At 40.8% G+C, this 72,089-nt stretch overlaps 1 protein-coding gene and 1 long non-coding RNA gene across 2 annotated transcripts; both read left to right on the forward strand.

Annotated features, from left to right (window-relative positions):
* The first annotated feature begins 4,970 nt into the window (after positions 1-4,970).
* On the forward strand, positions 4,971-6,332 carry LOC106657431. The gene has a single exon (XM_023463550.1). It carries the CDS (start codon positions 4,971-4,973, stop codon positions 6,330-6,332), a length of 1,362 nt encoding a protein of 453 aa, XP_023319318.1.
* A 294-nt stretch (positions 6,333-6,626) lies between these two features.
* LOC111694638 lies at positions 6,627-53,028 on the forward strand. The gene is made up of 3 exons (XR_002763680.1): positions 6,627-6,729; positions 52,440-52,587; positions 52,747-53,028. It is a non-coding gene; the product is annotated as an uncharacterized LOC111694638 (long non-coding RNA).
* The last annotated feature ends 19,061 nt before the right edge of the window (positions 53,029-72,089 follow it).

Consider the following 72,089-nt stretch of genomic DNA (forward strand, 5'->3'; position numbering starts at 1 on the left):
GCTACGGCCAACGTCGTAATAACTCAATTTATCGAGGATATAATTAATGGGTTAGTACAGGAGCTTTTTTGTACTTCTACGAGAATCACTATGCGCTGTCGCTGCACACACACGTATTTGACGTTAGTTAGTTTTAGAGAGGCGTTAACAATCATAATACACTTGCAGCTGAAACTTTAATATATTCTCTAGCTGCTGAATTGCGCCTGTATGTATGTGTGTGTGTGTATGTATATAGTAAGTGTATCCATAGCCCCGGGCGCATTATGCGCGATGTATTACTATACACGTGCATCCCAGAGTCTTGCATCTGACGTAGATACAATTACAGTTGCAGTAGCAGCAGCAGCAGCAGCGGCGGCGGCAGCAGCAGCTCTGCATGTGTATCTAGGTGTACATACAGAGCTGTCGCTTGTATGTGAGTGGGTGTACGTGTGCTTTGTAAGAACTCCTTGTTTGCTTCACACCGTGATTTGCATTAAGCCTGTAATTTGTGCTCGCCCCGAAACTAGTGCTCGTCGTGCTTCGCGATCTCTCGAAGCGATAAACAGATAGTCGTAGTTGTATAAATACGTACTGGTAGCAATACGCACTGGCGGAAAAAAAGTTATACACGCGCATGTATACGCGTGGAAAAATAAATAACGTTCGAGAAATTTAATCATATTTTAGAAAATTTCATGATCTTTTCAACGGGCGTACGCGTCTCTGCGATGATTTTCTTAGCTGTCCTCTCTCTCTCTCTCTCTCTTGCTACATTCGTGCTGAAATACTATAAAACATGTGCGACAACGGGCACGGGAAGCTCGTCGATCATTATATTCCGCGTGGCAGACCAAACGGAATTTTAATATGCTCGAGTGGTAGCGGCGACGGCAGCAGCCGAGTATTTCGTTATTCTTTCTTTATACTCTGCATGCATACATAGAAGAGGACAACTGCGGGCTGCGAGAGCGAGAGAGAGAGACCCGAGCGTAGATCGCCTGTGTGGCCAAGAAAATTTATATACCCTCTCTGATTTCTTGGCTTCACCGCAGCCTGCACCGCGTACCGTCTCCGAGCTCGTGCAGTAGTAGTACAAAGTGGCGACTGTGAGAGCTATAGTGTAGTGAGCTCTGCTCTCCATGCGCACTAGAGAGAGAGAGACATCGATTTGCTGTTTCCGCTGCGGCTATGGAGCTTGCATTATGATGTAGATTTTTATCCACTTAAAAATGTACGTGTCTTACATGCTTTGCGGACGATAAAATCCAACAGCGAATGTAAAACTCGCATGCCGTAATCCAAGTAACTCGAGAAGTATTCAGAGTCTTAGTTTACAACTATATTGTTAATCGCTCGGTACAAAATAATGTACCTTGCGTGCATAAGATTCTGAAAGGACAACAAAAGATCAGAACTACTTGACTCCTCTCATCTTTTTTTTTACCTTCTTTTTCCGACTAAAGTGCGCAGAAACTTTTAAACAGGTCCATTAAGAAGGCATCGGTTCCCCTCCACCGACTAATGGACACAATCATCGTCGCTTGCGATCGCGACGTTTTCTCAAAAAGCTCCGCGTATGCTCGCGCATACATATCTGTATATCTGTATACGGTAGTCGCGCGCCATGCATTATCTGTCGTCGACTGTAAAATCGATCGTTCGCAGGTCCGTCGGAGCCTCCGACTTGCGCTCTCGCGTCCATTGACTTTTGGGTTATTTATGCTCTGAAATTAAATCGCCAACCGGAGACAAATCTCGAGCCCTCGGGGCAGCAGTCGGCCGTAGTCTAGAGTAGCTGCCGCTATGCTACTACTACTGCCTCGTTTCTTTTCTCTTCCCGTGCAGACCAATGGACGAATGCCAGATGCATGCCCCACCTTCGACACGCACACACACACATACACGCGCGCCTATATCTACCGTCGTGTTTTCATTTTCCTGCCAATTTCGATTTAATAGATCGCGCGAGTTCGCCGGCCGACTTTTTCTCTCTCCGCATCTTTTATTGCCAGCTCTTTTAATGCGAATAGATAACTCAGCCCGAGTTTTTTGTAGTTGTTGTGTGAACGCGTGTGTGTGTCTCCCGAGAGAGTTTCGGTGACTTTCGTTTTACCAACTTTTTCTCAGCCACCACCAATATAGGCTCGATTCGTAATATTATTCTTCTTGCATAGCAGGACAATTTTTACCGACGGTCGCGCCTCGATATAATAACTGCGTCACGAACAACACAGGTATATTTTCGGTCGTTGCCGCGCATACGCATTATTGCATTCGAACTTTGTCGACGCGTAATTCGCAGGATAATTCGCGGTGTACAATACGCAACTGTATCTCGAACGATTACGTTTTTACCGCCACGCTGCTGTGCTCCTTCGACGTATTTTGCGAACTCGCGAAGAATTTGAATGCGGCCACGGAAAATTTGCGCATAAATCTCGCGATCCGACCAGCCGTCCCGCGCACACGTTTCTCTCTGCAGCTACTGTTGCTGCTGCTGCGATATACAAATGTATTCATTTGTTCCGCGCGTATGTTTTGACACGGCCGAGTGCATTTCGATGTACGTTATAGTGGATGCGTGTACGGACGCTCAATTGCCAGAGCTTCTGCATGCGTGTGTGTGTGTGTGTCGTCGTCGTCGTCGTCGAAAATAGTATATTTCAATGCGCGCGCGCTATATTCGACGCGAAATTTGCCGTGGACTGACCCAATTTTCAATTTTTCTTCCCTTTTTTCCTTTTTTTTCGTTGCCTTTTGCCAAGCTATTATTCGCACCTGCCATGTGCGACTGCCGAGGAACAACGAGACCTACGTGCGCGTTTTGTGTATGGTCCGTTTCGTCGATTTTCGACTACTATTCCTATACTATAGCGCACCGCTGTTGCTCCGACTTATTGCCAGCGCGCGACTCTCACGGTTCTCCCTACGCTATGTACAGGTGTAAACGAGATAATATTTCTTTCCTTTTTTTTTCTTTTATTTTTGTTTTTATGGTTTCCGTCACTGCTATGAGTAATTTTCCCCGCTTGTTTCTCTGAATTATGATTTACGGCTAGACTCGCGAGACTATGCTCTCTCGGTGTATACACGTTGGGCGAAAATTAACCGATTGTAAATCTGTATAATTTAGTCGTAACGTCCGATTGTAAAAACGCGCGGCGGGGCTCGCCCGCGAAGCTTACGTAAGCATGTCGAGAGTAAGCTTGGGACAGCAGCGCTGAGACTGCCTAGAGATAAGATCCAGATTTTCGGAATGCATATTAACTTATGAAATACATATTTATGAGAGTATAAATCCGCTGGGGGCACACGCCTCGTCGCCGAATTAAGCCAAGAAGTACGAAAAAGTTTTTTACCCCTTTTGTCGTCGAAGCTGCAGCGAGCCCCGGTGGTGTTTACTCCCTTAGTAGACAGTTTTAACCGACCGCTCAAGGCTCGAGCGAACAATCTCTCTCTCTCTCTCTCTCTGGGCTGGAACGAGTAAACACGCGTTTGATCGAGCTCTGCTATTTTGATCGTTGTGAGTCGTAATTTTGTGCCGTTAATTTCGCTCTTTTTTGTGCGAGTGTGAAAATTTGCATTGCACTTTTTACTGAGTTCGCTGTTAGGTGAGCTGCATACAGCTTGTGTTAAAGGTGAAAAAGTTGACTTATCGATTCGCAGTGATTTTTGCCGTTTGCTCGTGTGTTGTTGTGTCTTGCTTGGTTTGTTTACATGCTGATCGAGAGTCTTATACGCTACTAGAGCTCGGCGTATTGACTTTAAAACTTATTATTGTGCTTGTGGACCCGTATTTTGAACTAAGCGTCGCGACTGCTGTCTGCTGCCCTGTTGTGTTATGCTTGCTGTGTATTGACTTGCTGATGTCTGACGTTGAATGCAAGAGGTGCAAGAACGCTGTTACTGCAGCTGAGTCCACTACCTGTAACGCCTGTGGTTCGTCGTTTCATCTTGACTGTCTGAGCGTTTACCTCGCTCTTCGAACATCGACAAAGTGCTGTGCTGGTCTGTCATCTGCCTCTCTTCCGGAAGCTTCGGTTGCTCGACGTGAGGAGACCGCACGGACTGTTGCATCTACACGAGCGGCTTCCCGCACTTCGAGCCTGGACTCGCGCCGAGGTATTCTTGCCAAGGAGACTGCTGCTGTTTCGATGTCGGCCTCAAACATGCTCTTGCCTGCTGGTGCAGTTCAGCCGGTCGGTGATGGGACCCAGTTGTTTGCTGTGCTCGCCCGGATGGAGGCGACTATGGGAGACTTGAAGGCGACCCTGAGCGACGTCAGTGCCACTTGCTCCGAGCTCAGAGCTGCTTCTGCTGCCACCGATCTCAAGCTCGATAGGGCGATTTCAACCCTCGAGAACCATGCGGGGCGTATCGAGGCTTTGGAGGCTCGTCAGCGGCAAACTGAGCGTTACCTGAGCAAGGCCAAGCCCTGTACGGAGCTTAAAATTGTAGGTATCCCATCGGCCCTGGTTTCCACTGTTGATCAGGATGCTCGTGGTGTTTGTACTGCGGTCCTCAAGCTTGTGGGAGCCGATAACTACATTGCCGACGTAAATGAGGTCCGGTGGCTTCCGCTGTCGGCTCGGCTCGCCGATGGCCAGCCCGACACATCCGCTGCTCGCTCCATGGTTGTGCAGTTCAAGCAGATAGTCTCCCGCGACTCGGTTCTCAGGCTCAAGAAGAGATCCGGAGAGTTGCTTGCCTCTGCGCTCGTGCCTGGTGCCGTTGGTAGCTTGAGACTATACGAAATGCACTCAAATTTTGTGCACGATTTACTCCGTAAGGCAAGAACCACAGCGAGTGCGCGCGGCTATCGTCATGTCTGGGCTCGCGACGGAGTGGTCTGCGTGAGGAAGTCGGATGGCGCCGATGTCATCGAGCTGTTAACGGAGTCGGATCTGGAGAGTCTGTTATGACTGAAGAAGGTAATTAAGCATCACCAGGATCGCTTGTCGGAGTTGCTCGACAGAATCACAATCATGCACATAAACATCAATTCACTCCGAGATCATTTCACGCAAGTACGTGATTTATTGACGACGCAAAACATCGATGTACTATCGCTGGTCGAGTCATGGATGACTCCCAATCTACCGTCGACAATGTGCAATATACCGGGCTACAAGCTCATCAGAAACGACCGTGGTTTATTGGCAACTGCAGCTAAGCGCCGACGCAAGCATAACCGAAAGCGAAAATTCAAATACATGCAAGGTGGTGGTATTGCCGTTTATATCCGCAATGGGATCCCTCATCGTATACTGCACGCTCCTCAGATAGTCACACTGAACGAGACTGAGTGCCTCTGGATGGAAATCGGCAGTGGAAAACAGAAGCTGCTCTTTGGAGCTGTCTATAGAAGACCCGGTGGCTTTTATTTGAACGAACTGTTCAGCTTCTATCGCTCGATGTGTCACCGTGCGTACTGCGGGTCGATCCTGGCTGGTGACTTCAACGTGGACTTGCTCTCGGACGAGTACGAGACTGCTCATTATCGGCACTTGGTCTCGGAGGCTTCGCTTGACATCGTGCCCTTTGGGGCCACACATCATGGCCTCACTTTTGACACCGCCATTGATCACATCATTGTAGACTCGCTCGATAAAGTCATTGCCAGCACCAAGTCCCCGACACCGTTCGCTGCTGCTCACGATTCCATCATGGTCGAATATGCGCTCGCTGCACCGTTGCCTCTCTGCAGTGTTGGCAAGTACCGAGATAGGCGTTGCGTTGCTACACCTGAATTTGCACTTGAGCTACAATCTGCTCTCACTTCGGCTCGTGAGATGTCGGACTTGAACGAGATGGTCAGTGCTCTTCAGACTGGAATGGTAGCTACTTTGGACACTTTCGCTCCCTTACGAGCTCGTTCCTCGCGCGCCACAGCGGCCCCGTGGTTCACGCCAGCGCTCCGGGATAGATGCAGGTTTCGGGATGGACTTTATAAGGCTTACAAGAGAGGTCGGTGTCCGGCTTTGTTGCAGCGGTATAGATCACTGCGTCGCGACATTAAGTGTGACATAAAACGTGCACGTGAGTCATATTTGATTGGTGGCCTGAGGCGCTGTGAAACGGACTCCCAGAGATGGTCTTATTTGCGTCGTATTGGCCTGTCTGGCCCTCAGCCGCCCTCACCACTCGGCTTCTTCACGGCTGCCAAGCTGCTGGATCATTACTGCACTGTGACAACTGCTCATCCGTGTTGCTCACCTGAACAGTTTGTTCGCATCACTGATCTAACTGTTGACGATGCCATACCAAGCTTCGAGTTCCGGCCTGTCCAGGAGACGGAGGTCCTGCTTTCACTAACTCAGGTGGNTTTATGCTTGTTTTATTTGTAAATATATATATTATTGTAATTTACTGCTAATTGCCATTCGGTCTTTCGACCTTGGTCAATAAATTGTTCAAATCTCTCTCTCTGCGTCGGGAGCGCGACAAATGTTCAACTCGGCCTGTAATAGCTCTCGAGCAGTTCCATTGAATGATTTTTGTTTTTCCGCGCTTTCGACGCTGCGCATTATACGCTGCACCGTTACGAATAATAATCAGCCTCCTTTTACAAAAGAGCAGTAGCAGCAGCAGCTAGTCCGAAGAAAGTTTCACGCTAAAGTTTACATTTCTGTTTCAGCTACATCATTGCCGAGAGCCGGGTGAAAACTTCCTGCTCTGCGCGCCCGCCGGACTCATTCTGACTTTTTACCCCTTTGTCTCTACGCCTTCCTCGCTGCCACTTAAGTAAGTTAATATTCCGTATCAATTTTTCTCGCTCACATGTTTGTTCCTCCCTCCGCCCTCGATTTTCTCCCTCTCTTATTCTTTCTCATAAGCCTGACTCGCGCCTTGATCCGAAATTCCGCGAGAGCGGCAGTGATCGCTGCGAATGTCACTAGCGGATTCTAGAGAATTTTAAGTAGAAACAAGTCTCGAATAAGACTCTTCGAGCTCGGTGGAATTTTCTACCTCTGCGCGCGAAAGTAGTTTGGTCTGGTGCCTCGAGTGAACTTTAGTTTGACTTTAATGAGCACGAAAAAAAAACTCACGGATTACTCAACGATGTTTTAAATACACGGCGATTGCCTGCCTGCGTACGCGCGTGCGATCGGGGCCCTACTCTGATTGAATTTTTTTTTCTTCGCTCCTTTTTTTATTCCAATTAATTTTGTAATCGCCTATCGGAAAACGTGATGAAAATGTCCAACGATCGGCGAACGCCGTGGCGATATTTCAATTGAAAAAAATCAAATTTTCCCTGTAGCCGACATCGCACGAATATACGTATGTAAAAAGCCAGCGCGTACACACAAAAGATCCTCCTATCTAATACTGCATTATGCACACTGGTTGCAGGTGTGACAAGTCGTTTGGGCCGCATTTCAAATTTTACGCGTTACATTATCATATCACGGGCTATAGAGAGAAAGAAAAAGAGAAAAAGGAGAATGAGAGAGAGATTGCGGGCACGTGAAATGCGTTTCCTTCAATATATATGTGCTTTCTTCAGTTTTGCTCCTTCGCAGGTCTCCCCCTTTTCTTTTTTTGTCACTGCGTTATCACGCTGCATTTGCAATTCGCGATGAGAGCCCGGATAGTTCCGCCAGGGTCACGACAATGCAGTCTGTTCTATCTTTTTCCAATTTCGGCTACTTTTTTTCTTCTAGTTAATTTTTTCCAAGCAATAGTAGAAAATTAAACTTAGCCTCGCAACGCACACCGCTGGATTATTAAAAGATGAAATGTCTATTTTCACTGGGCTTACAAAATCACGTCGTACAAATGGGGGGAAAAGCCATAAATAGAAGTTGATTTGACCTAGCAGCGATGCAGGTGTGTTGCATGCGCCCGCTCACCAGTCATCTCGTTAATGAACATCCACTGCATCGAGCTGAACTTCATCCACATGCATGGCTCTCTCTCTCTCTCTCTCTTTTTCGCTTTTGTAAAATCCTCACGTGAAATGTAAAAGGCCGCGATCGGATGAATCGAACAAAAAAGAAAAAAAAACTATGCATCTTTATCGCGCCGTGAATTGTTTATACCGTTTTGCAAAAGCAGTTGCTGCGGTGGCCAGAATGGCTACGTGGAGATTGGCGGTCGTTTCAAAGTCGGCCGCGCGCGTGTGCGGCGTTGATTATCTTGCACATACCGGTTCATTTGAAAATTGCCTTTCCTAGTTTGAATGTCGATGCTCGCGCGTGCGCGCGAGTATGTGTTGTATTTCTTGTTGCGTCGGACTTTATTAGGATCGATCCGCGACCCATTAATGGTTCTCTCTTTTCACGGATCGATGACTGAACGACGCGCCGTACGTGTACAAAAATGTAATACCTTTTGTACATCTGTATTCCGACGGTGGATATATCAAAAATACTTTTATTTTAGCACTTGTTCGGGAGAAGTGAACGGCACGTATTTTTGTTTTTATGAAACGTCGAAAGTGATAAAAATCCAATTGACCAGTATTACTTCTGCCAAGTCCAGTTCATTGAAGGCTCAAAAATAGTTTGAAAAACAAGCTAAATAGATCGGCCGTGAAGAAAAATGAGTTGTCTACTTGTGCGCCTGTATGTGTGGAGCATCCTCAAGGGCGTCCTGCTCGTGCAACAAAATAGATATATACCCGCACACCCACAGAAGAGAGACGCGGTGAACTTTCGGAGGCGCTAAAAGCCTCTTGTCTGATTCATATATAGGTATATAAAGGAGGGGAAACCGATTTTCGGAGGTTGGGTGGTTCACAAGTACTTTGTACGTCGTGTAAAAATGACAAGGGCTGAGACATAGCTGTCGAGAGACGTTTATACGCTGCGCGCGTAAGTGTGGGACTCTGTGTATACATGCTATAGGTATATAGATCCGAGCCAACCAGTAGTAGTGGTGCTGATTGGCTGGGAAATACTTTTTCTCTTTGAGCTTTCGTAGTTCTCCGAGCGTCCACCGATGTACATGTATATAGTGAGTGTGTGTATACGATGTATAGACGCTCGGCTAAACTCTCTGCGGCAAAAATATCGTCGTCGATTTTCAAATGGTACACAGGGGGGTATATAACTTATGAGGCCTCGGCTGCTGCTGCTTTGCTGCCTGTACCAGTGATTGCCTTTTGTTACGACTGAATAACCACAGAAAGATGCCGCGCTCGGCTCGGCTCTCGAGCGCCGTCAGTCCTTATATTTTTCTCTAGAGGAATGTTATACTGCCTCGATTGCACGCAGACACACACACACACACGCGCGCATGAGCTGTATACGAGTTTGTATTTTTGGTGTGCGTCTCTCTCTTTCTCTTTCACTCGCTCACTCCTTGAGCAATACGATCGCGAATGGCCGAGGCAAGCAAAGGCAAGTAGAGTTGCAGCTTCAGACTATATACACACAACAAACGGCTCAGGCGTGTGGGTGGCTGGCTAATGCTGATAAATTTGCGATCGACGGTAACGTATAGGCATCGCGGGCTCGTGAAAAATTGTCGTGTACAGCATTTATGTGCTGTGCATCGAAATTATGCGCGTTCGGCGGAGGAATTTTCACGCGTTCAAAAGCACAATTGCAATAGTTGAGTCGTTTATACGTTCATTTTACAGCTCTTTTTCCTTTATTAAATTCCGCGCGTCATCGTTGCTACCGTAGTTGCGTTATTGGTATACAGTCCGATGTTCGATTTTTTTTTATCGAACAAAAGCCGCTTTCCACGTACGTCTGTATACACACTTGAACTCGCACTGGCGTATATAGTTCTCGGTTTCTTTCATTGGTTCGTCAGACGCGCTCCTAATGGGGATGAGGACAACTTCTTTTTCCTTCGTACGCCACGGGTAAAACTGGCCTCGTGCAGCTGAGCAGGCAACGGACGATTATGTCGCCCTTTCTCTCTTTCTCTCTCTTATTTTTGCGCTCGATGCTCTCGAGAGACCAGATATATACGCAGCGACGACGCTCTCTCTCTCTCTCTCTCTCTCTCTCGCGTTTACCAAAGAAAAAAAAGGAACGCATGGCCCGCGCGTTTACGTCTTTGCAAAGCTAGCCTTTATACACGAGAGAGATGGAGGCAGAGAAAGAGAGAGAGAGAGAGAGGGAGCGAAAAAGAGAGAGAAAGAGAAAACTCGATAAATGAAAATCGCTGCTTTAATCGACGACTGTGTTTTCTCTTTCGTCCGCGTCCTTCGCTCGATCGTTCGCTCGAGAGATCGACCAACCTCGACCGCGTCCATGTGTGCGCAAGTGTTTTTCCTTCCTTCCTGGCAAACGATGTCCGCAAACGTTTGCGAGAAAAAGTGTTTACACGACGCTTTTTCTTTGCACAGTGCAGTGCGGTGCAACCACCGCCCAACCCGCCGTTTATATAATCGAAATTTAATTTTCTTCTCTATTCTATATGATTCATAGAGTTACATACATAAACTTTGGGTTAGATTTATTACAATAACGCCACGATATGCCCAGTGTATACTACTATATCGCGCAGTATGTATATTATATATGAATATATTCTTCGTTTTATTAACGAGCTCCCTGGCCCGTACAAAGCACGATTAATCATCAGCGAGATAAGCGCACGGACCTCATCTCCCCTCCCTCCGTAACAGTAGCAGCAGCCCAGAGAGCCAACGCCACGGTCTCGCGCGCATAGCATGTAATTGAACTTGATTACCACGCGAGCGCACGCAGGGGAAAAAATCGAAACTAAACAGCGCGAATACATCGCTAATTTCTCTCTCTCTCCCTCTCTATCTTTCTATCTCATCCTTGTTCAGTTTTATACAGCGAGCTCCCTTTTGCTACGGAGCTTTCCACGCGATATACAAACGAGCTCGTTGAAAACTTTTATACAGAAGCGCTGGAGCTTGCGCGAGTGCGAAAGAGCTTTTATTCCACGTAGTAGTAGTCTCGTCGATAACAACTCGTGCGAAATAGGAAAATTCGCTGCATCATCCGGCTCTGTGTATATAAGTGCAACAGTAATTTTGAAGTATAAGTGAAAAGTTTGATTAAACAATTGCAGAAATTCAATAGCTAACGTAATGTATATAGTAGCGCACGGTACACACAGCTTGTTCCATAGCCCAGAGGTGTAGCGCAGCTCTCAAAAGTAATGTTGGCACGTAGTCGAGCAGTAGCAGCAGCAGCAGCAACTGCGCTGGTGTCGACGGCGTTGCCGTGCACACAAAAAAGCGCCTGTATAGATATATATATGACATACGGTTTTCTATATAAGCTGCTCACGTTAGACGCTACTCAAAGATAAACTCGCGGTCGTCACGGAATACGAGAGTTTATGTACATGTATAGTGCTCGCTCTAGAGCTTGCACACAGCGCATATATGTGTCTACGTGGAAAACAAAAACATACCTGCGGATTCCAGGCGACGGCGAAGGAGTGTATAGGAGCGCGCTAGAGAGCACACGCAAATGGAAAAAGTGCGCGGGTACACGCTTATATGAGAGCTTGCGCGCGCGGGAGGAAAGAGATATATGGTAACACGATTGTGTGTGTGTACTTGGTCTATGCGCAAGCTCTCGGGTACGCATATGCATATATTGCGTGTATGTAGGAGAAACAAAAGCACGATGAATGAAAAATTTAGGACGAAAGAACAAGAGAAATGGCCGCGAACGCTGCCCTCGAAGTTTACATGTACGTACGGTGTACGCAGAGAGATCGAGCCCGCAAAGAAAGCTACAGAAACAGCCGCTTGAGAAATGATGTGTGCGGCTTGCCTGCTGTAACCCAAGTGGTCGAAGAGTGAGACGCAGAGTGGAAGAGAGAAGAAAAGAGAAGACGTTTGCAAGAAAAATATTTGTTGTTTATGTGCGCGCCAGGCAGCAAACCCGAGTGAGTGTGCCGGTGAATTTTCCATTTGAATATGTGTGCGTGTGTGCACGCAGCTTTCTCTCTCTGTACTACGGAATTGTTTTCACGTTAAATATGCGCACACTCGCGAGCGAGCTTTTTTTCCTTTCGTATGTACGCGACCCCGAAAGATGCGCGCTTCGCAACCAGCCTTGCGAGAGCTATATTCAATTTTTTCGTGATATTTTAGAATGGATGAAATAACAAATTAAGCTCGGGGAAAGACGCGAGCGCAAAAAAAGAAGCGAGCGGAAGTCTATTAACTACGAACTGTCTATCATGTCACGTCAACGACAATATCCTAGAAAGAGAGAGCAGAAGAGAGAAAAAGAAACGAATGATAAAACGGCAAACACTGCACGTACACATAGCCAAAGTTTACCACTACTACTACTTCATAGCTCTGGCGAGTGTAAAGAACTCGGATGCTTTCGCGACAATGCGCAAGCACAGAGAGTATATAATACGGGCGAGAAACAAACGCGTTTAAACCGCAACGAGCGTATATATGTGCGTGTGTGTATATAATACGGGGCAGCTGCGTCGACGGCGATGTATCCGCGCTCATGTTGTACACAGAGTCAAGACTACTCTATGTGTACGCGTGTGTATTTAAACCACTCGACTATATAAACTGTCCAGCAGATGCAGAGAAAAAGATATAGTGAAAGAGAGAGAGGGAGAGTGAGGGAGTCGAGAGGACAAGAGCGCGAGAATATAATGAGAAATGCTCGTATACAGAGCGTCGCTCGCTCGTGGCTGAGGAGAAAACAACGGGGGAAAAAAGAGGCATGGCAACAACGAGAGTTAGTCAGCGAGAGAGAGAGAGAGAGAGAGAGAGAGAGAGGAAGAGGGCGAGGAAAAAAATGGTAAACTAGAGGAAGATTAGACTGGGTAATGAAATGAAATTGTGGCGTACTTGTATCTTTTGTTGCCCATATTCTATGTGCCTACGGCTTAATTCAGATGAACTGCCTCTACGCTTCCGTATGAGCGTGAGCTGCCCCCTTTTTTTCTTCGTTGCCCTCCCTACCTCTTTTTCTTCTTATTTGTTTCTCCTTCGTACGTTGTTTACGTATGTAAAAATTGCTCAAGTATCCAAATGCTCTCGTACATCATGTATACGCTGCATGCACGCATGTACATATAAATGCGCCTCGTACAAAGCGGACCTCGTTAATTCATTTCAACAAAAGTTTACGCACGATTACTTTCGGAGTGACGCGCGAGGCAATGCTTCGGCTCGGTTATTCGGAGAAAAGCTTAATGCGACTGGATAGGTAGACAAGATCATTGAACTTGACGTCGTCAAGTATAATCGGACGCGACGACTGCGTTTTAAGCAGCAGTTATTGCTTGACTCGAGAACTCTAGACCACCCGATCATTTTCTTGGTCAGCAAAAACAGATGCATGTAAGCTCGACGTTGTGCCTGTTAGATCATGCTCAGCTTTTCATATTATCAAATGAGTTGTTTGCTCGTGCCATAATTTCACTTGTTATAATTGAGGTTTCAATTTCTCGAGCTTTTTCTTTAGTTACAGTGATTATTCAATTGATTAAATCTCGTCTCATTGTGCACATGAACAAGAGCCGCAAATCTAATCGAATGAACGAAAAAATTCGAATCACTTTGAAAATAATAATTTTGAATTTACTATGTTTAAACGCTGAAAATTAGAGAATCCGGCTTACGTATCATTATAAATAAGTGACAAGGCGGCTCCCATGAAGCATTTATGTAAAATTGTATACTCGGTTTGAGTTAAAATTAATTTACATATTCGCTTTGTAATGTGATTATAATTTTTAATGACATTTTTTTAGCAGCTTCATTTCTTAATAAAAGTATTATTAGGTATCGATGAAATTGAAATTTTATCCTCAATATGATATTGTTGAACGGAGAACTAATAAAAATATAGATTTCAATATTTCCCAATTTTTAGATAAAAAAATTAATAAAAAAATGAATATCCAATCGACCAGCAGCAATCCTCACTTACTCTAGCACAATTATTCAACGGTATTTCAGTGGTATTTCAACTGTCGCAAGCTCCGTGTTTTTTATTCCATTTTCGAGGCGCAACGTATGTATAATATGTGTGCGCGCGCGCGCGTGGCCTCTCAGCGGTACGCCTATGTATTATATATAGCCAAAAGTATCAAGCGCTTGGCAACACTTTCTCTCTACAAACACAGATGCGCGCGCGAGCAGTGCAGTGGAGCACACGCATACACACATACGAACTGCACTATATACAGAGAGAGCTTTGAAGATCCATATAGCAGTAAGTCGCGCGCTGCTGCTGCTGCTGCTGCTCGTCGGAGCTTCAACTTTATCGCGTTGCTCTCTCGTCGCGCAATACTTGGCTGCGCGTTCAAACGAGCTTATATACGTGCAGTACATTATATACGTGTTTTCGCGCGTGAATATGCTTATGTGCCTCCTCCGGCAAGCGTTGCGAATATTATTTTCACGCCGTGCGTTTTATTGTTTGTAACGTGTGTGTGTGTGTGTGTGTGTGTGTGTGCGCGCGCGCGTAACCAAGTTTTTCCAAGTATAATTTCTGACTGAATTTTGCACGCGGTTATTGTAAACCCAGTGAATAGTGCCGCATTTATAATTTACATGTACAAATCAAAGTGGGACGTGAATGGTGGATGATTCATTTGAACTTTTTTTCGGAACTCCGAGCGTGCTCAATTGTAATTTACAACGGATGTGAGAGGTCTGCGATCTGATTCACAATTGCGTTGTAGTTACGTTCGATTCTGTTTGGTCACGTACTGCGAAGTCGTGTAGGACAGTGATTGATAAAAATGCACGTTTTGCATCGAGCTACTAAATCAAAATTATCGTCTAGCTGGTAATTTAAAATAAAATCGATTCGAGGCGTCGTAAATATGTCGGAAAAAGCAGCACCATATCCCGAACGATAAAACGACTAATTAACAAGACGACATACACGAGGATAGGACTTCTATTACCTGTGCGCGAGCGCCTTATACGTATTAGGGGCAAAAAGGAGATTAAACCGTGGGAAATTGCCCTTATGGGGGCGTAATTGCAGGCTGCTGCGTGGATATTAGACGGCCACTTGACACAAGTCCATCCAATAAGTCGACGTCGCCGTCCTGTTCGTCTTTCTCCCGCAGATCGCGCGTATACGATTTTCGTCGTGCTGTGTGTTATTCAACATACACTTATTCGGGTGCAGCTTGAAGGGCAGATAGGTAGGGACAGCAATAAAAATTCAATTATAGAGAAATTTGTCAAGCATAATATACTTTATTATAAAAAAAACTAATTTCTGGTATTAATAAATAATTTCTTGATATAAAATCTCGAAAATTTTGTAGTGTTGATATCGTTGCCAATTCGTTTAATGGATAACACGAAATAACATCATTCGCTGCGAGCAATATCATGGCTGCGAAGTCGACGTTCCTTAATTCGCACTCAATTTAAAAGCTTCGCGCGTACAGCAGGCAGAGAAACAAATTCAGTGGGCGAAAGCCCAGGCTGTGTATACGGTATATTTACTACTGTATAACGTGTGTATATGCGAGTGCAGCGTTGCAGATAGAGAAAACGTTTCATGCTTTTTGGCTTTGGCAATCGCGGGAGCTAATGGTAACTGTGCAGTACGCCGAGAGAGAGAGAGAGAGCTTGCGCTCTGCTCGTGGACGAAACTTTAATTACTAAACTTTCTTTAAATCGACTATACATGCCATCAGTTGCAGTTTAAACCGCAGTGTCTTGTCAATTAATTTTTTTCTCTCCCTCTCTCTCTTTCGTGCTTCTCTCGCTCTCTTGTGCACGTTTTTCTTTTTCTTTCCGACCGTGTAAATATGCACGTGTAAACACGCTCGCTCGACGAATTAAAGTTTGAATACAATTTTTTTTACTTCTGATTTGCAAAGTGGCCAAAGGAAAAAAATTTATTCGCGAAAACGAAGCGCTTTGCGTAGCATACGAGACACGAAGGCTTTCCTAGCACAACGATTAGTCGACCCGCAGTACGAGCTTTTCTGCAAAGGCATGCCTACGGCTACACACCAGAATTGGCATTCGAATTCTCTCTTGTCTCTCTCTTTTTCTCTCTCTCTCTCTCTCTCTAATAGCAGATCATGAGCTCTCGATGCTCACACCGCTCGCCAGCCAAGAGAGAGAGTATACATATATGCATGTTAAAGGCGTGTGATTGACGCTGTGCGCTTTGTGAGCGATGCCAAACTATCTGCAGTCGATTAGGCTCGCGAGCGACGAGCTCATGCCTGTCAGCGCATCGTTTGAGCCGTGGCACTGCTCGCCGTTGCGTTATATATGCCATTATGGACTATTTATATATTATCAATTCGATTGATCGCTGGCGATTTTGATCGTCGTGCCCATCCGATATGGTGTATATTATTAACTGCTCATTGTAGTCTGGCTGCATATAATACTTGAGCGCTTTACTTTATGTTTCTCGATTCGGCGATACTTATCAATTATTATCGTCAAATTTGAATTAATTTAGCTTTACTTTCGAAAAGAGTACCTCGATTATCCATACATATCCGTGACTAGTGCGAAAATTGGCGTGGAAAATCTTTCAACGCTGGAGCCGTTTTTTGCAAACTACTCCACCTGATAGTAATCAAAGCAAATTGACAAGCTTCACGACGCGCGCGCGCAAGAGAGAGAGAGAGAGAGAGAGAGAGAAACAGTAAAGGGCAAACTACCACAGCTCGTTTATCGATCAGCTATACACACATACACACACACTCACACGAATGCCCACCACGTGTGCGGTGCTTGTCATTGATTTCACGCCTCGCGTAACTTGGCTTTTCCGCTGTAGCTGCACAGCTTGCGCATATGTGTATGCGCCACCGCACCACCGAATTACGATGTTTGAATGCAAATTGTTGATGTTGGCTCCTGGTTGATTTAACCGAGTGAGCGAGATGGATTTGTAACCGATACTTTGTATTCTCTCGCTCTAGCTCTTCGTTAATGCAAAAGAGCGTGGAAATTAACGATGTAGGCGAAAACTGCAACTTTATTCAGTGTATCGATCGTCTCCCATTGTCAACGAAGCGAAAGTACAGGCTTCTAAATAACAATGTTAAACGTTTATTTTTATTGAAGCAAAAAACAAACGTAAACGCGGAGCGGAAAGGAAAAAACTTTTATTTACGGTGAAAATGACGATTCATTCATTTAAAACCTTAATTTTTATCATTGTACGAAATTGCCAGATCATTGTAGAAACTTATCCAGTTCTTCGCGTGACTTGTAAAATTCGCATCATCACTCTTCCTAGTTACATTTTAAGGTATTTCCATTCTGGAGAAAAATAAATGACAGGTTATAATTACTAGTTTATAAGTCATTACTTAGTTACAACTTTTATGATAATGGAACATGGGGAAATTTGTGACTAGTTTTCGCCTTAAACAATTCTTTTGACTTTGTCACTTGCAGATTTACAGATAAAGTTACTCGCCATCTAGTGGCGGAGGCTAGAAATAATAGTATCGTATTTAAAGTTGTTCAAAACTGGTCTAAATTTTCCAAAAAGTTAAATTGTCATCATAATTTTGATCATTAGGACATAAGTAATGTTGAGCATTCCTACTAAGAAAGCTTTCAACTAATAAGATAGATTATGTGATTCGGTACACGGTATTTTATCGTGCTTTTTTATCGACTTCTATGGTCTGCTAATTTGCTTACGCACTTCTGGTGTATTCGGTCAAATGCCTTTTCTTCTCTTTCTTTGTATGTTCGTCTTAAATTTTAACGTTTTTTTCATTTTGGATGTTATTCGTTATTTGCTAATAACTATTATTATTTTAAAAAAATTTAGCGAATCCAAAAGATGAAGGGCTTTCTTTAGATAAATGATTGCTTGTTTTAAAGAAGATAACAATTATTTAATAATATGTAACGATTATAGCAGTACATAAATGACACTTAAGTATTTTTAATCAATAAAACGGCTATAATAATTAAATAAAAATAATTATTCATCTAATAAAAGACTCCTCTACCTCTCGAGTTGGTTATACCCTATGCATTCGCAGAATCGAGCTTGCAATTACGGAAATTAACGGAATACAAAGTATTTCGTTACCATATCTGTTTGTACTCAGCTTTACTAACTTTGCGGTTTCTTCGTCTGAATTTCTATATATTTGATGCGTGTGTATCTGCCTCCTCCCACGCACACGTCGTCGAGTCTTTAATTCATCTTTAACTCTTCGCGCAAGTATACAGCTGCTTCGTTGTGTAAGCAGACACTCGCGGCAAACAAATACACGTTTATGCGTGCATATATTGTGTGTGCGGGTATGCTCGCAGTCGCTCATTCACGAGCTTTGCGGTGCACACATATATAATATACTACGTATGGAAGCTTTGCGGCAAAGATGCAAATTATGAAATTGTTTGGCATATAAGATATCATGCTAGTTGTGCGATGCTCATTTGTCTTGGCAAAAACTTTGTCGTCTCCATATAATCTTTGGATTTCGAGGGATTTCAAACTGCAGTTTCTCGCGCGCACTCCTTGTATATTTGTATTTTCACACATCTATCAGTGTGCATTAATGTGAATGTGAAATATTATTGCACTTTGATATCTGGAAAAAGTGGAAATCTTCCCACTCAATCACGTTAATTATAACAGAAACGATTAACTCGGTAACGAAATGGTCGATCGGAAGAGTCGCTTAACGTCAACGTTCAACAAAATTGATCAATTTCATTGAAAGTTTGAAATTCGATCGATCGAATCGATCTTAACTTTCTCGAAGCCCTCTCTCGGTCTCTCACACACTTATGCGCGCGTGATTTAACAATTTTTAACCGGGACCGATGTGTACTTGCATTAAATATAATCTTGCGCAAGTTACAGTATGTGCAACGGGTCGCGCCACGTCCCACCCTGCATACAGCCGAGCTTTAAGTAAATAATGCGTCAGAGAACACTCGACGTCGCGTCCGCCCCAGGGCTAGTTTGCGGTTGGTCTGTTGTTGATGTGTATGATCGCGAGAGCTACATGAAGCTCAGCCCATGTATGCATACGTATAACGAGAGCTTCGAGCCCGTCCCACCTCCAGCATGCGAGAGCTGAATTTATATACGAGCGAGCTGCTGCTGCTGCAGCCGAGTATAGTTGCGAACCCAACACTCTTGGAATTTCATTAAAATGTACATAAACGCTGTTTATGATTGGGACAACTTACTCACTCGCCAAGCTCCGATCGAGAGCTGCGCTTGCCAAGCTCGGCAAAAATATATCGCAAACACGATATATTGATGTTTTTAATTTTCGAGTGTACGCTGGCGCGAACGCATTATTTTACAAGTATCGAGCGCGAGAATATCGTCGTCATCGCAGCGTTCGCGAGATCAATCTAACGAAATATGGTGCACATAAAGCAAAGCGAAAACTAATAATCTAAATTGAGCCAACCGTACAGAACTGCGGATAAACTAAGGTTCTGCGCGCACTCAGACACACACACACACACACACGTATACAGAGCAGAGAACGCTGGCCGTCGCGCGCGCGAATCTATACGCCAACTGCATGTATATCTGCACGATGTGTATGCACTATATATACATATACGTTTGGATAAAGACAGATCTGCCTTCGGTTTATCCGGATCCATTAGTAACTACATTTCGACTTTGTAGCTAGCGCGCGGCAGCATACGGACAACTCCGCCCTTTCTATTTCTCTCTGCCTCTCTCTTTCGTTCGTTGTGTCGCACTGCGTGCATATCGGACAAACTTTGCGTTGCCCATGGTACGCCTCGAACATTTGCTTTGCTCTCTCTCACTCTCTCACTCTCAATTATTTCTATATCTTCTCTCTCTCTCTTGCTCTCTATACCGCTATCTCCAATCCCTCTCAATCTCACGTTTTATCCCTTTAATTGGATGCGAATTGAAAACTTTCCGAAATTTGCCCTTAAGTCAGTTTTACACGTGAGCTCGCGCGCTCTTTCGATCGGACCCATTATATTTTTTGAATATTCTTCGATGGATTCGCAGGATTAGAGAATGATCATTGTTTTTAGGCAATTAGAGCAGTCGGAAATTGACGTTAAGATTCGGCTAATATGGAGTCAGAATGAATACAATTGGTTCTCGGTTATATACAATAAATTATGATACTGGTGAACTAGGCATATGCGAGTACCCGAATGCTTTCCAGTACTCGTATTTTTTTTTTCAAATTTCCTGGAGCATTTACATTTAGCCCGAGCGTGGCGAGTATTGCATTAATACTAGAGTAAGAATGACAACCATCTCAGTTCCGTACTATATTTATTTCACACCCCTACATTAAGCGCATCAACATAAAATTATATTAGTCGAAGGATGAATGCAATTGAACGAGGTGGGCTAGCGGATCGAGCTTTTTTCGAAAGCTGCAGACCGAAAAAACTTTCGAGCCGGCGCGAAAACGGTATAAAATGGGCTACCGTCGTGGAACAAGTGCCAGCTACGCAGTGCAAAGAATTCGCAAGGGGGAAAAGGTTACGTATGTACTCGAAAACGATTTCGAGTGGCGCTTTCCACGCTCGTTTTCCATAGATTTTGAACCATTTTTACGTTGTACGCGTCGACACTTACGCACGAACTCGAAATGTCCGTTGCGTTATCGTAAATTGCTTCATAAAATATCCGATATTATAATGTACTATTTGTGCTCTCTGTGTGCATAGATCGGAGGATAATTTGGGCAACGACTGCGGCACAAGATGTAAGCTCATTTGACGATTTATACAATATATTAAGCTTGACAATTGCACTTTTGGCAACATTATGCGTCGTCGTCGTTGTCGTCTTCGCCGTCTTGTCGCGCGAATTACACACGAGTTCATTTGCATGAGACTCGCGCAATTCTGACGTCTCATTCGCTCTAGCGCGCTATGGTCTTTTCTTTTCTTAATTGAATTAAAAGGAAGAGCGACGCGCAGCCGCGCGCCCCGTTGTCCCTATTATGTGCACGGCAAAAGTCTCATTCGAGGACGCAACGACAACTTGCACGCGCGCTTATGTGTACTTGTAGCGTGTATATATGTATAGTATATACGTATATATAATATACACGAAAGCGCATTGCGTATAATGCACCCACTGTACAATATTCATAATTTATGCGCGCGAAGAGAGCTGGAAAATGAGGCGAAAAGTTTGCCGTTGCGGGCTTGGAAGAGGGAGAGAGAGGGAAAGTGAAATAACAAAGAGACGAGTTGCGAGAGTGAAAAAAAGAAAAAGAAGAAGAAGGACTGGAGAAATGAGAAAATTTGCAGGCCGGATAAATTAGTTTGCCAACTTTTGAGTTACTTAAACGTTGTTTAAGTACTTTGTGGGTAAATCTTGAATAAACTATTTTCTAATTGTTACTTCTTCGATGGACTGCGGCGTCCGTAATAAAACGACATTAGGCAATGACATTTTTTTCATTCGCCTTTTGCATAGTAAATAAACACTCTTGTTATTTTCATTGCGTAACAGTAAATACAGAAGTAATGCATAATGTGGAATTCGGATGACCGCAGTTGTAATCGATTTATCTGTGCAGGCTCTCTCAGTAATGCAGCTAAAGTAAAACCTCACTGTCTGCACGAAAAAATTCGGTACATTTTTTAGAGACTGTATAGTTGGAGATAATTGCGCTATTTCGAATTAGCAGCAATCGTCAACGTCTCGTACGCTTAGAACGCAACACGCGTAACAAACAATCGGCGCGTTATGTATAAACTTTTTATTTAGCTCGATTCCGTAAGTTTCTCTGTGCCGCGCGATCTCTCGTTGAGATAATTGTTTCTTTATAACGATAAAAGCGGGTCGGCCGCAGCGCGCAACGCGTATACGACTATCAACGCGACTGCCGCCTTTTTTGACATTACGACGATGATAATGGCAACTGCGGCTCGTGCAAAATTACATGCGCTCCGATGGAAATTCTAAGGAACTGTTATTTTGTGCGCCGTATTATTTAGCCGAGGCAGCGCCGCGCGACACCCTGATATATTGTCCTCTTTCGTGGAAATTTTTTGCCCGCCTCGCTGCAGCGCGCATAACGGAAATGAATATAATACGTGTGTGACATGCGCTAAACGAGTGTCGTGACAAACGTCAGTATGTCACAGCTGATTTGCTCATTAGAGTTATCCAATGCACGTCGCGTCATTACACTTTTTCAAATGTATATCCATCTGCACACACTAACCTGCCGACGCGAAACTCGATATCGTGCTCGGAAAATATCGCGAAATTCTGAAATTTTGGCTTGCGGCTAAAAGCAATTTCATAATTGAAAACGAAACTCGCGTTTTGCGCGTCTGTAATACGAGAAAGTGTTAATACACGCGATCATAGATCGTACAGAAGAATACGCCCCGCACGCGCTCAAAGAACAATATTGTGAAGAAGCCAAGAGCGCCAAGTATATAAGAGGTATGCAACGCGCAGCGCTTTTGGCACGCATCTAATGACTCATCGTTTTAATTCCTATCCCGCCCCGCAATGCCGAGAGAGAGAGAAAAGCAGCAGAGCTCCTATATTGAGATGCCGATGCACTCGTTTGTAATACCGTATACCGTACGCCGCCGCACGAGCCTCCTCGAGAATATTACGCTGAAATTTATTGGATCGAGCATTCTTATATACCTTACGTAATTCCTGCCTGTATCTTAAACTTTGCTTATCATTGCTGAATCACGTCTGAATTTCCACGACTGCAAGTCAATCTGTAGAATCTTCGAGCATTATATAGTTCGTCGCGTAGATCAACAAATCGATATCGAGGGATCGATTTACTGCTCGCTGCGCGTCTTATTATTAGACGAGCGTAAATTAGGCATTCATCTCGCAAACGCATCGTTGATAAATACACATGCTCAAGCAGAGCTATATACATGCAGGCGCATGTAAATGTGTAAACACATGTGTACTCCGTTAAGATGTTTATGCACGTGTACTTGAGCACACGAGGTTCCGAGCTTCGTGGCCGCTCGGCGTTTGCGGACTGCTTACCCTAATACTGGGAGCATTTATCAAAGACAATCCAGTGCAACGGCTGGCACTGGGTTCATTGTACCCTCGCAACGTATGAAATACTGATGTTCAAGGATAAGTTCATGTATTACTCTGTCATAATTATTCGTTGTTGCAAGATTTGCCGTTAATTCTTTCTTAAATTTATGCAAAAAATTTGTTTCTATTTTTAATAATAAGTCAGTTTTGAATTTCAAGTTCTGGTAAAAAAGCTCAAAATTTTATGACTGGTTTTTGGCGTTTCTTGAACATTAAAGGACTGTTCAACATTTTATGGCTATACAATGTTCCATTTTTTAATACAGGGTTTATCTGTTAATTACCATCCAAACTGTGCATTGATTGATTGATTTATACAATTATTTTTACTTTGCCACTTGCACATTGGTAAATAAGGTACTCGCCACCTAGCGGTGATAGCTTAAAGAATTATCATCGTATTTCAAGTTATTAAAAATTGATCTAAATATTTAAAACAGTTCATTTGGCATTCTCGGGTCATTTAATGTTTGTAACATGATTGTAACAGAAAAAATTGGCAAAAAAAAGCCAATTAATGTTTATGCATTTTAAAATATTTTAAATGGTCAATTTTTGTCATTTACTCTCTACCAAGGTATTAATTTAGATTTTAAATTACAAAGCATTAATTGAAAACTTACCCCTTAGGGAACCGAACATGCCACATAATGTAAAGTATTTACCTCTAAATATTTGATATTAGTTTGGACAAAGGCTCAAGACATATTGATTTTTCCTTAGAAAAAAGTTGGTTTTGGATTTTCTCAAATGCCAGTCTACTAAAGACTGAAGAGAATAATTGACATTTTATGCTGATAATATCGATCTTCATCACACTAATTCTCGTAAAACTACTTTTTTCGCAATTTTACTATTTGATACATCATCGTGAAGTTTTTTTAAGTACATGCCTTTCACTTTTAAATCGAAAATATGCTAATTCATGTATCTTACTTGCAAATGCGTTTATGTTTTTGTAACTTTTCGTCGCTTGGAAAAAGTGTCAAGAAGCGCAGCGAACTTTTTTGCTTCAAATTTTCCTTACGCATGTTTCTTGGCAAAAAAAACTCGTGTATATCCGTGTGCGAGCGGAGTTCGATAAAGAGAAAATTACATATACTGTGGAGACGAAGTAAATACAGAAAAAATGCAGAAGGGGTAAGGAGCAAAGCCGATGTTTAATGTAAAAATTCAAATCACGTGTGCATATACGTAGCACATGAATCTTTTGGCTCGTAAATTGACGACACATTTTTTGGTGCTACTACACCAGTCACGACATATGATTGTATGTGCGATGCGTAAGAGCGTAAACAAGTTTGTGTAGTGAAAGGGGACGAAAAATATATGGAAAATGATTTTTGGTTTTGACACAATAAAATAAACTGCAAGTTTCCCCAATGCCAGAAGACACACGTAAGAATTAGCTGTACAGGTTTAACGTAAACTTTGAGCTGTCAAAAATTGTCTATATTTTGAGTAAGATCGTCGTAATAAGATTTGCAAATTAGTATATAACCCAATAATGCTCGCTACTATGAGTATAAAAGCATTATTCTGAACAATCGTTTTCTTTGACTTTACTTCTTTTCAAGACAAATACTCGCGTTCCAGTACTCGATAAAATTCCACCAATTATGGGGAAGCTATGCATAGCGTACACCACCTTCTACCCCCTTTTCTTTCGGTATGCTTAATTAATCGAGTCAGTAGCGCTGCAGCAGTATCTGAAGTTGTACTCGGGTTTCGAGCGTCTTTTCTCCTTTCCCACCTGTGGCTGCACGGCGGCAATGGAAATTCCCGCCTTTGAAATAACCAACTCTTTCGAAATTCACTGATATTTTTTGTCGAGATAAAAGGTGATCAAATTTTTTCAGATGAAAAATGAAACATTCATTAATATCGATGTTTTAAACTTTCGGTGTGAAATGTTAACAAAAGATAAAACCTATCTGTGCTGTGCTTGTCCACATCGTTATTTGTAATATTCAAAAGTTGTTTTGTTTATTATGAAATTATTCATCCTCGTTTCGTCAATTATATCATCCATTGATGTGAATTTATATGAATATACATTCCATTATAATTTATCATGCAGGGTAAATTATTTTAATATACATTATAGAACGAAATAATCATCTCGTGCTCCCATTATTTCACCTTACACACTTTTTTATAATATTTTTCTAAAATAAATAAATAAATAAATGTATAAATAAATAAAAACGCTGGCATCCCAGAAAGTAAAAATAAAAATGTTGAAATTAAATCTGAGCTTCGTGGTATCAATTTAAGTAAGTCTTGTTAATTCATAAATAACTTCAGAATAAGCACATACCACCTTGATAATCGGGGCCTGTTCTCGCGAGCAAAGTTTTTGTTGTTGAACTCATTATCAGATGAAACTCGACGGTGTGTGTAAGTGCGTGGAAGCACGCGCGTCAAGGACAAAAGATAATGATCAACCGTATAAAGGATGCTTCGGCATAAATTCAAACCCGCTTGTGCCGTAGGTATGCATATAACAACCCGCCTAGGTCGGTTCGTTGAATGGATATATGCGGTGCGTTTGGTGGTGTCTGATAATGCATACGCGCGCGGGGCGCGATGATAAATACGCTCTTTGTTGCTTATACGGCCAGCACGCGACTTGTTGATCGGCTGTAGCTCGCGAGCTCTCGTGTGCTGTGTGCGCGGCTGCTGCTACTACGCACTATATATGTATATAGCGCTACAGCCGCGCGCTTTGTTTATATCACGCCCCGCTATCTCTCGCTCAAGAGTTGCGGTAATGCAGAATATCCGACGCTGCGCGATTTCGTCAATATATATAGGGCCCGCCCACGTGCGTGCGTATTTGTGCGTATATATTGGCACACGAAGGCACGCGCATATATGTTAATTGAGTCGTTGCCCATGCACCGTGCGCCACTAATAATAGATCTTTCTCTCTCGCTCTGCCTGCTTGCTTGCGTTAAAGTTGATTGTTACGCGTATATAAAATAGGCGCACGCAAGTGCGGCTCGTTTGTTTGTGCTCGCGAGCTTTCTCACGTTGGAAAGCGGATAAAGCTCAAAATTTTAATCTAAATTCATTATCAAAGAGGGAATGAAAAATCAGTGACACGTTGCGCGAAGTAGGTCACGATGTTTAAAAATGAAGTATCGTCGACATCTCAGAATACTGCAATGCTCCAAAAGAAGGATTTAAAAACAGATGCAGCTTAAAAATTCCGATTTTATATTCACATCTGAAAGTTAATGAAGGTTTCATTGCATCCGCGGCATACGGCGCACAGATGAGTTGATTGGATTGGCGAATTACAAAAATAGAAGATATAAGGTGAAAACTGAAATTCACCCTGATATGGGTATAATTGTTGATAGTATCAAAATACATTATTCTGAAAATATATATAGAAAAACAAACCAAACGATGTACATAAAATTTAATAACTTTGATTTATACAATTATTTTTACTTTACCACTTGCAGATTAATCGATTAAGGTACTTGCCATCTAGTGATCGAGGTTGGCATTGATCGTGATTGATCGTGATAGAAGTACGTCTCTATCATCAATTTTTAACAAATATTTGGCGCGAAAGTACCTTTAATACAATATTTGTTTTTTTCATTTTAATTTTTAATTTTTTATTTTACATTTACATTTAATTTGCATTTGATTCAAGGTTTTTTTTTTAACATTGCGTACTTCAGGCAGCAGTTTATAATAATTTTCACTAATGACAGCTTATGAATGATAGACGAAAAATTAGTTTTCAAACAAATTCGAACTCATTGGCGATTCGCATTACGTATTTCGTGCGAAAAAAAAGGCTAAGGAATTAAATCCCAAAAGTTCATATGATTTAGTGCTCGCGTGCAAAACTTGCGAGAAAAAACGAACAGCTCTGGAGCGCTTGCACGAGCCGCGCTTCGATACATATCGAGCAGTCGGTCGCGCAGTTGTTCCGCGAACAAATCATCCGACGGTCATCGCTTATATATATACCCCCGCTCGAGCTCGCGTGCAGCGCGTCGTACACACCTTATAACGCAGCACACCAGTTAGCAGCAAAGCGTAACGAAAGCTGCTTCGCTCCCTCTCTGCGCTATCCACTCGAACGTAGCCGCAGTGGTGACGCTCGTCTTTCTTTGCACGCTGTAACCCGTTGAACGAGCTGAGACTCCGTATATGCGCGCGGAGCTAAGTACAGTACTCAATGCTTCGTAATCGTGTCGGGCGCGCGGACGCGCTTATAAATAAACGCGGGTGGCTTCTTCTTCTTCCGCCTCCTCTCTTCGTCTTCGTTATATATCCAGTGCGCACTTGCCCGTGAATACGTATCGTTTGGCGTACCGGCTACATATTTCGCTGCTTCGTCATTTTACATTTTAATGTCTGTCGCCTATGCTCATGAATGCTAGCGTTGAAACCCTTAATAAAAAATTGAAGATTTTTACACGATTTTTGAGAAATTTCAAATTAACATGCCATCATTGATAGAAAAAAATATTGTTATTAACAATTATTTATATTTTTCTGTTCCAGGTGAGTACAAAAAAATGCTGAAAAGAATTTTCCACTTATCGTAAGTTTATATTCGATACAAATAGAAATGATCACGTAATTATACAAATGGCAGATTTAAAGTTATTAAGAATAGTGAAATTATCTTGACAAGAATAAAATAAGAAAATGACATCGCAGTTCAATTAAAATTTAAAATATATTTTGTTATTGCGATTCAAAATTTTCTCATTTCAAAGTCCGCTTATTCAAACATTTTTCTTTTGACGCAAACAAAATGCACTTTACGGATCTGAAAAAAGGCGCACACATAAGCCCCGATGAAAAGCAGCACAATAGGAGAAAAAAAAATTGTATAACATACATCTCCTCTGGCTCTGCCCAGTCTCTCGGATCTCTTTGAATTTTTCCGCTTGGAATTAACTGCAACTTGAGATGCTATGCGAGTATAACGCACCGGAGCAGTGCTCGGGCGCAATCATGATTTGATAAAGCACCCCTATGAGAATACCTGCCCGAGATATATTATGTACCTGTGAAAACGAAAACGTGCCTTTTTCTTTTTTTCTTTTTTGCTGAAGCGAGGTCGAAACCGGGTCAAAAACTTGTACGCCAAGACGATGACGTCTCGAGTGAAATAGTTTGACATCCTTTTTGGATTATCATTGTAATAGGTAAAAAACTTGGTACACAAGAAAAATTATCCATGCGACGATTCTCCGCGATCATTGATTTGCCGTAAAGCTGCAAACAACGTGACGCGCTGCTGCGTCACAAAAAAGCCCCGCTCGAGGTCTCTCTCACTCGAGCTATTTGCACGAATTTAAAAGTGTCAGGATAGGTATTATAGTGGGTGAAAAGAGCCACTTGTGACTTGACACGGGCGATGAAATATGTGCGCGCAGGTATAAACGCGCGGCTAGAAAAGAGCAAATATATAATATAAATACATCGCTGCCACACATATGCAAACTTAGGGCTCGTCGCTGGGGCATTATTTTTTGTAAATATTCCATGCATGTGGCGCATATGTGTGAGTGTGTGTGTGCACGCGCGCGCGTTGTATGCAATGCGGGATATACGGCGAGAACATACATATTCGTTCGGGTCGCACGCGGAACAATGTGTCACAGTCGTACACCGCAACAGCGAGAGCTATTTCCGCCGTTGCTCCGGCGCTGCTCGGGCACGCGGGGTATATAACTCGGGTGGCCCAAAGCCATAGCGGCGCTCAACGGCAGCGGCAGCACGAACGGCGAAGCGTCGTCGTCTACGCAAAGCTTTATATTCGCGCGCGCTACTTTCGCACACAGTCGCATTTTACTCGGGGCAGCTTACATACTTTCGTGCATTAGATATCTGTCTGCGACGCGAGCGAAGCGTGAATTTTCTCGTCTTTTATAACTGCCTGTATATGCGCGCGCGCGTCTGTTCAGTCGTCTTATTATCCTGCTTTTCGGCGCGAGAGACGCTCTACGGACAGCGTCGGAACGATTTATAATAAACTATACGTATCGGCCAGCGGAAAATTATTTCACAATAAACGCGGCTGGGGTATAATATTATTAACTCGTATGCCGCATCCACGTAAAGTCGCTCTGACGCGACTTCTAAAATTAAGTTATATTGTGTTGGGCGTGCGTGGCGTATTGTGACGCGACCCGCGCGATCGTTTTTGCGAATAAGCTGCATTTATTTCGCCACGCTACATAATGTATTATATTGGGTAGCTTCTGCTGCTGCTGCTGCTGCTGCTGCTGTTGCGCCTTGTTAGTTAAAGCTTGCAAAATATACACGCAGGGAAAATTGATGCACGGGAGGCTTGATATTTTTGTCAGGCTGGTATAACATGCTCGAGAATAAACGGCACGCGCGCGTCTTGTGTACCTTGAGTCGCATAGGCGTGTACGTGTGTGGTAAAATAGGTGTGTGTGTACTGCAGTCAGCACGATTTCTGCATATTTAACGTTTTTACCCATTGACGAAACTATCGCGCGGTGCACTCTGTGCTATTCCATGGAAAAGTGAGAAAATACGTTTACGTTTGAAGCGCGAACAGTACAATATAATGCAATTTTCTCATGGTTCCGCGAAATTCACGCTGATGACGTTGACAACGGAAACAATGAGTCTTTCGGAACTCTCGGGCGCTTTCTCACTCTCCAACTCTCACTCTCTCTCTCTTCTCTTTCTGTGCCTCTTCAATCTCATTCTTGCTCCAATCGTCTCTTTCCCTCTCTTATAGTATCAATCAGTGTATAACGTCGTCTAATTCAAGCCGTTCTCTTGAATGAGCATCGTTGCACGGAGGGCAGAGATGGGCTTAATTGCGATGGGACTCGGATCGATTTATCTCTATATTCTCGACGGGACTTGCATAGAGCCATTCATTGGCCACAACGAATTATACCATTTCTACACATCTCGCCTTTTGTTTTTGCACTTTGGCCCCTTGCCTCAAACCCGAAGTATCAAAATAATACTCTAACGGAGTTTTGTTCAAGTGCAACGAATGTCCCATAATAACACGCGAATTACATATAGACTTAAGGTATGAAAATAGATGAACTTTGCAGCAAAGAAAAGTAACTCCATATAGTTTCCGTGGAAAAATAAATTCGTCAACCAGGCACTGCACTTCATTTGCAATTCATTCCTGTAATTCAAATGCGATTGGTTAATTACGTACTCGGACGTAAGAAAAGTAAGCGATATTATCACGGCGCTTTAATGATCACTTGACAAACGAGTCCCATGCGCAGCCATGATCATGCGCGAAACTCGCTGCAACTCGGGATAAACTTCTATTTTCATGATCTAATCTGCCGTGAAAATCTGTTTCGAGTGGTATATATTTACCCAAGCTGAATCGCCTTGAATAAACCCATACGATGCAGCGCACGGCTTCACGGCGAAAAGTACCCGTTACAGAGCGCGACTGTACAGTGTATACTCGAAGCTTATACACGCTTGTTTCGCCGGAAAAATACATATAATATAATGTGATACGTATGTGTGCAGAACTTTTGGCACGATGGGCCCTTCATCATTTGCTGATTTAATTAATAATTCATCCGGGGGGAACAAACGAGGTGTTATTCGAACAAATGGAACGGCTCCGTCGAAAGCTCACGAGCAACGACACTATATTATATGCAACGCCATACGTGTGCAGCAAGTACATGCGACAGACGCATGCGTGGGTGGTCAGCCAATGTATGATATTATGATATATTATGCACACGAAGCGAAGGTCTATAGTAAAAATTGCTGTGTTCGCTGAGAAGTTGAATACGAAAATATCAAGTTTAAAATTTACTCACAATGGAATTTGAGCTGATGATGATTGAATTTTACGCTAATTGTTTTTTTATAACACGTTAATCAAATCTGTTTGAAAGATACGAAAGAAAATTCGATGTTTATATATCAATATTATTTACTAGTAACTAAAAAGTGATTTCCAGATTTAGATGACATGTGATTAGCTCTATTGTATCGAGCATTTTGAATTAAAGGGATTTTTTCAAAAGCTGCATCTTGCTCTTTATTTCCCTTCTGATATCGTCGTTTTTCACTTCTCCGTTTTTCACTTTCCCGAGAGACGCTTCGATAACCTTGGATATCTCGATCATCCTATATTTTCCGTGACGTGCCGCCGTGGACGATATATTTGACTTTGAAATGTCAAATATGTTCCATGTAGACGGAGCTCAGCTCAATTTTGACGACATTTCACCTCTCTCTCCTCTTTCTTACTCTCTTCCCAGGATGTTTATGTATACGTGAGCCGCTCAAAGTCCAAAATCTCGTCGTCGTATAACAATATTAGTCAGAGACGTATTGAAATGCGGATATATACAACGAAAGGATTATGTGCGCTTTTCGTGTGGTATATTTATACAACTCAAGATGATTGTGGAGGATAGTTGTAATTCTACATTTCTTTTGCCTGAAATTACGTATATTATTTTCATAATGGGATTAGAAAAACGACTACTATATATAACGATATCATTTAAATTTCTTATTAAATATTTTCCCATTTTATTTTATTAAATAGTACCCACATTTATTCAATAAATGAATTTCCAACCCGAGTTTAAAATATACAATATTTTTGACTTTGCCACTTGCAGGTATACAGATAAACGTACTCGCCATCTAGTGGTAGAGCCTCAAATATACAGCTGTCGTATTAGTGGTCTAAATTTGTTGCAACAGTTAAATTGCCGTTTTCAGGTTATTTAAAGTGCGATCAATCATTGCAATTTGAGCATGAAAATGAACAAATACAAGCCCATTAATTTTAATGTATTTTAAAACGTTTTGTAGGTCTTATTAATATTGAAAATTTTTTCCAGAATATTAATTTTAATACTGATATTCTATGCTTTTCAATAAAACCAAGCAGAGTATCGTCATATATAAACCTGTTATAGTAATTTTGTAATAGATAAAAAGCATCTGACTGGGTGAGGATCAACAACAAATAAATGAGAAGCAAAATTTAATGATTGAATAGTTGAAAACTCGTGGGGGAATTAATAAATTTGAATTTTTTCGAAAGAAAAACGTGAAAACGTTTGTTAGCTGCAGGGGAACAAAGCAAGGCAATAATTTTTATTTGTGAAAAGCTACTTTGATAAATTCAACTTTTATTTTGTCAGCTGATAACAAAAAATTGATAGGGAAATATCGTCTCAGTGCTGTGCAAAATTAATGACCGTGTCCAGGCTCTTGGGTACGTGTGCGCGTATATATATTTCTAGATTTTTCTTCTATCCACTTCGGTCCGTGTGCTTGTACATACACAAAAAAATACATGGACAGAGACTCATACGCAGAGAGTCACTTGCAGATTGGACTGTCAATATTTCTCGTGCAAACTGCGCTTTGACAGCGATATTTTCTTCCTGTGTATCCATCGTTCTCCTTTTCCCTCTCTTCTTGTAATGCTTGCTCTTTTTTGCTCTCGTCTGCTCTCTCCGTATTTTCATCTTTCGTTTTTTATTTTCAGCGCACAGGTGTGAAAGATATAGAGCGTGAAAAAAATCAGGTTATATAAATATTCGCGCTTAATTATGAGCGAGCGAGTGTATAATATTCCGTTTGTGTTTGCATAGTTTTTATATTTTAACGAATATACATTTCTGGTTTTTGAAATATAAAAAAACTCGCGATACTCTTCGTAGCCGTGCCTCGTCGTGCTTGACAAAAGAGTCTCGCTCGCTTTAATCATACACTTTGTTGATTTTTATCGCGCTCGGCTTAATTGCTTTAGCTGCGATAGAGAGGCAGAGATACTTTCACGCCTGTTTATCATACCAATTTCAGTTGCTGCGCGAAGAAAACTTTGGAAAAAATGTTGAAGCTGCAAATTAACGTTCGTTTGTACTTTTTCAAAATTAATGCGCTACGTTTATTCGGCCTGCATTGAAATAATTATAAATTTTGACTTTCTTTACCGTGGGATATAGCTTGCAATTTAAGGAACACAACTGTTGATGCAATTTCCTACTGCGTGCTGCGTTAACAGATAAAATTATATACCTATATACGGACTGTTTCAAAGGGCTAACACGTGGCTTTTCGCAACTCAAGTTTCCCCGGAAGGGATAGAAAACGAGCGTAACGGGCAGCATTCGGAACTTGTCGATTTTCAAAGTTAATAAATCTTTTCTCCTGCTTTTATACGTCAGTTTTTTGCTGATCGCAAAGAGCGACAAACTTTTTTTTCTTTTTTTTTTTCACGCGACCCTCGTGCAAGACCTTTTTAAGGCGCGCTTGGTGGTAACAGAAAAGTTTTCCTCCTCACTTTTCTGTACATATATATACGCATCAAGATCCTCTCGGTGTGGCCGAAAAAAAAGTTCACGCGGCTCGGCGTGTGTCGTGCGACATAGTTGCATGCGGACTATATATCGTTGTCTTGCGGCTGTTTAACAGGACAATGAAACGGAAATTGGCTTAATTTTTTCTCTCTTCTTTATTACTCACCGTTTGTCAAATGGATATCGTTTGTATGTTTTACAAGCATAAATGCAACTTGCGGAACGAAATAGTTGTAAACGCAGTCGATGAATAACTATATGATCTCGATAGATTCGACGTTTCATCAGCGCGTCACGAATCACTCGTAAAATTGTCTCGGCTCTTCGGGGCTCTCACATGCTCGCAGCTGGAGCTGCGGCAAAGCAGAAAACGGTCGCTGGCCCGCTACCTACTGGGTGCACCTAGTTTGCTATATACTACTGCTACGTTCACTCATGACTTTTTAATAGTTCAGAACAAGGAAGATATATATATATACGCAGGCGCGCACGTTTGCACTTTCTTTACGGTTCTCTACGAGTCCATAAAGATACTTTACGAGTGCGTCATTCCATATATATGAGGAGAAAGAGAGGAAAAACCAAGGCATTCAACTACAGCGTTTCCCAATGACAGCGCGTTGAAACTCGGGCGATCTATAACGCGACGTGTAATATTGTATTTCATTGACATTTAGATAGAGAGCTGTGACACGCACATACAAGTATCGAGGATTTATTATTATTTCCCCCCCCCCCCCAAATATTTTCAGAGTCGAATTGTTTTCCAATAAGCGTAATCGACTCTACAAACTCGTCTGTTAGTACAGTGGCGACGACAAGCAAACACGAAGCGACAGCTATATTTTTATTTATTTAGTTTTTTAATTTTTTTTGTACGAATAATTTCGAAAATACCACGGACAAAAAATTACACTCGCTCATTTTATTCGGAGAGATAGAATAATGCGTTACTTTGACACACATTTTAAATAGAATGTAATAAATGACGTGTTTTGTCTGAGACCTCTTTTAATAGGCAGAAACTTTCGTTTGCGCTTGAGTTAGAATGATTTATTTAACGATATAATCCTTGAATTTTCATGCTTTTCTTACAAAAAAGCTATATTTTCGTGGTTAAGCAATCGTTTGAAATTGCATTACAATTTCACGCACTGAATTTCATGAAAGATTTCGCGTACACGCTTTTTTAGTCTTTTGCCAAGACGAGTTGAAAAAAAGAAAAAAAAATAGAAAAAAAAACATTTTTTACATCGCTTAAGTCTTCTTTATTTTACAACTACTTTTTATTCTATGTAGGCTATGGCAACAAACTTGTGATTTTACTTTACAACAAGGACATAAAGAGCGTCGTTGTGTTGTCGTCCTCGGCGCCGCCGCCGTTGCTGCTGCTGCTGCTGCTGCTTCTACCCCGTGGTATGGAGAGCCTTACCCAATATATATGAGAAAAACGGCATCTCGAGCATGTATCGAAGTGTCGTGGCTATAATGTATCGAATCTGCTTACTACTTGACCCTTATCGCTCGACTTTTTTTTATCACGCTCGGCAACCTGGCGCGGCTGGCTTTTTTCCATGGCATATTGCTCGAAGCTCTACGCGCGGGCCAAATCCTTCTTGAAAGTGAGGTACAAGGAAGAATGAGGATATTACGCGCTGATGTTGCTGCGTGAATAAACACTCACGCACGCACACTTCGTGTCCGCAAGTTTTAAAAAATTTGAATTATGGTGGATGAGTTGTAGGGGAAAATTTTGGAAAACTTTGTTGTTGAAATGTCTTACATCGTTGGCCTTTCTCTTTCTTCAGTTTTAATAAAAATAAATCCCTTTTTTGTTATGGACTTTTTAAGGGACGCTTGTTCGCAGGGCTTAGTCCGGAAAAATGAGCGAGCGAGCACGATAATCAAATGAGCAATATTGACTATTCAGAGCCAGAGCTTCTCAGGCATTCTGATCGGCCGGTGCTCGCTCGTTTCTGTTGCTGAGAGTAGAACGTGCGACTATTCAGTTGCAAGCTTATGATTTTGATGTGTCTATGTTGCGTCGTGTAACTCTGTTTTACTTGTGCTCACTTGCCTTGACCGTACAAGGCGTGTCACGCGGGCAGATTGGTTAAACGTCACGTACACATCTAGTATATTTTATAAAGTACATTTTACAAAAAATTATAAGCATTTTTTTGTGAAATTTTGGTGAAGTTTCACTTCTAATAGCTGTTCTTACATGGCTGATCATTGATTTCAAAATAATTTGTTGAAAATGGTAAAGCTTAATGTTTCAGAAATCGTTTTGTATTGTAACAAGATTTTTCGTAATTAAATAAGCTTTTCGATTTCATCAACAGATGGAGTATTGTAAATTCGCAAGTAGGAAAACAAATTTCGCGAGGTATATAACCCTTTTCTTTCTTCTTCTTTCTTAGATTTTTTATTCGTTCATTTCGTTAAAATACATATGTTTTGAGGGTTTTTTTTCTACATCTATGCATGATATTATAATCTCGACTCATGAAAAGAAATGCCATTATATTGATAACCCCAACGTGATTTATTTATAAAGCTTGGAAGCAAATCATCGCATTACGATTCCGCAAAGGCAACGAGTCGTATATATTTCGGGTCTCACGACGTCCGCATTAAATAGCCGAAGCTCTGTGGCGTTCTATAATAGCCACTCGAGAGAGCCAGCTCGACGGCGTTGCGCAAAACGTAAACTTTTTAAACGTATAAAAGCACAGTAACAGTATAGCATCAGCAGCAGCAGCAGCCGCGATCGTGCCCAGTACATATAGTTGCGCGAGTATACTGGGTCGTTTAAAAGGTTGCCATCTCCGAAACCACCTCTAATTGTCGCTCTAAATTACCCAAGAGGTTGATTGGTAGACGAAGCTCGTGCGGCTCGTATAATACATTCTCGGGCGTGCGCGCGCGCGCCTCGGAGCTTCCGTCCGCGACACGAACTGACTTTTACTAATTACGTTGACGTGGTCTTTTATACTTACTGCTAGCTAGGACGGCTATACGTATATATATTATATGCTAGCGCGCGACAGACAAAGAGTGCGAGAGAAAGAGAGAGAGAGAGAGAGAGAGAGAGAAAGAAAGACTATCATAGCAATTCGAGCTGCTATAAATGCGGCGCACCTTGTACTCCGCGGTGATACCTGCCTGCGCTTCCATTCATCTTTTCTCACATTAACGTTTGTACATTTTTACATCTAGGACCTTTGGCACGCTTTGTTTCGGAACTTTGACGAATGAAGCTTTCGTTTCTGAACGTGTACCTGCATATAGACACGCGCGTATATATACCTATGTCGAAGCTCCAAGCGGCCGCATACAGGCATAATTTATCATGATACTCAGCCCCTCGACGAAGATTATCTATATCGCGGATAATTGTCTCCCTCTCTCTCGCCATAAATGAAAGCTCGAGCATAAACGCTTTATTACGAATGAACTGTGCAAAATTCTAGCGCTAGATTGTCTCGACAAAAAAAAAACAGAGCTCGCCGCGTATACCACGGATATGCGGAATTGTGACTTAGCGTCAGAGCTGTTTCAATCATTCTTCTCTCTCTCTTTGCAGCGCGTTTACGTGTACAGCGCAAAATAGCTAGTAGCAGAAAAGCCGCGGGGTACGTAGAGCCTCGTCGTGACATGCGTTTCTCCGACTGTGTGACGGCAGCGCGTGTACAGATACGCCGCTGCAACTCACTCGCTCTATCTCTTTCTGCCTCTATATAGCCAAGCTATGGGGTTGCTTTCAGCCCCTCTTCGCTCGCGCGCATAGTGCACCGCACGAATGCCATAATGAGAGACGACTCGAAACACACAGCCACTGCTCGCTGGGGCGATTAGACTCTTATAATTCTCCATCGTGCCGCTGCGGCTTCCCTTTTGCTATCACGCGAGCTTTTTCCTTTGCTCTCTCTCTCTCTCTCTCTTTCGTTCTCTTTCTCTCTCTCTCTCTCTCTCCGTTCTTTATCGGCTGTGTGGCGCTTTTGTCGCAAAAGCGCGACCCTTTGCTGAATTTCGTCCCTTTTGTTCAATTCCCGACGACGACACTGGCTTATATATCGTGTACAACAGCAGCAGCAGCAGCAGCAGCAGCAGCTCTGTCGTTGCCGCTTTTTAACCAGCCGGAGGAACGTCGCGCGCGACTCCGTGTGGCCGTTCCTTAGGGTTTTGTCTAGAAATATTTATAGCGGCAGAAGCGAAGATTGTTTTGTTTTCTTTACCTTCGGTATATATCTATACATAATCTGCGCAATGCAATACGCGTATTATTTTGCTCTCATGCACGCCTTTCTTATTCGCCTTTCTTTAAAAGCACATACATATAATTAACATTTGATCAATTAATCAATGCTTTGGTCCTGAAAATTTATTATTTAAGGTGCTCTTTTTTTAAAAGAGAAGCACACTTAAAATTAAACGAGAGTATTTCGTTCGTGTTTTATTTCCACGAATTCAATAACTATCAAACTTACGAGAAAATTTCTCTCGTACATCTTTAATTTTCATCTATTCATAAGTAGTTTTGACCCAATAAAGTGCGGGATTAAATATCATTCATCCCGTGAAATGTCCAAAAAGAATGAAAATTTAATTAAGGCACATTGCTGCAGGTTCATACGTACGTTAATTTAATTCAATTGTAATCAACCAATATAATTCTAGTTTTTCTCGACTTATTGTAACAAGTAATTGAGAGATAGTAATGATATATTCGTATGCAGAGGAAAAAATTGGCACATAAAAAAAGTCATTTTTCGTGAGCTCTAAAACAGTGGAAAGGGATAACCAGCGTGTGGAAGAATTGATATGAAAAATAAAAAATTTAATTTTTCAGACAATAATTGTCGTAACACTCCTCTTCATTTCATTTCATAACGATTGAATTTTACTCAGCTCGCACATTCATTATGACGATCTTTCATGCACTTACACATGAAGTAAATATGTTCCAACTAGAAAGAAGTTGGCAAATATCACGGACAGTAGTTATTCCCAGCTACACGCAGTGCAGGTAAGACCCCCAGTTGATCGAGCTCTAAGTCGAAAGAAAAAGGCTCGAGTTAGTCGAATGAGGCTCGCGCAGGTACGCACAGCTGATAGCGGCAATGCACAACGTGTGTTCGCGTCGGTATACATGTATAGTTTGCTCACCCCTATCCGAGTGTTACGGGATACGTTTTCTGTCGCGAAACCATAAAAGTGATTTTATTCGCACTATCTGGTGCACCCTCCACAGCTCTTGCTAGAATTTCTTGGCGCTTTTGTTTTTCAGGTGCATCAGCTACGCGTACATACGCGTATGCATTCGTGCTATTTCGACCTCTCCCTCTCTTTTCAACGGCAGTCGATACTCGACGCGCACATACCGAATAACTATGACTATTGAATTTCCATCAACTTTCAAAGCCGACTGTATAACCGTAATGTAGGCGTACGTATATGGTCACGGCGAGTACGTACGTAAGCGCGCGACATACGATCCACCTCATCGACGAGCTACGCGTGTAGTTTCGATTTACAATTTATTCTCTCGATTTGAAATCGATGCTTGCACGTTTTCAGCTTCTGCTTCAACAGTGCATTACATTTTGAATTTATTAGCGATCTATAAATATTTCGGTTAGACACATTAGACGTATGGTACTCAAGTGATTTTGTATCAAGCTTTTTTCGATACGTATCGCGTTCACAATGCAAGAAACCTAAAAATACTCGGCGCAAAAATGATTTACTATTATTTCCAAAAAAAAATTTTTCGCCTTAATATCTCAAGAGTCGGAAGATGAAAAATGTAAAAACTCGTGGGGCCCCCTTTTGGCCATATACTAATGCATATACACTGGTGGATATGGTAAGGTAAATGAAAAGGAGTCAGTGAGGTGGCCGAGTAATTAAGTTCTTTTGGGCGCAGCGGAAGGCATGCGTTATACTACGAGTGTGTATACATACGTATACATATATGTAAACAAGCATTATGTATATAAGGGGATGCACGCGGGAGGGCAGCAGGGGGGCCTCTCGCTTGAAATATTCCGCCACGTATATAATTCTCGTGGTTGTAAGGTGGAACAAGGTGCAGTGTACCTAACCGTGGTGGTGTACAAGCCACACACAGTTGTAGTAGCAGCGCGAAATTTACAACGCGTAAAGTTCAACTTCCAGTGTGTGTATGTGTACGATACACTCATACACATGCACACTTATACACGCAAGTATATTCAACGTCGGCTTCTGCAGTCCCTGTAAAACTTGCGACTTTACGAGCCGAGCCCACCGAGACCTACATTCCCCTGCGCTCGCTGCTGCTGCTGCTGCTATACGGGGCGCATATAAGGTGTATATACCTGCGATGCAGTCGAGGGCAGCGGCTCTCTCGAGAAAAGACAAAGACAGAGGCTGCTGCTACTGCTATGCAAGTACATCTACGACTATATATACACGTTCTGGCCTCGTTGTTGGTTCTGACCAAAGAGAACTAGACGAAACGTCTCGATGAGTCGAGTCTGCTGATTTATATTCGTTAAAAAAAAAAGAAAAAAAACGAAGCGAAAATAGAACGGATGGCGCCGTGAATGAATCGAAAATATGTATTACCATCGCGTAATCGGGTCGAGTCGTCCTGTTTCCGTTACGAGAGAGTTTATATACAGCTCGTGATTCTATGCATCGACTGCGCAGCGGTAAAAACCAAATGCAGCGAGAATTGATATCGATCGCTTCTTCAGCCGTGAAGCGTATCGATTAGCCCCTGTGTATTCCATCTGCGATTAAATTATGACTTTTGAAAGAGTTCGAAAATATGTATTTTGCACGCGTCGGTTATTCTTGGCCCATGATATTCGGCGCATCGAGAGCAGCCGCACGTATCGCAAATAAGTGTATATAATGAATCGGATAAATAATTAGTCCTTCGTTGCGGTGCTGAAACGTGAACGATATAAATATATATAAATATAGTACGAGCTGATGGACGTGGATGTGTCTTGTGCTTTTTTACGAGACGCGCGCACACAAGCACGAAGCAGACCCCGCGCAGTCCTTTGTTTGTTACAGGGAGGGTTTTTAATCATCAGCGTCCAAATATGTCCTGGCCGCTCGCTGCCACGGTTCAAATCTGTTACTTTTTAGCCCCCTCGCATCCTTTGTTTCGTGCTGTTTTGAATTCTGTTCATAAGAACCGAGGTCAATTGGGTTTTTATTTATTTTTATGTAAAAAAATAATACAAAAGCGAGAAAAAGCGGAAAAAATTCGAAGAAAAATATTTAATCTGTATATTTTGTACTTGTTAAAGTACGAATATGAAACGCGTCATGATGACTTTTCTCCATCGCAGTATAATCGATGATTTTCAATTTTCATCCGTAGCGTCCATCGATTTCCTCATCTACGCTTTTTGCACTCTCCGGCGTGCATTAAGCGCCCTTTTTTTTTATGTACTCTATGCCCTATGCCCTGTGCCCTTTCAATCGAGACATATTACTCTCTTTCTCTCACTCATGCTGGCCTCGTAATTATTTCTCTCGTATATGTACACACGTTGATTATGGAGTGCGCCTTTACGGCTTGAAACTACTCAAGCTTTATTGTACGTCATATATATGTAATGCTCCGCGAACGTTGCGCGCGTGAGTTTTACGATGGGCACATTATTAAAAGGCAGGTACTGCTGTATGGTAATAATAACAGCTGCAAATGCCATGCGTTTATTATATATATAAACCTCGCAAATATTGCGATAAATGTTATAATCCTAATGGGCGAATGACGGTACTGCGTAATTTATTGCCTTGCTGACTCGTGCACATTCATAGACACTTCATTGGGCAAGAGGCTCTTGCGCACCTCGAGACTTGCCAGATACATCCAAGGTTCTTTTGAATTTACTGGGGAAGTATACGTGCGCTGTGAGTATTCGTGTATGCGTGTATGTGTTTGTGTGTGTACGCGAACAACGCGGCGAGGCCCTTTCGCCCATGGAGATGAGAAAGGGAAAAAGTTTAGTTGATGCGGTTACCGCTGAATATCCGATGATGTTCTCAATTTTTCAGCGCAGTAGCAGCAGCAGCAGCAGCAACTCAGTTCTCTTTCTCATCGCTCGGAACACTCGACTCCGAGAGCAGCAGCCCTCCCCCGACCCGCACATCCTTCGGAGGCGAAATTAATATTTTGCCCGAGAGAGTGGAATAAGCTATTAGATCCAACAACGCGCGAGCGAGCGATGAAAAATGGAATAGTTAATATGCTGATGAGATATTATATGCGTGTGCGCCTGTGTTTTCTTCGAGGTAACGCGTGGAAAATTCGTTAGTCAACTCGCTGTATTACACCTGTTAAACTATTTACGATTGCTTGATAGCTCGGCGGCGGACGACGCACCTTCGACCGTATGAAATTTCCGTCGGTCAAATAAAGATGGAAATGCCCTAGGCCCCGAGAGCGCATTTTTATTTTCTTCTCTCTCTTTATCATCCACTCCCTATCTTTCTCTCTTGATAGGCTGTAACGGCGAGTTTTCTCTCTCTCTCCCTCCCTGCCTCCTATAACTCTTGTCCATCCCTTCAAATATCGAACGTGATTCGATTTACTGCATTCCGATTTGAACTTTTCTTCGCGCTGAAACACAGAGAAAGAGCGAGCGAGCAAGAGAGAGAGAGAGAGAGAAAACGAGAGAATCGCTCCCACGTGACATCTTCGCACAAGTAATTTCCGCTTGATTAAGGCAGCGAATGGGAAAAAGAGCGAGCTCGAAAAGGGTTACGCTGGAAAGCCAATATTTGGTGGCGTGCGTCACGTGAATTTTCGCTTCTCTCTCTTTCTCTAGCACGCTGCAGGCTCATTCGATCAAAAACTTTGCTAGTCGAGAACGCTCCTTTTTTTTTTCATTTCATCTCCAGTATTTTTTCCTTTTTTTTCATCATGCACACCGGCTAAACCTCAAGCGATGAGAAAACGCTCGTGAGTCGCAAAAAAAGCCCAAGCGTGTTCGTGACTGTTGGTGGCGCGCGCGCGCTATAGGCTACACGCGAGTTTTCTAATTAGATTTAATCGATAGCTAATTTGAGACGCGGTCGAACTAATTCGCGAGTAAGCTGCGCATTCTCGTGATTTTTTTACGCTCGTTCTCTTTCTCTCGTATCAAACAAGGCCAGAAGCAGACGGCAGCAGCAGCTAAGAACGTCTTTTCCGGGACACGTCGCTTCGATGTAATTACAATCATACGAATCCTTTTTGCCCCCGACGTTCTCTCTCTCTTTCTTTCTTCCTCATCTCGTGCCTCCCCGGTACGTATATCTAGAAAAGCTGGAAAGAGATTTTAGTTAAGAAGTTTTATTCGATAGGGAGCGATTAGCTGTATACTCGGAGTCCCAGGAAACTGTGAGTAAAAAATTTAGCGGGAGCTTAACCCTGAGCAATCCTCTTTATTCGAGGATCAACAAAAATATGAATTTCTTGAAAATTTTCGCTCCGATTAAAAATTAAACCTATACGTGTAATCATAATTTTATAATGAAATCGTTTTTCTTTTCGTGTTTCCATTAAAACAAAAAATCAACTGCCTCTTTTGTCCAGAGGGTATATCTTTGATCCGGCGCGCGTGTCGCTGTATAGCCACTCTTTTTTCTCAAACGTTTTCCGATTCGCGTGCACCTGACAGCCTAGGTAGTCTCGACGAGGAGAACATAATACACGGTGCGCTTAGACTTTACGACCCTTTAAAGCCATTAAAATCATTATACGCGCGTCTATCGCACCTCCTATTTCCTTGTCGGCGTCGTCACCGGATAGCTGATTATGCCGGGCTTTTGCGACTATATAGACGTGTCCATTATTGATAAAATAACGAGTGCGATCGTATTTTTTTCTCATTTTTATCCGAGCGATTGTTGTTACAAAAAAAAAATTCGAAATATTACTCGTGGCTTTTTGATCTTTAATCCATAAGTATAACCTGCAAACTTATATACATAGTATATATTTGAACATTATTAAAAAAACAATAAGTAAATTACTTGTTCAAAATACTTTTATAATCGTGTAGAAACATCACCTATTCTACGCCACGAATAAAGTCTTTTCACCTAAATAACGAAATCCGATTAGACGGAGCTTTCATTTCAATAGCAAATGACTTCGATAATCGAATAATTAGTAAACACGCCTTGGACAAAACGTTTTAACGATCGTCGTCGTTGTCGTCGCGTGTGTATGCATGCAAAAAACAGCTGTCGCACCCATGAGCCGCACCGCTGAGCTGTACCGTATAGATGTAGAGGGCGAGATTGAGTTAACGGCCGTCAGTAAAAGCTTTCACCCGCGCTTGGACGAACTCGAGTATAGGCGTTTTAGCACCTTCATGAGACCGCAATCCAGTCGTATAATTCGAGATGTATTGCCGCCGTGCTCTTTCTCTCTTTCTATGCGTATACACACACACACACACACACGCACGCACGCAAACAGTGGCTCGTTTTACAACCGATGCGTGTAGAGAGACGAGGCGCAGAACATTCGACGACGATGACGAGATTGCGAAACCTTTCGCTACGAGCTTTTTATAACGCGCGCGAACAAGAGAGCTTTACCCTGCGTGATGCCAGGCCGATTTTCCAGAGTAAATTTTTGAGCTTTTTTTCAACATTGTACCCACGTAAGCCTATCGTTGAATATTAGATCGATTGATATTCTATGCGAGTTTCTTCGGCCCAGGGTATTAAGAACCTTTTCTAATTAATATTCATAATCCTTTCAGCGACAAGTAGCTACTTAAATAGATCCGAGCATAATAATTACTCGAGAGTCTAGGCAGGACCCGTCCTTTGGACCAACAAAGAGCAGTCAAGTACTTCCAGAACCACCCCCTCTTACCCTTATACATATCCTATATATATAAGCATACAGTCTCTCTTTCTCTCTCTCTCGCTCCTCTGACCATCAAGGTAAACTCGACGTTGTTATAGAGCTTCTTTTTAATTTCACGTATAGCTTGTTCTTCAAAAGTAAAATATAAAGCAATTATAATTATTTTATACATAGCTGCGCGTAAGAGTGGCAGCTATATTGTGCTGCACTGCTAAGTCGAGAAGCAAAGGTGACGAATAAAAAGCGATGAAGATTTTATGGAACGCTGATTGTAAACTAAATTATATTTGACGAAAGATAATTATCAATTTTTTTTTTCATCGTGTCTTTACTTGGGAAGACAATTTTTAAAAACTTTTTTACTCCCTAAATAAGCACAGCGCGCTTGCAGATGTTTGGCCTACAGTATTTACAATTAAAAAAAAAGTAAATTGAAAGGAACGTTGAAGTTGATTGGTTTGATGTTTTAATAAGCTTACATTTTTTCGCTACCAGCGAACAATTTCAATCGCGTCAGGTATTATATTAAAAATATGAACGAATCGAATCAAAATCTCCACAGGTCTTTTTACACTGTTAAAAATCTTAAAAATGTAAAGATTTGATGAAAAATCTGAAATTAAAATTACAGGTCTTCAAGTTACTCATACATAAAATCCTCGTTGGAAAATTTGTCAGAACTGATTCATTTTTTTACATACATAGCGCAAAAAAATCCTTGAAAATGCAATCTCATATAATAATTTTAATGCAAAAAAGAATAACAAAATTTAATTCTAAACTTAAATATAAACGTTTTGATTAAGAATTAACGTTTAAACACTGCTTTGATCAAATAAGCTGAAATTTTCAAAGGTTGTTTTACATAAGAATGGCTACAAACGCAAGCAGTTTCATATATATTGGACCAAATTAGCACTTTTTTCAGACCATATCCTAGCATAATCTGTCATTTTATCATAGTATATTAATGAATAAAAGTGTATATATGGCTGTCAAATTGTGTATAATTGATTAAAATATCTGAAAGTGCTTCCGTTTGTCATTGTTTTCCATCTACTGAACAAAATGACACCCTTATGACCATGATTGAATCATTGGTTCTAGCTAGATTCTACGGCACAAGTGTACTTCTGTGGGCTTGCTTCATCGAGGAGGGTTCTATGGTGACAAGGACCTCAATTTGCATATTCCAGAGTGAGAAACTTTTGAAAAAATTGAAGAAAAAAAATTTTTCGCTGTCGAGTCCAAAAAAATTTGAACCATGTTCTAATTTTGGAATGATAAATATTAGGAATTATGAATATTTGGAATGTTTGAAAATCGGAATATTGTAAAACGGAACATGAAAAATTTGGAAAAACAAAATTTCGGAAAAATGCTCCCCTCGATCAGTTGGGTTACTTTGGTTACTTGGGTTACTCGGCCAAAAATGCTCTCCTCGATTAGTTGGGTTACTTGGGTTACACGGCCAAAAATCTACACTTCTATCTTAGCCAAAAGGCCGAGTAAACATAAACGTATGCAGACATGTGTTGGTAATTCAATGTAGTTTCCAAATATGTAAACAAAATTTTCCTACGACATCTCGTTCCAAATCTCATTTTCAAGCCTATCACAGAACTTCCTCTATGAGGAGGCAATTGTATTTAAGTCTCCCCTCGATCAGATGGGTTACTTGGATTACTCGGCCAAAAATGCTCCCCTCGATTAGTTGTGTTACTTGGGTTACTTGGGTTACTCGGGGGGTAACTCGGCCAAAAATTCTCCCCTCGATTAGTTGCGTTACTTGGGTTACTCGCAAAAAAGGCTCCCCTTGATCAGTTGGGTTACGTGGGTTAATTGGGTTACTTGGGTTACTTGGGTTACTTGGGTTACTTGGGTTACTGGGCCAAAAATGCTCATCTCGATCAGTTGGGTTACTTGGGTTACTGGCAAAAAAGGCTTCCCTTGATCAGTTGGGTTACTTGGGTTACTTAGGTTACTTGGCCAAAAATGCTCCCCTCGATCAGTTGGTTTACTGGGGTTACTTGGGTTACTGTGGTTACTCGGCCAAAAATGCTCCCCTCCCGTAGTGATTGAAAACTTAACTGGGAATGAAACTTCGTTCATAAATTAATATAATTTAATTATACTGAGCTTATTCTTCTTTAGTCAAATTGTATATTATACAATTTGACTACCTTTTTACTTAGACCTTTACATCAGTTCTATTATATACCGTACTATTATATACCGTTCAATGTGTGTTAAAAAACATTGATATCTTTTTTTTATATCTTGCTTTTTTCAGATCTTTTGGCATACAAACTTTTTTATAACTCTAATCAAAATTCCACAAAACTCAGCCTATAAAGGGTACTTTTCTAAAGATTTTGAGACCTATCAGGATCTCCCAATCCAAAAACTCTGATCTGAACCTTGCGCACAGTGCCAAAAGGCTAAAATATCAAAAATGAGCTACGTTTAGATGCAAAGGCCTATTCTGCAAATTTTCACATTTTTTAGGGCTTAAAGATGTCAATTTTATGTTGAAAATGCAGATTGACGTAAAACTGTGGTTTATGTCAAAAAAATGACAAAGAGGAGTGAATTGGTGTATGACTCCCCTTAATTTAATCAATTATCTACCTGCAACACTGGAATGAACTAGAATGGAAGAAATCGGCATAATATTTTTGGAGATATAAACAATTTTCGAGAAAAAAAAAGTTCGATTTTCGAAAAAACGCCGCCATTTCTTTATTTTTTAACTAATGATTTTCATTCTAGTTCATTCTGAGCAGTAACATGGACAAATTATTGTGTTAAAATGTCAGTGCGATAAAATTAATGGTTTTTTCTAAATCGTTCTGAAATAATTTTAGCAGACGACACTGGGTGCAAAAAATTATAAAAAAATTTTATGCAATAGTATGACGAAAAATGTCTTTTTTCGCACATTTTTTAGTGCGCAAAAAACGTTTTTGGACACTAGTACGTGGTAAAATGCCTCATTTCGACACTGGTGTATGGTAAAATGCCTCATTTTGGACACGGGTGTGCGGTAAAACGCCTCATTTAAATGAAAGTATTTTTCGTCTCCTATCGCATAAAATTTTGTATGCAACACGTGCCCAGCTTTTTGCGCACAGTGTGCGGAAAAAACACCCACTCGTGCCGGCATAGCCAGCACTCGTGTCTTTTTCCGCACACTCGTGCCCAAAACCACCTTTTGGGCACTTGTTACATAAATAACTAGTATGCCATAGTACGACGAAAAACGTCTTCTTTCGCACATTTTATAGTGCGCAAAAAACGTTTTTGGACACTAGTACGTGGTAAAATGCCTCATTTCGACACTGGTGTATGGTAAAATGCCTCATTTTGGACATGGGTGAGCGGTAAAATGACTCATCTAATTGAAAGTATTTTTCGTCTCCTATTGCATAAAATTTTGTATGCAACACGTGCCCAGCTATTTGGGCACTTGTTGCATAAATAACTATTTTTTATGTAGTATAAGGTCAATAAAGTATGTATAAAAAGTTTCATTAAGATACGTCATTTTGTTATATTAAAAAAAAATCGTTGAAACACTTTTTTTCCAATTTGGAGGAGGAAGGTCCCCTTAATGGTGTGGTTCTGAAAATTTCTCAAATTTAATTTTTATCATTAATTTCTATGTTTCTGCATAAAATTGAATTTTTTTCGTGAAAGTCTCCTTCTCCTTTACATTAATTTTAATGTAAATATTTTCCACTGTGTCATGAAAATTTAAAAAGTTTTAAATTAAAAAAAAATTAATGCATAATAACGTGTTTTAATTTATATTTGGAGTTTCTGCGATTTCAATAACTCTGTGCAGACGATAGGTATTAGATGCCTCGAAAGCTCGCAATTATGTCACTTTACATGAAGCGATTTTACCGCAGGCTCATTACGTGTAACGTGGCGTGCAACTTTATATGATTTCTACGTGAGCTCTCGAGTTATTCCTCGAATTTCTGAGCCCTCGCGATAGCTCTCACTCTCTCCTCTGCTTCGATACGCTTTAATGGTTACATACTTTCATCATCTGTATACATGTATTAACGCTCCTCGCACCAAGTTACATTACTGTCAGGCTGAATTTCGTCTCGATATGGCCTGAACTATGGCTTTCAAAATCGAATCATTGACAATGCTTTGAAGTTTACAAACGAGCAATATCATTTTGTGTCTATGGTCGTCGTCGTCGCCACCGCGCGCGCCGATGCGCTCCAATCCTCGAACTGTACGGTGACGTACGCATACACGTATCTGTGTGTACCTGCACTCGGTTTGATTCTATTACGCCTCGAGAGCTCGCCCTGCACATACGTATAATTAATACTAACCTTTGTCAGACCGAGCCCGAGAAACGGCAAAATTTTATCAATGTATGTATGAAGTGTGTATACGTTTCGCAGCTCTCCGCATAGTCTTGAAGCTTCATGAATTTACATATGAAATTGTACTGAAACTAATATAGACGCGACTGCAAATTGTCCCGCTGTATTCGCGCCCCGAAGCAGCGCCCCGGTGTGATGTTATTACTGGACCCATCGCGTTATATGTATGTACTGTGTATTATATATATCGTGACATACGTGCACACGTGAGAGTCGCGAGAGAGGGAGAGAAAGTCTCGTTATCGCGTCGCGCGTGCACATTTTTATCTATATACATGTACAAACACACAGACACGTGCGTGCGACATTGTAGCGCTACTATATTGTAGAGATTTGAACATTTTCCAGGATTTATATTAAAACATCGCACGCGAGACTGCGCCTATATTTTATATTTTCAGTCTATCTCATGAATTTTTAGCATCCCACAGCCCAGTATAACCTCAATAATGTATATGAAATAGCTGCGCGGGCCACAAGATTTTCCATGAAAGTGTCCATGAAATATTTAGTAGACTTTCGTTCATCCCATGAGTGTATGCTTTTTTTCACCTCCTTCCTTCGTTTTTTCTTTTTTACCTTTTTTCCATTGCAGAGTGCCAAAGTAGGCAGCAGCAGCTGCTTGCTGCGGCACCTGAGTCACACAATCAGGCTGCAAATGAAAGCACTATGAGCTTTGATTACGACTTGCATTTTAAGATAGCTCCGCAGCTCCTGGGCTTAATTGAGTACTACACGCCTGTTAAAATGAAAATTCATTGGCGAATGTGTAAATTTCCTCGTTATCGAGATTTTGAAATTTTTACGGAAATATATCGAATTAATTATACACTCGTAAGACCTAGCTAAAATTAATATAATTCAAATTAGTCGACTTTCATATGAATTAGCTGTTATTGACCGGAGGAGATACATACCTTTATTCAAAATTATCATTTAAAGTTAAAAATTACTCAACGGAAATCTAACCTTCTAATAAGGTCATTTTATATCGGTTAAGTATGAAATATACACAGTTACCTTGATTATAACAATAAGATTCAATAGAGCAAGGCAATTCGTGAGAAGCGTACATGTGCGGTGCATATAAGTGAACAATAAGCTCGATCGGTTAATTAGCATTAAAGATACACGACTATAGATCCATCCAATAATAGTTAATCACTTTATTAGGTTTCAATTGAATAATTCGTCGTGATTGGTGCTGGAATCATTTGCAAACCACGAATTAGGTGTACACACACACACGCACACACACACACACGCAGCTCCGGGTCCTCGCAATCGACGTATAAATTAGCAAATCTTCATTATTCGGATAAATATTAATCAAACTCTTACTTATGTTCGAATGATCCAAAATGGTGATGGAAATCACACGATTTTCAATTATTCATAAATAAAGAGTAGAGTTCGATTAGAGCTTATTTCTAAATTTTATATTCACGCGCTGCATATTAGCCATATGCAAATTGAAAAACAGATCGTGCGCGCGCGCGCGCGCGTCGCAGTACGTGATTACTCATAATTACGCGTTACGAATGAATCAATATTCACAAGCTCAACAATCGCGAATGCAAACAAACAAATCAGCATACTGGCGCGCGTTGCACAGACTTGCCAAATTCGACCGAGCTTGGCCAAGCTTGCGATGCCATTATTTCGAGTGCATTCACGGTGCGGCGCACGTCTGGCGTAGCTGTAAAATTTTTTTTTCAAACTCATACAACTTTTGCCGTTTAACGAGATATTCGACAGTGGGACGTAAAAACGCGGTTGTAAGCTCGATTGGCTTGATCAAAGATTGCGCGTATAATGGTAAAAAGCTGCTAAAAAATCTCTGTGTTTCTTCTTTGTCTATTAGCTTAGAAACGGCTGTTATGAGCTTTCAACGATGAAATTTCACAAGTGTCTTCGCAAATTCTGAGCAGCTTGTGTAGCAGTCGTTGACAGCTCGTCAGAAACCCGCAAGTTTGAAGAAATTGCCATGAAATACCGCGCACCCAGTAAAGAAACAATGTTTGCCAAAATGTCTCAGTCGGCTCGCGTTGCACTCATCAACGCATTTAGAATATCATCTTATCTTACGAGCATTAAAGGCGGTTTACTCGTATACGTGCTTGTATTTCCGCTTTGGATAACTCGTATACACATCGTGTAACCTCATTTTCACACTCGAGCTTGCAAGCTCGAGCCGTCGTCGTCATCGCGTAGTCTTTGCTTTTTTTGGAATACATCCAAATATAAACGCCATACACACCATTGCACCGCGCACCGCATCCACCAACTCGATGTATAAAGGCATATTCATCGCGACAGCTGTTTCATAATATAGATATTTCGTGCAAGCTCGATGAGTCGGCATACGCTATTCAGCCGCAGCTGCGCTGTGTTTTTTTTTTTGCCTTTCAACTTTTTTTTGTATCTACGCCCATAGAGGCGCAGGCACACACTTGTTGATGTCTCCTCGTTTCGCCGCACCACATAAATATCGGTGACAAACGTATTTACAAAAATGATCGCAGAAGTGCGCGCGCTAACGCAAGCGACGCGTGGAAAATCCGAGAGAGAGAGAGCGAGAGAAAGCTTTCGCACATAAAGCAGCTGCTGCATATGATACGAGCAATGTAGCTCTCTTGCTCTCAGCAAAATAATAATAGGTGTCGCGAGTCACGATTTCACACCCCGCATATAGAGCTCTCGGGCTCGCGCGGCAAATAATATTTATACGATCGGCGCATAGACAGTATACTACGGGGGTTGGATACGCAGCGGCAGCAGCGAGTGCGAGCGAGAGAGCAAAGTTCGGAATTACCGAGCGAAAAGCGTACAGCCCATAAATTTCGCAGCTGGGCGATCTCTCCTCTCTCTCTCTCTCTCTCTCCGTTTGCGTTATTATGCAATATAAGCTCGCGTGTATATACGCACATTTACATGTATATCTGCACAGTAGCGACGGGCACGGGCGCGTAAGGTCTTATATATATATTCGCACTCATATACACAGATATATACGTATACGCTACATAAAGCTTCGCGCTCGCTCGCGCCATTCTCACTTGCACTGCTAGCTTTATATCGGCGTGAATAATGCATAACATCAGGCTGCGTGTGGGTGTACCGCTGCCGCTGCTCCTGTTGCGGACTCGCATGTATGCGTACGTGTATGTGTGTGTGTATGTAATTAGTCGTTGGGAGTAGACGACGACATTTTCATGCGTGTCGTTCAATGAATATTCATCCGTTCAGTAGCAGCAACGGCAGCAGCCGTGGTGGCGACGACAGAGAGGAGGTGCGAGCGAGAGAAAGAGAAGAGCGCTTACTTATACACTCTCTCGCGGCTCTTGCAAGTTTTAGTCCCACATATATATACATCTAGATCCTCCACGCGTATATACGTATTTGTACAGTTTATAGAGAGAGGTACACCATGGAGCAGTGCGCCACCTTAATAGTGCTCTGTACGCCAAGTGCGAGGCTAGAGGGATGTACTCCATATACTTGCCTTCTTCGCGCTTATATCGTTATCCTCGATAGACGAGAGAGCGAGAGAGACTCTTTGCGGATTGGCATTTACATTGATTGTCATTGGTGGATCTCGAGCTTCCGCTAATTACCCTCGAGGTGTCTCTGAGTTTGACACAATTTTCGCTTCCCCGTGCAGTTTGTGCAATTTTGCAATTCAAATATATATAATAATCATCATCGTCGTTGTGCAATTTTCACGAATTTTCCCCGTGCAAAAGTCAAAATTGTTTCCTCTCAAGCCCCACGCGTATATAAGCTAAAGCGTTATACTTATTGCTAAATGTGTGGGTGTGTGCTTTATGTGTTTCAGGCGATGAAGATGAGCAAAGTGGGAAACCAAACAAACTCTCAAGATCCACAGGCAGTTAATTCGAGAGTTTTCGTGGGAAATCTCAACACGTTTCAATGTAGCAAAACAGACGTCGAAAGGATGTTTCAGCGTTATGGCAGACTAGCGGGTAAGATAACTCATAATAAACATTAGTCATTCTCGTTTTATTAGAAATGAAGAGCACCAATTTTTTTCTAGCAATATCATTTGCCACTTAACCTTATTAAATCGTACTTTCTTTTTAAATAATAATTTTATTAAAAAATATTAATTTTTTGTTTTACAGGTATTTCGATGCATAAAGGCTATGCATTCGTACAGTTCACAAATCCTTTCGACGCTCGAAGCGCGTGCCTGGGAGAAGACGGACGAACGGTTCTCAGTCAAATACTCGGTAAGTTACACGCATTATTCATACATACCCCTGGTATATATTAGCAATATGGATCGGTCAAACACCACCGTCAAAGACCGACCGATTTTGTAGATATTTCTGGTACCCTTTCAAAACGTTACGACTAACTTTCAAAAGTGCGAGCATAAAGGGAACGAGGGGCAAAATAATAGAAGTTGAGTGCACCAGACGAGGTTATTACGAACGCGCGATGAAGCTTTGAAAAGTTCTTATACTTATCAGCGAGGGCGCAAAAATACGAAACATCGTGCCACGCGCGCACATGTCATGTGAATAAGCCTTTAATCTTTGCACGCCGACACACACTCGTGCACTCGCACACACGCACACACACACAGAGGCGTCATCTATATACCGTGCATGCGTGAGTTGCCGCTGCTGCTGCGGGCCAAAGACCATTCATATAGGTATGTGTGTGTGAAAATAAAAGCGTGAAAAAAGTCTGCAGGCGTTGGATAACATAATTTTCCGACGCATGGATGTACAAACTTGACGGCGTGAAGGAGAATTCAAAATTTCATCGCTGCTCGGAGCTCGACAAAGATCCAGGACAGAGATCGGTCCGTTACAGTCCAGTAGTTGAATAAATTTTGAAAAGCTCTTTTAAACATCAAAGCGATAAAATTGAAGTTGCTCTTTTCAACGTCCCATAAATGTATAAAAAAAAATTCGAATTAACCTTCTATTGACCAAATTAATCTATGAATTAAACGCACAAGCTGATACCACATAAGGATTCGTCATTTACAACGCGAAAATTCGACATTGTTTTTGAGCGAAGAAAAAGGGACAAAAACGACGAAAAATGTACACTATAAGCTACTATTATATGGCATGCTGTAATTCAGTCAAGCTCGCTTTTATCTTTCGGCCAAACGAATCTCTGTGCACGCACGTGTATATAAATGCGGAAACATAATCACGTACGTGCACAATGGCTTGTTTAGCCAGATGTGTGCAATGGTTTAGAGCTGTCGACGACGACGTTTGCGTTCATAATATAATATACTTGCCTCTCGTGTTTATATTGCATACCTTGGCGCGTTCACGTTTGATTGTATGCACAAGCCGTGACGAGCGCAATAGTTTTACTATACTAAATGCCAACGCTTCCTCACTTATTTTGAATTAGAGAAGTCCCTCGTCCTCTTTTCGTGCGAAATAATATTGATGTAAAATATTTCAAGACCAGTTTTCATCTTTCTCCAACACTGACAACTTTCAAATTTCATTCTCGCCGCGATGGTATCTGTTGATATCGTTCAAACTCGATTTTATTACACAAAACACTCGTTAAACTCGGTAAAAAGTACCTTTTCATCAACTCGTAACACGATTCATCGATCTTAAAAGAAAAAGAAAAAAAATGAGTCGAAAAATGAGAAAATTTTGCTCGAAGACGCCGCGAGCTGTGGCAAGTTTTTCTCATATCCACCGCATGCTCGAATTTCCGCGAGCGCATTTCGCTGCCACTGCTGCCGCCGCCGCCGCCGCTGTTGTGTCCGAGGGCGTACATATATTCGCCGCAATAGTTGCCATACCCCGTATGAAGATGACGGAAAGTAGCGGCGAAAAAAAAAGAAAGAAAGGAAGGGATGACTCGTAGTCGAAAATATTTCTTTGCGACTAATGCAAGAGCCGTGTTTTCCAAGCCTTTCGCGAGCCTTGGGGCGCTTTTGTTTATGTACATCGCACGCGACCCTTTTCGCGCAGTTCTTTTTTTTTGTTTCTGTCATTTTATCAGGCAATGCAGTGGCAGCAGCAGCAGAGTCCTTTCTTCAACCCCAACCCTTATACCTTCTCTCGTTTTTTATCTCTCTGAAGTGCGCATATCCTCTGTGCAGCGCTGGTGACTTGCATTCTCGGTATATTATATATCCTACTCTTATGTACGCCTGGCCTCGTGTTTGAAGCGAGACAAGTGCAAGAGTTGAACTACGAGCTTGAAAAGACTTCTTTTCGGCGCTTACATGTGGGAGTCGTCGATTTTTTATGCATGTGCAGTGCACGATGCGTTTCATTTGATGATTTTACGGCTCATAAATTTTCCATTTTACTTCATTCAAACTTTTTGGCCCAAAAAAGTAAGAATCGTTAGGCTAATGCGCTTGAATTATAATCATTTTTTCACGAGCTAAATAACATCATAATGCCCTATGATTGTACGTAACATCGTGGAATCTATGCATTTTCTACTTGCTTGTATCGACTTTTATGGCCAAAGAGCAATAGTTGAGTCGAGTAAACTAGTTCGTTTATCGCCTCAACGTTTTAATACGCTCGATTTAAAGCTTTATGTATATATTCTTCAAATCTGCAACCAAAACTACTTGTTTGACTTCCCGACGTTCCAAAAATCCTCGAACGTAAACGTGCATAGCGGGAATTTAGTTATTTTTCTACAGCTACTTAACCACCAAATGAGTATACCTACTTCTTCTCATAAAAAAGTTAGGAATTGAATGTAACAAGCAGCAAGCATTAGCATTCGCGTAAAATGCACAAAACACAATAACCAAACCTACACACACACACGCATAATGAATCTAGAGAGATAAATCGAGCAACAGCCTCGGCGTATTATACGTACGTAGTAGCGAAAAGCTGAAAGCAAAGATCGGTATACGTATTTCTGGGAAAGTCGATGGGGCTCCGTAGTCTGCGTGTGCAGTTCTCTCGCGCCAGTATACTCTTTATATATGAGCAAATCCACATACTTTCATCCCGAATACTAAGGCTGAAAAGTTTTCTCAGAGGTCGTGAATACAAAAAATTACGTTTTCAGGCTAAAAATGTAATGGCCATTTTATTTTGTTAACTGATATTGAATGATCATCTATCGGAGTAAATTCTATTAGTTAGATATCGATGTAAGAACTTCCTTAGTCTTACTTTTGACTCTGCACTAAAATCAACTGGCTACTATTTATAAATATGTCATATAAATTGCGTAACACAGTGAAACGACAGTTTTATAAATTCATAGTGAATAACAATATTAGTTTGTTCGAAAATTTATTTTATTTTTTCAGTCGAAACTTTATACTATTGAGACTCAATAAATTATAAATCACGACTTAAAATAATCAAAATATCGTTTGTTCACGAATGTTTCAACGATTCTGTGATTGAAGAAACCAATTCTCTGTGGTCGTTACACTGACCGTTGAAAAAATGTTTAGACCCAATTTTGAGCCGTAGTTTTCAGGATACAATGTGGATTTTCTCATATACGTATACATTTCGCGCGTGCTCGAGCCCCCTGGATTATATCCTCAAGAGTTCAGCACCCCGCTTCGATGCATATACAGGGTTTGGCGGCGGTGGTTCTCTCTCTTTCTCTTTCTCTCTCTTCCGACCAGTTGGATTTTCGACGTTCATGTGCTGTGCTGTTATATAGTTTCGGCCCTTCGCCAAGAGAGAGAGAGAGAGAGAGAGAGAGAGAGAGACAGAGAGAGACAGAGACAGAGAGAGAGAGAGAGAGAGTGAGAGCTTACAGCTGAAAAATCTTCTTTTTTTATTTTTAGCCGCTGTATTCGCTGCTCAGCGATGCATATCTACGCGTATATTTGCTGCAGCACTTCTTTCGCTCTTTCGTTCTCTCTTTCTTGATACATACGTGTGTACCTCGACTTAAGCTCACGCAGAGTAGGTATATACTCTAAATTCGCAGCTCTTATAATAACGTGTATATTTACATATGGAAAAGTCCCGCGGAAAATTTGACGCTCTCCGCACTTACTTTGTGTATGTGCATGCTTGCGCCGGCTGCAATATAAATATCTCTGTTTTGAATTTTGCATTTCTTAGTCACGTGATACAAGCATATAAAAATAGATAATCAAGTTCGATAGAAATATTATGGATGATAAAAAAACGATTATCAAGTTCGAAATATTACAGGTGATGTGATATACGCGAGTAGTTTCTTGTTTCTTGCGAGTTTTGCTACAAAATCGTCGGTCGCCATCTAATGGCGATTCATCAACCCAAAAATATCACGAGTTTTGCTATTCAAGGTATAATTACTTTCTCATGGAAGGGTCAGATTTTTTTTATAATTTCATAGTAATATTTGATATATTTATTTATTTTTTTTTAATTATAGTCATCAATTACTACAGAACATAGTCATTTTTATTACTCCTCCACATACTCACTTTAGAGCCCAATATAACGTAAGTACGCTTCATCTCTTGTTTTTTTTGAATATTTTTCTTTAATTCGAACAAAGTATTTTCGCATCGCTCTTTAAATATGTTTTTTACGTAATCGCATTAGGGAGGAAATTCATCGTATTACGTTAAGAGGCTATTTGACGTGTGCGCTGGAGAGCCGAGCGTATGCTGCACGAGTCGTGGCTCGCAAGAATGCGATACGTATACGCGATGGATAAGAGAGGGAGAGACAGAGAGAGACAGACGTAAAATGGCCAGTATAAAAAATATATATATTTATACACACGAGTCCATCGATAGGTATTATATCATAAGATAGGGACCACACGCGTACATCAAACTCCACTCGAGGGCATCCATATACGTATGAAAGCCTTTCAAGAAAATTAAACGCGAATCTAAGAAGATAAGAGTCACACGCAGGCGCATGTTTTATACGTGTATTACTTATATCATATACGAGTTTTGAGTCAAGAGTTCCATCCGAGAGAACGAGTGCGTAAAGAGCTCCGGCGTGTACGACAAGAAAGAGGATGTATTGGTGAAAGAAGGTTTTTTTTTCTTCGTCGAATCAAAAACGAGCGTCCAAAGCGGGTGTATGGGTATGTATGTGTATGATCTGCGTACATCTCTCTGCGTGCGCCTTCAGACTCGGAACGTCTGTTTACCCTCTTATGGAGATATGATAAGTTTTCCCCTTATGGTGCACACGATGTAGCTCTAGCCTATCAATTTTCAATGTCAGCGCTCATGTTTATCTTCCATCCCGCGTAAAAATCTAAACTATCAGCGATATATTTGTAGTATATTAGCAATTTATACCTCCAATGTGTCACCGATATATTGCCACTATATACAGGCAAAAGGACATCCGCACTCACATTGCGGATATATTGCAAATTGAGATTAAAATTTATTGGCAATATGTTGCCAATATATTACCACCCAAAAGACTCAATTTGAAAAAAAACTCACAATTTCATTGGATTAAATACGATTAAAAATAAGAAAGACTGGCGCATAAAATAACACTTTAAAATATATCGTAATTAAAGATAGATAAAATACTTGTTTTTCATTCTAACACGAATTATTCTTCCTCCTATCGTTGCGACTTCATATATCGCTGATAATTTTCGTCTTATACGCATTGATTGCTCAAATGGTAAGGCTGCTAGTCGTCGCGCGTTTCACCATAAAAAATTTCATGATGATTGATGGGTATTTAAAAATGTCTGAACATCATGCGTTTTTGCTCTCTCCACTCTTCAAATTATCGGTATGTACAAGCAATTTAACGATCCACTTATTGCTCAAGCTCGACTCTCCTATAGTTTCATTTTCGCTGTCTCTTTAACGCACTGCAGGGGTGAGTATTAAAGCCCCCAAGGTCTCATAAGTCAAACGGAGGGTTTCGATTCTAAAGAAACTCTCTTTCACCCTCCCTCTTTTTCTCTCAGTGCCTCCTTTGGGGCACCGAGCCGAAAACGACTTCTATACCAACGTGCCCCCCCCCCTTCCCCATCCCACTCCCCTTTCACCCTCGCACTTACACGCTGCACATTCACATGGTCGATCAAGTGCCGGAAGATTATAATCGCCTTGGTGCTTGGCACTGCCGCGAATGGATTGAGTTATACCCCTCCCGATATACATATAAATCTATAGTATTATGTGTGTATAAAGTTTTGAGGATGAATAGCGTGTATTCTCATAGGTGTTCGCTTTAATACCACTGCGTGGAGTAAGATTTTTTTATCTCTTACTGTCGTCGAGCAAATTTCGTTTTGATTTTTAAACTAAAATTATAGAAAGTGTGAAAGCTCAGCCGTTATAAGCCAGTTGGGAACATTTATGAACTTTTTCAAGCGTTATTTATGCACGCTCTGCATAGAAACTTTTCCATCAACTTTCTCTTTCTTTCATTCACATATACAAGCCCCTAACCGACAGTAATGTCATGATCCGAGTTTCGAGCATTCGAACTGATCTTTTTGACTATTTTTTTTTTTTTGTTATTTTAACTATCTATTTGACTACTGTGGGCCTCATGTGGTTGATACTTTAAGGTCTAAATGAAAATTTAATCAATCAGTCAATCTCTCCCGCTTTAAGTTTCATAGCACAGTTCGAATAATATATGCATATGTATATTTATTTATATACATGAATATATAACCGTTTGATTCATTTTCGTTTTAAAATCATAATAACTCGCCTGCGAGATAAAACGAATTTTTCCCGTTTTCCACAAAAGAGGAGAAAAAAAATGAAGAAACTTGACATAGCTAATTATACCATCGAAACTTTTTGCCCTGACAATCGTAATTAATATTTTCTAATTAACAAGCGGGAATGCATATAATAGCTGTTGAAGCGCTGCGGCTGCATTGTTTCTCAGGTAATTGGATGTGCAAACATTTCGTGTACGCTAAGTATATAGTTATATATCTCTATGAGCGGCATATATATTTATTTCGCAATGTGGTGATGCGACGTTGCGCGGCTCTCGTATCAGTTGGCAAAGTGGAGAAATATTTTTAAACTGTTTTTTACGATCTCTTGAGTAAATAACCAACTTGTACCCGCGTAGCGTTTGTTATTGTTTCGTTGAAAAACAAACATAGTATTTTAGTCGTACCATTTATCAAAAACACAAAAACTATACGTTTCTTTCTTCACGAGATTTTGCCACTTGATATTTTAATGATTCTGTGATTATTTTTGCGTATGTAAAAAACTGAGAACCTATTCATTAGTAATTAGCAAATTAAATACTACTCTGAAGCTTGTCCAGCCTTTGTAATAAAACTCTTCTCGGCTGAGAAGTGTTAAATGCGAGCATCATTATCTTCAATTAAATGTGATTCTTTACCCTGGACTTTAATTATTCGCAGCGTCAAATTTATATTTTTTAATAAATCGCAGATCATTCAAATTTAAGTTTCAAAAGAATAGAAAAAAAGTGTGAAAGTGGGTATAAAATTGATCACCTCTATGAAAAAGTAAAAACAAATAAAAATAAAAAAAAACAAAAACATACCTGTGAGCTCATATTTCACTGAAGAGCAACAACCAGGAAGATATTAAATTAAACATTCAGTCCTTTCTGTATATTGCCCGGCAGGAATGCAAAGGGTGTATAACGCTCATAGAATCCGGTGGCTGCAAAAAGACAAACTGCACAAAAGCTGCCAAGTATGTATACAAAAAAAAAGAGCCAGAACGCAGTGTAGAGCGAACCGCATATAGCGGTGTACAACACAAGGCAATGAGGTAGGTTGGAAAACACAAGGGTTGCGCGAGATCAAGGGCCGGCGCGCACGCTGGAGTGTGTGAGTTTATATATACGTATATAAAAACTGCAGAGCTGCGCTCCTGCTGCTGCTACTACCGCTACTACTGCTGCTGCTGCTGCGGAAGTAAAAAAAGGCGCAGAGGAAAAGCTTAGTTGTCACTATTTCGCGCGATAATTACGACAAGCCTTTGCGTCGAGTACTCGGCTAGGTATTATTCCGAGTAAACAACAACGAAAAAAGTCTCGCCTTTTGCGATGCCGCGTGTATATTTGTATTCATTGTTTCATGTATGGGGCGTTGGGCCCTCTGTGCTGTGTTTTTTTTCTCGTTTTTACACGTACTGCAGTAAGTATAAAGCTGCACAACGTGAAAAAGTCATAATTGCACTCGTGGCTGAATTAGCAGTAGAGTAGTTTCGAGGTGTCAACCGTTTTTATGCTCGTTTACCAAACACTTTTTCCTCTTTCTGTTCTCATAAGCTGATGTTTCGAAAATTGAAACTCTACAAAGAGAAAAATTGATATGCTACTTGAAAAGAAAAATCCCGCCATCATAATTAAAGTTTACGCGGATTATTGGATCACGAGTAAACTGAGGAAAGTCATAAGTTCTATTTTACGCCAAGAACGACGAGAAACAAAGTTAAGGACTTTTTACTCAAGTTTTATAGATGTGAAATCAAATTTGAAAATTCGATTTACTCGGGGGAAAAAGTTTTCTTGCCAGTCTTCTGAGTTTTATTTTATGCACTGCTGATTATCATTAAAATGACAAAAACACCGATCTGATATACATTTCAATTAAAATATTCGCTCATCGCGAGCTAAAAATGATACTGCATATCATTAATCAGACGCTGCGAACTTTTAAAAATATCGTATTTAATTTTTAAATGAAATAATGTAAATAAACTCCTCCTCCGTGATTAACAGACGAGTTATAACAACATCGAGCAAATATTTTTTTCCGTAAAACAAAGTTTGAATAATGAATCCTCTAATTAGCTCATTTATTTTGTTGCACTTTCCATTTTTAGTGTATTTAATTCAGCGAGTTTTTAAATTATGTACCGAGTTATGTTGGCATTATTTAATGCCGACGAATGGAAAACGCGTGTTTTTCATTCTATACACGCACGCACAAGGCATCGAACCCACGGCATAAAATACAAAAAAAAAAAAAGGAAGACGAAGAAGAAGTGGAAAATAAAAAAGGCAGTGGCGGTCGCTATACAGAGAGAGAGAGAGAGAGAGAGGCGTACACGCGTACCCACGGGAAATACATCCGGAGTATCTGAATAAATCGAAATGCCTTAAAGTGATTCGCGAACTTGAATTAGTTTTCGTCGGCCGCGTGCGCGCCCAAGATGAGAGCAAGCACAAGCGCGTGAGGTATTACGTATGTATGTCTGTGTATAGCTGCAGGACAAAAAGCGACGCAAAACACAAGATGCGGCGCACACGCGTAAGCCCTGCAGTACTCGTGACTTTTCTTTTCTTCTCGCGGCAATACGCTTGCGGATGTCTATGAGTGCAGATGTATACAACTGCGCGCGGACGCTTTTCTCGTGAGAAACAAACGTATTTGCGTAAGGGAGATTTGATTGATTGTATTGTTTTTCCCTGATATATATTTTCCATGGAAATAGATTTACATAGATTTTCTGAATTTTTCAAGAAAAATCTGCTTGTGGATCTGTGTAAAGAGATCCTCCATAAAAGCAGTACTAGTTTTATTAACTTTGTTAACAGAAAAATTGAGAAAACATATTTCAAAGTTCCGGAACACAAAAATTTTAAATAAACCTGAATTAAACATTAAATTATACCCTTGTGTGCGAGCTGGCTCCTTATTATTGCAGAGCCTCGTAAAAAATTTAACGCACCGGTTAAATTTAACAATCCGTCTGGCTCTCCTCGGCATATATATAGCTCGCTGAATAGAAGCTCCGTGGCACTAACGTAGCTGCCTCTGCACTAGCGCTGACATGTGTGTGTGCGCGCGTCCGTGAAAGAGCCTCGGGAGGGTTAACTCGCTCTTGAGAACTGGACACGGGTCATTAATGATGTATTCATTGTACAGTTCGAGCACGAAACCGCCCCCCGTCTCGCCTCGCACATCCTTATCATCGATCTCTCCTCGGGGCTAGGAGAAAAAGTTGAGATTTCCTCGTTCGCGATCGTCGTCGCGTGATTTTTATTTCTCAAAAGAGAGAGAGAGAGAGGAAAGCATTGATTTCATCGAGACTTTTTGCTCGCTCTAAACTGTGAAAAACTACAGTTAACGTAAACTTTGCTCATCAAAAGAATCAAAACGTTATATTCGACGTCTTAATTATTCGACGTTTGCCCTTGCATCGAGGGATGCGCTCACATTTATCCATTTCCCTTGAGACCAAGAGAGGGAGGGGACGGCTCTGATTTGAGACTCTGTATAATAAGCAGTGTGTGGCTTTCATCCAGCTAACGAGCAATCGAAATGAGATGTACGCGTTAATTGAAACTCGTCGAAATAGTAGATCACGAGCAGCGCAACTCATGAGCTAGACACGTGTTTTCTTTTCGTTACATACACCCGTGTGCGGGGAAAAATATTTTCGAGCGCTGGTTTACACGAAATTTTTGTAGGCGCACTCGCAGTCCTATGTACTTGATTCGCTGATTATGGGATATTTTTTGAGAGTGAGAAAAGTGGCCACAAGAGCAGAGTAAATATTTGAATTCAGCCGAGTTTTTGACCGATGTAACGCTTACTGCAAAAGAGATAGAGCAAAAAAAGAGATAAAAAAGCCGTACGATTCATTGGAGAACTATCGTATCATACTCCAGCCATATAAATATGCAGCGTAATCTCTTTGGATCGTTTTGCTCGATTTTGCGAAGCTTAAGCTTTCGAAAAACATTCCGAATTTACAAACGAGTTAACGCGAGCTATGCGGTTAGAATGTTTGTGTGTACACTTGAGAATATTTGCAGTAGCCCACAAGGAGTATATGAATATGAAGTAACGCCCTCCATTAAAGGTAAAGAATCGACTCGAGTGCGCTCAAAAATTTTAGTATTATATGCTCTTTTCAAGTAACAGTAAATTCAGAAGCTGAGTTATTCCGTAACCTGAATATCAAAAGTGGCAAATTTTTACTTCAATACATCGACTGGATGGGCATTTAGAAGTTTTATACGGCTATACTTTCCAATGCTTGTAAGCTATTTGAAGAAATTTTTGTTGTCTCTCACTTAGCTGGCTCGGAGAATTAATAGGTATGGCTTGACTATGAAGAGGTGCGAAAAGCTTAATGGGTGTATAGGTGAGCCATGCAGACTAGAGGGTAATCATATTAGCAGGCACAGAGCACACAATGGCACAAGACTAATGGAGGCAATTTGTATCACGACCTATAATGCACGCCCAACACATTTTCTAAATAAAGGCGCATGCCTTTTCTTTTCGGTAAAATGAGATTATTAAATGAAGCGGCTTTAGAATATTTTTTTCAACGAATCAATTGATCCACCCCGTGTGTGCGAATGAAACCTCGAAGTTTTTTCAAGAATTATTCGAAGGTTCAACGACCAAATTGAATTTCATATCGAATCGTAAGAACAAATAAAAACAAACAGGCAAGCAAACAAAAAAATAACGATTTTTAACAACTGAATTTAACTGCTGCACGCATCAAAAGTCAGAGTCGAAGTTTTGGAAAAAAAACTCAACTGATGCACATCGCGCTCACGTACGCGCGCGCGCGCACAACAACAAAAAAATGTACAGCTGCAGCGCAAATATCGACAAGCTTTGATGTCCATATGAATAAACATTGAAAACGAGTTTGAACGTTGCGCGCGCCGTATGTGTTCGTGGTACACACAGCTCGTGCGTATGCGCGCACACGCACACGCACACATACGTACAGCATTTACCTATTGAGAAGTGAAATTCTGCCGCTAGTAAGAGATGAAAGGTGGAAAGAGGAAAACAAGGACCGAGGTCGTTTTCACGCCTGTCGAGCTTTAATAGGCTCGTTATTGAAACCTGTTGCGAAAGGGTGGTTTTACTCCTCTACCTCTACATTCTCGTTTATGTATATACGTATATGTACAACAGCCAGAGTCCCTCTCTCTGTCTCTCTCTCTCTCTCTCTCTCTAGCTCTCTCTGTGCGATGCTGCGTACGTGTGATCTGGCATAGAACACGGAAAGCGCAAGGGTGCGCTCGCGTAAAGCTCACCCTATACACGGATGAAAGCTTGCTATATATACTACGGCGTGCGGTGTATATTTGATGTTCGATGCTTTGTTGCAAAGTCCGACTGACGAATTTCTAGATTTTCCAAGTTTATCTGATAGTTTTAGACTGACGACGGACGATTTAGACGTTTACTCGTATCTACACTCTACGCAGGGAATAGACTCGATTCATAATTGATTTAGGTACGAGTTTGATCTCACGTGTGTAACGACAAAAATGTTATCGCGATATTAATATGAAACGTGTTACAAACGTGCAAAAGTGTCCAACTAATTCTCTTTAATAAACGAAATGAAATCACGGTAAATAAGTATTTCGCTCGACTTGCACATAAACTAAGCACCTTGCGCAGTGTTGGACGGGAGAGAAAAAAAAACAAGAAAAACCCTCGCTCTCTTTCGTAACTAGCCACACACCCACACCCACACACACACATGTATAAGCTTTGATAAATCTCTGTTAAAGTCTTTGGCGGAAAAAAAGGCAGCGTAAAAAACGTCCCAAAAATTGTAGCGAGTGCACGCACGCATCCAAGGATGATTTAGACTCGGCGGCCAAGGTGTAATTACTCGGAAAAAATTCCAGTCATGCAAGCCAGAAGGTCTAGCGCAAAGAGAGAAAAAGTAGGGGGCAGACGGAGTGGGAGAGACAGGGAGAGAGAGAAAGAGACGATGCGTTTCTTATAACGTCGGCCCTTGTTGAGTTTCGTGCGCGGCAGAGCTTCGTATACACACATGCACACACATACACACGCGCGCACACATGCACATCACAGAGCCGAAGAGGGCCAGAGAGCTCGGGCATGCATCGGCTTCTCGCTGCGTGCCGTGACTCAACAATCGCGACTTTCTAACCAGCATATTGCTCTCTCTGCAGGAAGGAATATTTCGTTTTTCTTTTGCTTTGATCCTTTTTGCAAGCCGCTCCTCGTGAGCAGCTCTCTATACGCAAGAGCACATTTACCCCCCTTTTTTTGATTCCTCGATATTTACTTTTCTCATTGTATTACCAGGGGGTTATTCCATCAGTTAGCTCTCGTAATCTGTATGAGAGATTTTTTTTTATTATGAATAAATATAGAATTATTTTTGAGAAAGTTATGATAATAGAGTCGAGGCAAACATTTTTACTCGATGCAAGAGTCGTATTTACCAGCTGGAACAGGATTAACCATCCTAAGAGGATTATTGTAATAAAAATATGTGTTGCATGAACTGAGGAAGTATTTTTACGAATAATAACAACGTCAGTTTGTTATTTTTTAATCTGATGGCAGCTCAAGTAAAAAGAAAACGAAAAACTTTGTAAACATTTTACACAATTAAAGTTATAACATTTTTATATACTTTCTGGTCATACTTTTTATAAAAATTTTCTAAAATATCAATAGTTTTATAAAATATTTGTAAAAAAGCAATGATTTGCAAAACTTATATCGTTCTAAAAATAAATAAAAACTTCATGAACCTTTTTTTTATAAAATATTAAGTTTTTTTTTTACTTAGATTTGCTTTAAAATGCTGATAAAATGCTGATGATAAAAAATATTTCACTCTAAAGTTTTCCTGTTTAAGTAGTTAACGTATTCTATTTCCTTGGGACAGTTAGTACAAACATTGTCAACCTTTAATTTTTACAACCTGATCTTATACAAACAAAAAAATTAATGATCAATCTTATTGGCAAATTTTATCTCTCACATCTTCACAAGAATAAATATTATTGTTGCTTGTTATATATTTTGAAGTACACAAATGTACTGAGGTAACTCGAAAAAATTTCCCAAGCCCCAGGCGATCTGTGGCTGCTCTATCCAGATTTTGATTCGATCGGACTAGCATAAAAAACTTCATATTGCCAAGTAGTACAGGTCAAGCTCAGTTCGGACGTTGTTTTCCAATCCTTTGTGTACCCAACGTATACAAGTCGCCTGTTAAAAATAAATCTTTTTTTTTCAGACACCGATACATTTTTCTTCGATACATTTTTCTTGTATACCGATACTTGATTACAGAGAAAGGCTGCACAAATGTTACGATCATCCAATTAATCTGTGATTGATATAATTTTATAGGTATGGCATTTGTTATCGCAAGTAAAAATCCGGATATTTTAAATCACTTTGCAGATCTTATCGTATTTTAATTCTATAAACCAAATTGAATTTCTACGAGAGCCCATATTACCGCTTCAACAAAGAGCTAAGCTCTCTTTCCCTCTCTCTAAATACATATCAGTACAGGAACTTCGTCGAAAAACAGCCAGCGTACAGCGATAAAAAGTCAAGATGAGCACGACTATATGCTTGTCGAGTCGCTTTCTGCTGCTCCGTTTTTCTGTCAAGCTTGAATTGGTGGGTAAACTTGCGGTAAATTTGGTGGCAAGCCACTCGACTTTTTTTTTTAGCTTGTCTTTTAAAGCCCGCATTTTTATGCTTGGAAATTGACGCGTATATTAGAATGAAAGTACCTCTATACCTTGAAAAAAAGATTGTCAATTTGCCGTTCTCGCCGCGGAATAGCTTAAAATATTTTATTCAATGACCACTTGATCTCGATTCACGTAAAATAATACAAGGGAAAAAAGGACCATCGCAGTAAGCTCAACGAAGCATGAACTTTATATCTCAATTTTCGTACATTAAGCATCTCAATTAAGATTTAAATTACAAATTTTTTTTTAATTCAAGCTATATGGAGCATAATCCATTTATTTCATATAGCCGTGTTCGCGCTATAAATTTCCATCTCTCGTTTTCACGCACCGTACGTACGTACGCGTATATACACATACATACGCATACGCAATACGTAGATGGTAGCAGCGCAGAGAACTGCACGTCTGACAAACACAAACGAGGGCGACAATTCGTTCCAAGCGATTTTACGAATTATGACGCGTTCGTTGGCGCTAGAGAGAGGGAGTGAGAGAGAGTATGCAATTATATATGCACAGCGGCATATGTGTGTACACGTTGTAACGCGCTTAAACTCGTCTGGGATTACACTTATACCCGCGGCGGAAAGTTGCATGTGTGTGTGTGGGTGTGGGTGCGTGTGCGTATATGTACGTTATAATACGGTGACGGATTTATGCGAGAGCCGAGAAAGCTCGTATAAAGAATGTTCGCTCGAGAAATGACAGTTTTACAGGCTACCTGCTGCCTAGACCCAGTGCGTGAGCGCAAGGATGAAAAGAAATGAAAGGAACTTGCCAGTTGTAGTAGAAGTATAGTAGTAGTAGTAGTAGTAGTATTTCGACGTTGTCGTCGTCGTTGATGCCACTCCTCGAGCGATGAGAAATGAGCACAACTGCGAACGAAAATAAAGGATGTTGTATGAGTATACGAAGTTTAGCCCTTCACTCAGAGGCTTGAAAATCTCGAAATAAAGGTCCGACACTGCGCGAAAAGTGCAGATTTGCACCTTACCTTTTTTGTTTCACACTTTAACTACGTATTATTTGTTTTAAGTGGCTGACTCGCAAAATTTCGAGAAAAAGCGCTCGAGTAATATCGAATTGTAATTAAAAAGACCCACTGATAAAATATCAATTACAGGCTTGACCATGCAAAAACATATACACACGTAGGCAGATGTTGCTAAAACAAAAAAGTACAACAGCCACCCGCATACGTTCATTGGCAAAAAACGACAAGCCGGAAACGTTTTCAATTTCAAAAAAGAAAAAAAAGCGTAAAAAATTGCACTTGCTCGAGGGCTATTCGATAAAAAGCTGCCAGTCGCAGGAAATGAAACGAGCTGGACACGTGAGAGTGAGTGAGCGAGCGAAAGAGAGAAAGAGAGAGAGACATACACCCACACAGACAGAAAGCAGTTTCTCGATCTGTTCCTGTTAAGACTTTTGTGTTTAGCGGCTTTTACGGATCGCTAGCTTGGCTCAAAGAGGCGCAGTGAAAAGCAAAGCACATCATCGAAACGTAATTACGATTTAAGGGGATCGCTTTATATATCTACTCGAGCAGCTTCGGCTGAGTGTTGATAAATAATTTCAAACTAAATTAATGAACATTCTCTAATAAATGTTGTACCGCAGCACTTGACCGCCGGGTAAATATTTGCTCAGAGTTATTCATAATTTAATGCCTTATTTTTGTATTGTATCCAAATGCATGACAGTTTCCCATGTAAATTGAACTTGTCTGATATGTGTATAAACATTATTCGTACTAATTCACGCAAATTACACGTTCCTAATTCATGAATTTTCTTGGTAACCGTCATATTGGTTGAGTATTTTTTGTTACTTTTGTATGTTGGCGTTAAGACTACCATTCAAAGTTTGTTGATATTCAAAAGACCCTAAATACACTGGAATTCTATTCATCAAATTTTAGGTACGATACAATTCGCTGGACCGTAAAGGAGTTTTCATGCATTATTAACATACATAGCTTTTCCTGGTTAACGTTGTGATTGACCGAATAGCAAAATTTTTAAATCAACTTTGTTTTAAGCGTGCAATCTTATTTTTAAAGATAAATTGTTTATGATATTTTTGGAAAAAAAATATTTTTATCTCATTGGCATTAATAACAATACTTTTACATTTTATATAATATTTAAAAATCATACATTTTTCCAAACGTGTTTTATCAAGAATGAAAAGAAGTCCTCGCTTTAAAATTTATTTTTAATATATATTTGTAAAAAGTCGAGAGCTCTAAAATTTATTCCATTTAAAAAAAGTAATATCGTTCATCAAAGCAACAATACGTTTTGACGGTTCTATATTAAATTTCTCGATATCCTTTCATTTCCTCCCCCTGAGAGTCTGGAATTCAAAGAGGTAGGGACGAACTCTGCGGAACATCACAAATTATAAGTCGATGCTTGGTATTATCATACGATCATAAGCAGAATATCCAAACTCACTTCGACTTCATTATATTTTTTTATTTGCTACGCAATAACTTGAAGGTTTTTATTGTCTTCGTTCTCCCATTTCTTAATTTATACCCTTTTACCAGCCTTTAACTTTGCGTTTTGAGAATTCACGTGCTAGTACTCCTCACTGTATTAAGGTACAAAGGAAACGAATTGGACTGGTATTGTTTTTAAATTATAAATTATTTTAGTCTTTCAGAGTATTTAATTTTTAAAATAATGTGTTAAAATGATATATAACATTTGAGTACAGTGTCATATTCTGTAATTGTTGATTTTCCTTTAAATAATAAATAAATAATAATATATTTGCCAATTACTCCTTCTCAGTACAAAAATTATACAGAAAAGGACCTACAGAGAGCGAGAACGCCCGTACATAGGATTGGTCCAAATGAATAGAAATAATGAAATATAATAAAAAATAATAATAAAAAAATAACCTGAATAAAATACAAAAATCCGGAGATTAATTCAAAATAAAAACAACATAATCACAGTCAAATTCAAAGTATGTAACCTTATAGTGCTACTATATCACAGTACAAAAAAAGAAAAGAAAAGAAAGGGAAAGTGTTTATAGCTCACTCGGACTATATAGTTATTTTTAAAGTTTTAATGTAATTTTTCACTTTCGCTTTCACTGCACTATCACGTGTTAGGTTCTTCAGAGAGTTTGGAAGTAAATTAAAAAACTTGGCAGCCTGGTACACGTAGCTTCTCTGTCCAATCGTAAGCCTCTGTCTTGGTAGTGTTAAATTCTTGAATCTTGTATTGACCTGTTTATTTATAAATTCATAACTGTGCTGTCGGTACTGTTTTACTATTGCTTTTGTAACGAAAGCCTGCCGCAGATTGGGTGGTTTAAATGGGTCAGAATCATTTATTTTGATTATTCTCATTATCCTTGCTTGCAATCCTTGTAGTTTTCTCAATGCAGTCTCGTAGACTCCTCCCCAACCAATAATGCCATAAGTAGCTACGCTGTGGAATAATCCATAGTAGATTTGCAGCAGTTGACTTCGCGAGAGTATATGTTGTAGTCTGTAGAAAACATACAACAGATATTTTGTCCTATTTACGATTTTATCGATATGTCCAGACCATCTCATGCAACAATCAAAAATAACTCCTAGGTACTTGGCACTATCAACTTTCTCCATTGCAATATTGTTTACTCGAACCTCAAAATTCACCGGCAATGAATCGCTGCAGTTGCCAAAAGTCATATACACTGATTTCTGAATGTTGAGTGTCAAGTGATTCGCGTACGTCCACGAGTACACTATTTCGAGCAATGCCGTCATCCTCTGGTTCACTTCCATCCACGTAGCACCATCGACGACTGCAGCAGTATCATCCGCGTAAGCAATGAGTTCTGGTAGAAGCACTAAAAAGTCATTCACATATAGTAAAAACAGTAAAGGTCCTAATATTGACCCTTGAGGAACACCCATATTGGTTGTGACCATTTCACTCCTTATGCCATTTACCTTCACACACTGCACACGGCTCCGCAGATAGGTCTTGAATAGTTCCAGGCTGACACCTCTGATTCCCATATTGTACATCTTCTCAGCAAGTATGATGTGGTTGACTGTATCAAAAGCTTTAGTGTAGTCCAAAAAAGCCACCGCAACTGGCATGCTATCACTTAGTTTCTCATATATATGACTACTGAGCATAGCGATGGCATCGTCCACTCCTCTCCCTCTCATGAAACCAAACTGCTTCTCACTGATCAGCCTGTGTTTCATCACGAAAGAATACAATCTGTCGAAAATTATTTTCTCAAAAACCTTTGAGACGTTAGAGATAAGTGCTATGGGTCGATAATTATTGATAACTTTTCTAGAGCCATCCTTGAACACTGGACATATTACCGCAGCCTTAAATTGTTCAGGACAGGATCCTTGTTCCATAATATTGTTTATGACATGCGCCAAAATTGGCGAGATATAGGCGGAGGCCATTTTCAGTACATTGGCATGAATACCATCACAGCCACCAGATTTATTTTTCAGATTTAGTATTATTTTACTGACTTCGTATGCATCAGTAGGAAAAAGGTACAGTGAATTTGGATTAAAAGGTATTGGTGGAATGCGATGTATCTTCGTTGGTAGCAGTCGAGCATCCTTTAATTTAGTTGCTATCGAAGCAAAATATTCATTAAAACATTCAGCTTTCTGTCGATCATCACTATACACAGTGTCCTCATAAATGATGTCATCAATCCTCCATTTTTTGGTCTTTCGAGATAACTTATCGTTCACATATTGCCACATTCTTTTCGCATCAGTGTTCTTCAATTTGTTTCCTTCATATGATTCTTTAGCAGATCTCAGTAGTCTTTTTAACATTTTGTCGTATCTCTGAAACTTTTGTTTCTTAAGTAAGTTTTCTTGATCGTTTTTCCAAACTTTATACAGAATACACTTAGTATTTATTGAGTTTACAATAGCAAGGGTAATCCAGGGCTTTCGCGGTATTTGCTTTCTCGGAATAATTTTGGTGGATAGTCTATAAATGTTAACCAATTTTGTAACTAGGAGATCAAGAGCCTCTTCATTGCTTTGCACG

This window comes from Trichogramma pretiosum, unplaced genomic scaffold, assembly GCF_000599845.2.
Source record: "Trichogramma pretiosum strain Unisexual culture from Peru unplaced genomic scaffold, Tpre_2.0 scaffold118, whole genome shotgun sequence".
Taxonomy (NCBI): Eukaryota; Metazoa; Arthropoda; class Insecta; order Hymenoptera; family Trichogrammatidae; genus Trichogramma; species Trichogramma pretiosum.